Source organism: Canis lupus, chromosome 11 (assembly GCF_011100685.1).
Source record: "Canis lupus familiaris isolate Mischka breed German Shepherd chromosome 11, alternate assembly UU_Cfam_GSD_1.0, whole genome shotgun sequence".
In the NCBI taxonomy this organism is placed as follows: domain Eukaryota; kingdom Metazoa; phylum Chordata; class Mammalia; order Carnivora; family Canidae; genus Canis; species Canis lupus.
In genome coordinates, this window is record NC_049232.1 from 23952538 (window position 1) to 24023137 (window position 70600).

Consider the following 70600-nt stretch of genomic DNA (forward strand, 5'->3'; position numbering starts at 1 on the left):
CAGGGTATCTGAGTGCTCAGCGGGGAGCAGGAACATCTGGGGGAGGTGAGGAAGGAATGCTCACTTGGAGGGTCTCGGTGACCAGTTGCACGTGGGGGGCGGGAAGTGGGGAAAAGCAGAACTGGCTGCAGGGTCTCCAGCCGGGGCAGTGTGGCTAGCAGGAATACGGTAGGGAAGGGGAGCCCGGACTAGGGAGCCGTGGGGTTGGGGCTCCTGAGGCCTCTGCCCTCCAAGCAGGAAAACTCAGAGCGAAGCAGAGGAAAGGTGTGGGTAAGCCTGGTCTCAACCTCCCGACTGTGGGCATCACTCCTCGAAAGTATTTGAGGTCAGGTGATTGAAGCAACCTCAAGAGTGCCCGTGGATCCTTCTAGGAAGGACATTTTATCTGAGCCAAATCAATGCAACTCTCTTGTGAAAAATCCATTGCCCTGGAACGTGAAGTTGGGTTCTAACCAACAAGTAGCGTTTGGCAAGCCCTGGTTAAGAAAGCCAGTGTTTGGAGAAGTTGTGAAAAGAGCAAGTCATTCAGGAAAGTAAACACTGGGGGCCTCATGCCATTTTAGGGCTGTGATAGCTGTTCTGTTCCCATCAAATAAATGCAGAACCTGAAGGGGCAGGTTAGCTTTAAGTGCTGGTTGTTGCAAACCTGTGGACCACCCAGGCCCCCTTTGCAGGCTTTGAAAGGCGAGAAGAATTGGAAGTGACCCCGTTTGAACACAATTTCCTTTCCCTGTTCGGTGTGTGGAAGACACTGAATATCCAACCACTGGACCTAGTGGGGGGGAAAATTCCACCTGCCAGTCACCAAGGCATGTTGACTCTCCTTCACAAAGTCAGCAGCAGCTGACCACATTTTCAAGATGGTCATGTCATCGGTAAAAACCTTCAGGTGTCTTTCTTTTTGTCATGTCTGTATTTCTTGAAAAGCTTTCCAAAAAATGAATTGTAGTTTAAATTCATCTGAGCTTCATCTATTTTACATAAAACCCTGTAGGCTTGTGCTTCTCAGATCTTGACGTGCACACAGGGATCTGGTGATCTTGTTAAAACGCAGTCTGATGGGTGGCAGGGACTGTCTAAGATCCTGCTGTCCACTAACAAGCTCCACACATTTTCGGTAGCAAGATCATGGAAAATCCTTGACAACCCCAATCCGAAATCCCTAAATGGCACTGCAGTAACCCCTTAATTTTCGTAAACAAGGCTGTTTTGTGCATTTGTTTTTAGGGGGACAGATAATTGCTGTGTGTGAAATACTGTTCTAAACTCTGTGTGTTGTACAAAGAACGGAAACTTCCCTCCACATGTGAGCCATGTACTCTTTTAAATTAGATATCTCGTGCCAAAACCCATCCTTCTTTCCCCCCGGCAAGTCTTAGGGTACTGAATTTTTTTTAAAGATTTTATTTATTCATGAGAAACACAGGAGAGAGAGAGGCGAGTCACAGGCAGAGGGAGAAGCAGGCTTCCTGTAGGGAGCCGACATGGGACTCATCCCGGGTCTTCAGGATCAGGCCCTGGGCTGAAGGAGGCGCTAAACCGCTGCCCCCCCCCCCCCAGCTGCCCTAGGGTGCTGAATTTTAAGAGCTAATTCGTTACATGATGGCAGGGTTAGAAAGGGTTAGAAATCACGTTGACCGTCTCCCCCATCCCCCCTGATGCGCAGACATCACTGGGAACTCCAGGGAGGAAGGCCAGAGCAAGGCACAAAGTTGGCCAGGCTGCAGTGCCAGCTCTCTGCACCCTGCCTCCACCCCCCACCCTAGACCCCCAAACCAGTTTTGATTGGTTTCCCTTGTGGGGAACTTGCTGGAACCACGAATTCATCCTGATGTTTAAGGCCTGTTGTCAAGCACAACAGGGTTATTTTCAAAAACTAAACGGTTTCTGGTGATCTTACACGAGCCACAGAATGTGAAAGTAGTCATTTTTATAAAGTGCCTGAAAAAATCTAGTAATTATTGTTCCAAACAAGCCGCTCTTTCTCTTCAGTCTGTCTGACATGGAAAGAAAAAGAAAATCCTTTCCAAGTGAGCAGTCTTTTAGGGAGCACGGCTAGCCCTGGGCTGGCCTTGGGTCAGCAAGGACAGAGGACCCCTGCGTTTTCCTACAGATGCATCTTGTCCTGGGGGCAAAAACACCCCTCAAAGCAGCCGTCTCTGGTGGGAAAATAGGTTTACATTTGAGGGGCTCTGTGTCTTACGGTTTTAAGGGACAGTGGTGGGCATGAAGGTGAATTTTTTTTTCTTACATCTAAACAGTACATGAAATATGACTGTAATCTCTTACTGAGCTCATGGAAAAACTCAAGTCATCGAATGTTAGTTTTACAGATGAGGGAAGTTTTACAGAGAGATTACCTGACTCGCTCCAAAGACCATAAATCTTGCTGCAGGGAGAGCTGGGCCGGGAAGGCAGGGCTCCCGGGCGCTCACATACCAGAGGCTTCTTCCCTGAAACGGAGATGTAGCCAGTGCTCGGGCCCCAGGGGAGATTTCAAGCCTGAGCCTGGTCTCCTTGAGGACTTCCTCGTGTCCTGTGCCAAGCAGTCATGTTGAAACAGAGAAATGTTCGGCTTGAAATTAATTAAATGATCATTTTCACATGATTGCTTCTATAGCTGCTATTCAGTGACTTCTATTATATAGAACAATTAACCGGGGAGAAGTAAGCAACTCATATTTATTGGCCACTCTACTTGAGCTCTGTTATGTAATCTAACCTAAAGTCCTGTGAGGTAGGTTTTATTATCATCTCTATGAGAGAAGTAGCTACTGAAGCTCACAGGAGTGTAACAACTTGCCCAAGGCCACGCAGTTTATAAGTAGGAGGACTGGGATTTGCACTCGGGCCACCTGCCCCCAGAGCCTGGCCTCCACATCTCTGCTCTACCAATGCCATTACTCGGGCAAGGCCGGCTCTCTACCCGGGGGACTCTGGTGTGGGGACCCCACCTTTGCTTGAAAGGTGAGCCACCAGACAAAATTGCCAAGGGCTACTTCCTTCCTTTCCTTCCCAGAAATTTCCTATTGTTTCTTACCCTGCCCTTTTTGTCAAAGCCACCCCAAATTTCTAAAGGAGTCCAGCTCAGACGACAATCCATGGAGGCTGCTGTGTTGCTCAGACCTCAGCCCCGTGAACCCAGCCTTCCCAGCCGGTGATCCAAGCAGCCATCCAGACTGACTCACTGAGTGGGGTCTTTGCCAAATGACACCTCTCTCTGCGTGACCCCTGGCTGAGCAGAAAGTCAGCTGGTAGGATTTTTTGATGTGGAAATCATCAAAACAGTTCTTCCTATCCTGTTCTCTGGCTTTTCTCCCCAGAGGCTCCAGGAAAAAAGGAGATGATAATCAACTCCATGCTGAGGCAAAGAACTCACAGATCAAGTGGAGCTAAATCCCAGGGACCCGAACCCAGAATTTAAAAGGACCAGGAGAGACATTCTCCTCTCTCAGAAAGTTGTTTTTGGGGAAGTTCATCTATTCCAGACTGAGGTACATGCTTGACAGTGCTCACCGGCGAGCCAACCAGAGGCTAGATAGAACCCGCTCAGTGATGGGATCCAGCTGGAAACCTCTGCCCCAGCTGGCCATGACGGTGGCTCTCTGGAATCCCCACTCCACGGGCCTCCCTTCAGGGCTCCTTCTCTGCCTGCCCCTCAGCCTGTCAGACAGATCCTCCCCAGGCTTGGAACCTGCTTCCTCCTCTCCCCTCCCCCCCATTTTTTCTCCTTCTCTTGCCCCACTACCTGCTACTGTGGTGACTCAAGTCTGCGTCTCCAGTCCTCACGCCTGCCCTGGACCTCTCCACCTGGAAAGGCAGGGGGCTCAGCAGGCGTGATGTGAACACACCCAGAGTCATGCCATACTCCCCACTGGCACCCCGACGTGCACCATCCTGCATCCAGTCATCCCAGCTACAAGCCTCCGTTGCTTCTCACTGGCCCCCTCACTCCCTCACCCCCTATTGCCCATGGGGTGTCCAAGTCTAGTCAATGCTACCCTGAAATCTCCCTGACACCTGTCCTCTCCTCTCTACTCTTCCCTCCCCTCAAGTCAGGCCCCAGTAGCTTTGACTCCCTTAGTACTCGGCCCCATCCCCTCAGCTGCTCTGCTCCACGCCTCTCCCTTCACCCCCACTCTGATTACCCCACTCTCTCTTTCTTCTTCCTTTCCATCAGCCTTCTAACACGTCCAAGCCTCTCATGATTTTGTCTTCCCCTGGCCCCCACCCCGACTCTCCCCTTCGCTTCCCAGACAAGATTCTTGAAAGAATCCTTTATACTCTGTACTTGGGTCTCCACACAGACACACACACCACCACCGCCACCACCACCCCCGCCCCCAGGCTCTCCGTCAAACCACCACAGGCTGCCTTCGGCCATCCTGCTGCCCACAGCCAAATCCCCAGGGGCTCTCTGCCACACAGCAGGCCTGGTGGATCTGTCATGTGTGCAGCATTGCTGCTAGCAGCCTCTCCTTGAGGGCACCCTCCCCACTGCCAGCTCTGCTCCCCATCTCCTTCTGCTCCCCCATCAGCTGTGTCACTTGCTTTGCGGCTGCTCTGTGTCTGTCAGGGCCCATCCCTCACCTCCTGCTCTGTCTGTCCTCCCCAAGAGTTCGTGCACTCCCACAGTGTCAGCTTCATGTATGCCCAGGTGACTCCCACATGTGAATCTCCACCCCATCCCTCCTGGAGAGCCACATCCTATATCTGGCTGCCTGTGGGACACTCCACCTGGATGAATCACAAGCACACCAAACTCTACTTACCCTCTCTGGCAAACCTGCAACCCCGTCCGTGTCCCTTATTGTAAAAATGGTGTCACCACCCACCAAGATGCCCATGCCAAGAGCCCCTAAGTCATTGTGCCTCCTCCTTCTCCCCTCCTTGGGTACAGCATCCAAGTTCTGCTGCTACTTCCTACACACTCCTCAAATTGGCTCACTTTTCTCAATGCCCACTTCCACCCCACATATGGCCCTCCTCCTAGTCACCTGACCTTCGGGGGTCCTGCCTTGCTGGGCTGTATCTGAGCATCTCTTAGCCTGTTCCTGACACTGATGCCGTCACTTGTCTGCTTTTCCATCACCAACAGGACTCTGCGACACCTCTTCCAGCCTCCTCTATCCTTGACTCCACCTCCCCATTCTTCATCTAGATGTCATTCACTAGGCCCTCACTGTCTCCCCATGGCTACCAGATGGTGATTAATAGGAGCTTGGGTGAATAGCAAGGGCCCTCCCACGTGACTATTTGCTGAGGTGCTCCGAGCTCCTCCAGGGCAGGACTCTTGCCCCTTCCGTCTCTTTGCAGCACCAGGCACAGAGTGCTGCAGAGAGGTTCAGGCAGAGAACGAGTGTGCACCAGGTGAGGGACCCCCCCCTCCTGCCGGGTTCCCAGGGGAGCTTAGCGTCCAACAAAGCCGGTCGCACTTATTTCTGGCTTCTGTCGATGATCAATCGATGGATCCACCCTAAGGTTTACTCCCGAGTTAGCCGGCCGGGTGAGGTTCCGACACGCGGAGGCCAGCGCGGAGGGAGGGCGGCGGGCGTCCGCAGGGCCCGCGCCCCGCGCCCCCGGAGCTTTGCAGCGAGGATGAGGAGGGTGTGTGGGCTGCGGGAGCGGAGGCCTGGGGGAGCGAGGCGTGCGGAGCCCCCGCCGCCAGCCCCCCCACCCCGCGGGAGGGCCGGGGCGGAGGAGGGGGAGAGCGCGGCAGGGAGCGGCGCGCGGGTGCGGCGCAGCCCAGGGGGGCCGGGCGGGGCGGGGCGGGGCGGGGCGGGGGGCGCGGGCCGCCGGGCTTCCCCGCCCCTCGCGGCCGCCGCCTACTTAACCGGGCCCGCGGCGGCGGCGCTCTCACTCGCCCAGGTCCCGGCCGGCCGCTCCATGGCGCTCCTCGTGCGGCTGCTGCCCGTCGCCCTGGCGCTGGCCCTGGGCCCCGCCGCCACCCTGGGGGGCCCCGCCAGGTCGCCGTACCAGCTGGTGCTGCAGCACAGCCGGCTCCGGGGCCGCCAGCACGGGTAAGCGGCCGCCGCGCGGGGGTGGCGCGGGCCGGGCGGGCCCCGGGACGGAGCGCGGAGGCGAAGGCGGCGGCGCGGGGGCGCGGGGGCGCGGGGGCGCGGGGGCGCGGGCGGAGGGCAAGCCCGGCGGGGGCTTCGCGGAGGACCCGCGCGACAGCCCAGCGGCCACTCTGCCCGCCCGGCCAAGAGCGCTGGGCGACCGGGGCTCTCGGCGTCAAGTCCCAGGAGGAGGGAAGGGGCTTGCGCTCTGCCCCAATAACGGTGCGGAGGTGGAGGTGGAGGTGGCGGGGGGAGAGGAAGCCCACCCCACAGGGCACAGACTCCGGCGGGGCCGGGTCCACACAGCCTGGCAGCCTCCAGGGGCCAGGCCCGGTCACCTGGCGGGGCCCCACGCCCACCACCTGGCCCCGGGCGGTGCTCCCAGGCACCGTTGGCCGTGTGGCCGCTCCTCCCCTGCCAGGTGAAGAGCAGAAGTCCCTGGGCCCCGCACACATCGTGCAGACTGGGAAACTGAGTCCGGAGAGGACACATCGCTTTCCTACAGCCCTGCAGGATGCGCCGGAGCCCCGATTGGAACCTGCCTTAAAACGAAAGCTGGGGTTATAAATGTGGGATATTATCGTTGCAGACGCTGACAGTGTGTTGGCTTCAGGAGGCAAACCCAGGCAGACGTGGGCCCAGACCCGGGCGGGCAGGGATGGGTGATATCTCTGCATCCCTAACTGAGCCATCCTGCTCCACACTTAACCAGGCTTGGCCATAGCTTCCAGCCTACCTGGTTGCACCAACTCTTTTTCACAACTAGGTAAAACTCTTATGTGGATAAAGTCACGTGGTGGCCCACATGCCACTGGGCCTTAGCAGGAGTTCAGATGCTATTGGATCTGGCATTCCAACCCAGTAGGGCCCAGACTGCCACATGACTGGCAGAGGTATACTCAGGTTAAAACCCACTTTGGGGGTGACTAGAGTTGATTTCAGAGGCCTTGCAAAGTCTTGGCTCTGTGCCCTGAGGAGGACTCCAGGGGTAGGTGCAGGCTGGCCCTCACAGGGAGCTGTCATCCTTGTTCCCTCTGCCTGTGGCCTTGTATATGGGTTCACTTGGCCTGTCTGCTGCCCAGGGCTGCAGGGAGGGGGATTTCTGCAGAGAGGAATCAAGTGGGGTGAGCCACAGCCTTGGTGTCCTCCTGGAAAGACTAGAGCACCAGGGCATGCCCAGGGGTCTTTAGGAAAGGGGAGAATCATCTTGGATTTAGGCTGTGTGTGCAGAAGGCTGAGGGGCCAGCTCAGAAAGTTGAGGGGCAGATGAGGCCTAAAAGTCAAAATGTGTGCCGTTGACATTCTCACTGTCTGTGCCCAGCTCAGCTCTGTCCTCCTGCCTTTCTTGCCAAAGAAGCATATTCAGCTTGGGTGCCGCAATCTGCTTGGGAGGTTTCTGTTCCCTCCATATCTTAGCCACTAAGTCAGGAGACGATCCGGATAGCACGCCCTGCAGCACTGTCACGCAGAATGGTGTCTCTGTGCACACTAGAGTGAAGTTTCCCCGAAGGTGTTGACAGGGTTCCACCAAGAATCGTCTCTACGGAAAACCTCCTTCCCTTCGGAGCTCAGAAGAGACACCGACCACCTGGAAAATACTACCTTTTTTTTTGCAAAGCAAGTGTTCTTCATTATGCATTTCAGATATTAGATTAACTTCCTCTGCACCCCTCCTCCCCCGGCCTCTGCAGGCTGATCCTGTTGTTTCACTTCTTGGGGTGCAGTTGGAAAGGCCTGTAGAGATCTGCGATGGGCAGGATGGTCTGAGAGGCCACCCATGCACCATCCGCATGCCTGGTAAAGTGCGGGTGTGCAGGCAGATGACCTGTGACAAAATGGTTGCAGGTACGGTTGCCTTTACTGTGATCTAACTGTCCCTGAAAGTGCCACAAGAGTGCCTGGCCTTGTACATGGGTGTGGCACCCTGGGGAAAATGCATGACATTGTTCAAGACCCAGTCTTTCCATCAGAGAGAGGAGTGGTGAAAAAGGAAGGAAAAAAAAAAATCTCTGCTTTTTTAAGGCCACGCAGTAGGCTCCAAGACCTGAAGGAGAACTAGCAAGCCTGCCTTGCTCCTGCACAGCACTCTCTGGCCCCAGCCCCGGTTTGCTTAAATCTTCACCACGACACAGGAGATCTGTTGTTCGAGCTCCCATTTCACAGACGGAGAAACTACAGCTTGGTGGGGTGGAGTGACTGAGTTCCAGCACAGGGAGCTCTTGGGAGGGTAGAGACTGTGATGTGGTCTCCTGACTCCCCGCTGTATCCATGTTGCTCTAGAGAAAGGTTAAAAAATACTGACAGAGAAATAAAAGTGCATTTGCACTTCAGATTGTCGACATTTAGAACTGGACTGGATTTCCTGAAGCACTTGATTTTCAAATCCAAGTTGGACAGTGGAGCTGTTGTGCCAGAGGCAGGAGGCCCAGAAATGGCTAGGTCATTTCGATTAAACTTCAGCCTGGATTTCCTGTGGATGCAGCCCACCCCTCCCACCCTGCGGGGAGAGCGACCCCCCCCCCCCCCCGCCTGCGCCCCTGTCTCAAAGGGCTGGGGCAGTGGAAACTCACTCCACGGAGGAATGTTGGAGCCACATCCACAAGAGACTTACTGAAGATTCGCCAACCGCCTACGGAAAGTTGCAGGGAATTCATCGACAGTAATTGTTTCCTGCTTGACCACATAGAAGGAAGGAGATTGTACAGCAATAAACAGTACCTAGGGCTGCAGTGTGGCCAGTGGGGACTCTCTGAGGGTTATTTGGGGACAGCCGTAACCTGTGAATCCCAGGCAGCAGACAGAGGAACAAAGTGGCTTTGGTTAGAATCCTCTGGAGGCTGTGGGCACCTGGTCAGACCCAGTTAGGACTAAGGGGACATGGGCTTACCTCTCTGCTGGCCTGGGGTTTGCACCTTTAACCTCCCTTGCCTTCTGCTTTTTCCATCGACTCACTGACCTATAGTGCGCCTCCCTGATTCACTCACCTTTGCCTCCTGAGCCACAAACTGGACAAGAGGTGCCATCCACGTGGTAGAGGAGAGAGGGCAGGGAAGCAAAGGGTCCGCACACCCTCCTCCCCAATAACCCAACTCTGAGTATTTGAGAACTGCCTACGTTCCTGCAGCCAGCACGATGGGGATGGTCGGTGCAGCTCTTGCCAAAGAACCTGTGTCTTCCCGGCAGCAAGTGATGATTACAGAGTACATTTTTAAAGTAACAGAGGGAGTGGTATGTAAAAGTGACATCTGAATTTCTTAGGACAAGGAGGTTCTGTGGAAGCCTCAGGCTCTTTGCCTTGCTGTCCCCTGGCTTGTGCTTGGGCAGATGAACTTCCCGCCTCAGGTCAGGAGGACCCCCTCCCAAATGTCACAACACAGCCACAGCTAGCTCCTCTCCCCACGGGCTCCTGATGAAGATCCTCCCACCACATGGCCTGAGCATGGTCTGGATCATGACTTGGGACGTTGATTAAAAAAAAAAAAAAAAAAACTGCATGGCTCCGGGATGGACGCTTCTCAGCAGAACCCTGAGCACTGCAGTCAGCTTCTCCAGACTTCCTGAGGAACTCCTCTGAGTGGGTGGTCCTGGGAGCAGCATTTTCAGCAAGGTCATTCCAAACTCTTTCTTCACCCTGACCCTGTGCTAGGACCCATCTGGAATGTAAAAGAAAACAAGGCAGGGAACCTCGTCCTTTGATGGATAATTGGAAAAAATAGAGATGCGTACTCTGAACAGTGTTGGATTCTGTTTGGTACCAAGCATCAAATAAGGGCCATATTGCAAGTGAGAGGTGCACAGAAGTGTGTCACCTGGGCACTGGAGGAGGCCTTCCTGGGGACAGCAGAATCAGGCTGGAGCCTAAGTAGTCAAAGAATGAGAGTCCAGCGGGAGAGTGCTTCCTAATGAGGTCCTGACTATGGTCACCATGGTTGTGTTCAGAGCCAAGCCCCTGGCCTAGGAACGCAGAGCATGTCTATGTGGAGCCGCTGGGGGTGCTGGGTCCAGGCCTTGGCCTCCCCTCTGGACAGTGGGGCTGGCTATGTGCTCCAGGGTGCTGGGTCAGAGCCTTTGGACATTTTGGTTCCGTGGGGCTTGGAGGTACTGAGAAAGGCTGGGAGCTTCTCTCAAAGCTGCCTTGCTTCACAACCATATGACTTAGACTAGTTTTACAACCTGTAATATGTGATCTTAAAATTTTAAGATGCTTTTATCTGTGCGTACCAAGTATCTGTGTCAAAGAAGGATAATTAGGTGAAATTATGTCAGTGTGTGAGATACACTTGGCCAGAATTAAATTTGGTAGGAGACTTGCAGGGGCACTGGAAATTGATTGAGACAGTATCTACCCCTGAGCCACCCAGCAAAACCAACACTGAGATGACTGTCCCTTCTCCATATCTGGAACATTCTAATAATCTGGGAGGGCCCACGTGGTGGGAAGAACATGGTAGTGGGGCAGACATGCTGCTCATTTTGCCAACACCACCGCTTTCATTTCAGCCCCAACGTGTGTGCCGTGCAGAAGCTCATTGGTACCAACAAGAAGTACTTCACCAACTGCAAGCAGTGGTACCAGAGGAAAATCTGTGGCAAATCCACGTGAGTATCCATAACCACTCAAGACTACCAGCCACCAAAGTGGCCGCCCTGCATGTCTGGCGGCAGCGGGGCCCCTGGGCCTGGGCCGGCCTTCTGAAAGGTTAGCCTGCGTCAGGAGTCATGAAGATGCGTGTGCAAACGTGTCGGGGAACTGTTGCTGGGGAGTGGCCTTTTTAGCAAGCTGGCCGATTTGGGTTCGTATGTTTAAGGCTCCTGAAAGGACCTGGATGTATTTTTCATGGCTGATGGGGGATTATAAGAAGCATGAAATATGGAGTGTGCCTTGGGGTGGGGGTGGGGTGTGGATGCTTCTCCATGCTCACCAAGTGGTACAAAGCCGGTGGAGATGCTCCCGGCCTGGATCTCTAGGCAAGAAGGCCCATGGATGAACTTACACACCACTCCTGCTCTGCTGCCATGAGGTAAACATCCCCCAAAAGACTGGGTACCTAGGAATATGTGTGTTATGAGGCAGCAAAGCATAGGCTCAAGACTCCCCCATTCCAAGGCTGGCTCTGCCACTTACCTGGGCAGGTTGCTGCACAGCCGTAGCCCTCAATTGCCTCATCTGTTGGATGGGAGTAACTAAGGACTCCCTTACGGGTCATCACGAGGACGTACAGTGATGGAGATGCGAAGCTGAATAGGGTGCCTTGCACTAATAAGTGCTGTTATTGTGGATCTAAGCCCTGCAGGCAGAAGTGAGAGTGCCAGTGGCGTAGGGACCATTGTGCTTATGAAAGGGCCTGTGGGTGCCTCTGGCAGCACCCGGGGAAGTGGCATTTGCCCCAGCTGCCTTGCTGCCTGTGGAAACAGGGTGGCATGTGTGTTCTAACAGAATTCCCCAGCAACCCAATCTGTTTTAGCACTACGAGTCAACAGCAGCTCTCAAGGCTGGCTCTGTGCTGCAGATGGGAAGAAGTGCTAATGAGAAGCCTCCTGAGCCACTTGTGAGGGCCTGACCTTCCTCTTGTCTGCAGAATAGGAAGATTAAGAGCCTCTAAGCTACTGTGTTGAACTCCTTCCCATGCTAGGGATTTTTAAATGTATTGCTAGGGACATTGCTTTTGAGTAGATCTGTCTTCCCACTTCATAGCCTGTTGGAGGAAGAAAAAGTGCTCGTTCCTTAAAATGGACCTAGAAAATAAATATCCCCACTTGCAATTATGATTGTCTTAGGCAATTATGGATCCTGGTATGAATCAAGAGAAATTGGGGGGACGCCTGGGTGACTCAGTGGTTGAGTGTCTGCCTTTGGCTCTGTCCTGGGACCAAGTCCTGCATCAGGCTCCTTGCTGAGAGCCTGCTTCTCTCTCTGCCTGTGTCTCTGCCTCTCTCTGTGTGTCTCTCATGAATAAACAAATAAAATCTTTAAAAAGAGAGAGGGAGAGAAATTGGGGTCATGGCAGAACTGGGGAGAGACCAGCAGCTCCCTGGGAGCTTGCGTAGGGCAGACCCATGACTGCTGGCTCCTGCTTGACCATACCCAGCCTCAAAGGTGAGGAGTGAGTGAGCTAATAGGACACAACTTCTGCATTCAGTGAATCAACACCCAGCAGTAGTTCTTGCTGCTGTGGACAAAAAGAGATTATGTGAATTCCATACCATACATTCTTCCTTGGTGTCCCCAGTTAAACAAATCAAAAAAAGTCTATAGTACTGTTTGATTTTTTTCCCCCATGTATGTGTATTATCTACTCAGTTAAACAGTTAATTAATTCCTTAATTAAGCATAGAACAAGGCTGCATATAACTGCTTCTCAGAAGATGACTGAAGAAGACCGGTACCAAGCAAACAGCTCTTCTCCATCCCAGAGCCTTTGGGTCTCAGGAGTTCCACATTTTTGTTAGTCTCAATTTCCCTAAAAAGTAAGACCGGCTTGTGATGTCAAGCTGGCAGTGGGGCGGCATTTGGGTGGCCTTATGTGGGGGCATTGGCCTGACCGGTTGACAGTAGCTTGGTAACGTTGCCTGGCTGTGCCCCAGCTGACACTGCTGTCAATGGTGAGTCATCTTGGCTCGCTGGTTCTTGGTACCTACACCCTTCTCCATCTGTGTGCCAGGACAGGGCACAGCCACGCAGCTGTGTGTTGGCAAGTGTTCTCAATGACCCATTCTTCCCTCTGGGCAGGCATAGCTCTGAGAGAGTGGTGATGTTGTGGTACAGCAGCCACAGTGGGCTGTGAGTGGGAAAGGGGTGTAGCGTGGGGTCACACAGCTCTCAGAGCCTAGTTGCAGATGCTGACAAGGGCTTATAAAGCCAGAAGGGGATGGTGTGCACATTCAACTCCTCCATGTGGCCATTGCTTTGGGCCACATCAAAAAGAGGAAATGAGGATAGGAAAATACAGGCTGATATAAAAGTGCACAATCCAGGACAAGAGGGTCCCTTCCTGGAACACCATGTGCAATGTCAGGAAGGTGGAGCTGACTTGGAAGAGGTCCAGAGGGCGCAGGGAGGGAAAGGGGAACTCATCCTCATTGTCAGGGAACTGAGATGGATTGGCCTTGCACCTCACTTATGGACAAGGACAGAAACCCATGAGAGAGCTGCCATCGGTTCCCCAGGGGTTCGGTGCCATAGATGGTCAGGAAGGGAGGAGGGGAAGGGCTGTGTTGGCTGGAGATGACATCAGCCTTGTGAAAATGGATCCCCAGGTACATTTATTTGGGTCTAGACCAGACTGGGAAATGGGGAGCATAGCTGTGGTTGGAGCAAACAGGACTGTCTCCACGTGGGGCCAGCTTGGGCAGTGAGAATTTTCTCAGCAAGACTCTAGGGAAGAGGCTGGAGCAGAGGTGTGTGTTAGGGTGCAGGGAGGCAAAGTATCACAGGGCAAGAGGCAGCACAGGTCACCTAGGAGAAGAAGCATTGAAATTTGAAAGGACACAAATGGCACCAAGCCCAGGGCTACAGGGTGAAGACTCTGCAGTGTCCAGTCACACAGAGACCCAGAGCCTGGAGCCATTTGTCTGCTTCTGTGAGGCCCTGGACTCCTGCTCCATGGAAGGAGGGAGGGGACCAGCCACACTCTGTACTCTGGCCGGAGGACACTACATTGTCTTCAGACAGTGGCTTTTCTGCAGTTTCAAGGAGAAAAGAACCTGAGTCTTTGGTGCCACTTGTCAAGCCTCCCATCTGGATTTTATTACAGGACGTGGTTACCAGTGGGCCCCTATTTAGCGATGTGAGTGGATTTTATTACTTGCAAATTCACATTAGCTTTTATTCCAGATCCTGAAGAGCACCAGAGTGCTACAATAGTTAATCAAACAAAGAGGGCTGGGGGTGAGAGGGAGACAGCATCCTACTCTGTGACTCCAGGCCCCAGTCTGATCAGTCACCATAAAAACTTTATGTGCAGCAGCTTGAGCGACGGTGCAGGAAATTGTGGTCAGGAAGCCCTGCTGCCTCCCAACAGGCCTCCTTTGTGTGAGCCCCACGAGGTGGAGGCCTACTTAGCAGCCAAGTCAGATCGGGGTTGAGATCATGGGGATGCAATAGTCCTAGCCCGAGCTCAGACGTCCTGCATGTGTGGCACAGGCGCCACCAGCGGGGGAGCCAGCAGGTAGGGCCGGTAGCTGTGCATTCCCCAAGCCTTGAAGTTGTTTCGTGAGCAACAGTACATTCCTGAGCTCAGCAGCCCTTCTGGAAAGCCGAGATGAGGTGGCAGGGCACACCCGTTTTCCTAGGAGCAAGCCTTGCTCTGTTCAAGGGCTGAGATATTAATTCTGCTTCTGCACTGCATTTAGGCTTGAAGATCCAGCCTTTACCGAAGGCAGCTGGGGTAGAGCTGGGCCTTTCCATCAGCTGGCACGGCTCTTTCCAGCAGGTTTTGTGCTGGCAGGACCCCCAGGGACGTCCGCTATGAAGCCAAAGAAGAACCCTCCTTTTCCTCCTTTCCTGTGTCCCACAACCTTGGTCCCTGAGGACAGAGAGAAACCAGCCGGGGATGCCAGGCTGTCCCCAGGCCCATAGCAGCACTTCCTTCCCTGTTTACATTCCTGTGCAGCCACGTGGGACCCCACGGATAAAGTCCTTCCAAACAACCGAGATTTGACATGTATCTTGCACCAGGGGTTCACCCAACACCTTTGTTGTACAGGATTTCCTGAAGGTTCTGTCCCACTCTGTAAATTCCAGGGAGGCGGCTTAGCTGACAGGGGATCGTGTTCTGGTGAGTATTTCCGTGACTCCTTGTGCCGTCTGGGGTAATGCCCCGTGGTGGGCAGAATAACGACCCCCTACAGGTGTCCACATCCTAATCCCTGAACCTGTAACTGAAGGAAAAAGAGCCTCTGCTGATACAATTAGGTTAAGGATCTTGGGAGGCGAAGATTATCCTGGGTTAACTGGTGAGCTCCGTGTGGTAATAAGGGTCCTTATGAGAGGGAGGCAGGAAGGCCAGAGCCAGAGGAGAGGAGGTTGGAGTGATGTGACCACAGCCTCCAGAAGCTGGAAAAGACAAGGAATACCTTCTCCCCCAGAGCCGCTAAAAGGAATACAGTCTTTGATTTTAGTCTCTTAAGGCCGCGCTCTGGGTCTGACATCCAGAATTGTAAGATGATAAATTTGTGTTGTTCTAACCACTGGATGTGGGATTATTTGTTACTGTAGCAATGGGAAACCCATGCAGGCCCCATCTGTTGCTTTCTGTAGGTGGTTTATGGGGGAATCGTGTTGTCACACTGTGATTTGATTGGTGAGCTCATGCAGGACGTTGCTTTCAGTAAAGTTACTAACCAAACTTCAATTCTCATTATACCTGGAGTTTTTCCAAAAAAGGCTCAACAACTGAGCACTTAGTATATATCAACCTCGGTGGCTCAGCGGTTGAGTGTCCACCTTTGGCTCAGGGCGTGATCCTGGAGTCCTGAGATCGAGTCCCACATTGGGCTCTCTGCATGGAGCCTGCTTCTCCCTCTGCCTGTGTCTCTGCCTCTCTCTGTGTCTCTCATGAATAAATAAGTAAAATCTTAAAAAACAAACAAAAAACCAACCCAGCAGCTGTTAGTTGCATGGGGAGATGCATAAGTGACCAGCCCTATAAGGCCTGAGTGAATCGCCCCACGTAGCTGTCTACAGCCCTAAATTCCCTGCCTGAGGGTCCCAGAGACAAGGTCTCCAGAGGGGCAGCAGAGGCCCTTCTGGCCCAGAGTCCCCAGCCTCCTCCCGGCTGCTCACCCCCATCTGGTGATCATTCTGTTCCCCGGCTGCAAGGGGACCCCCTGCTCAGATAAAGGGCATGGGAGCTGAGGAGACGTAGCCAGTGTCCAGGGGCCCCCAGAATGCCCTGGCACACTGCATACAAACGGATTGTCATCAAGTTCTTAAAGGCTCTGTCCTCCTCATGGCCAAGCCTGGCCCTGCTCAGCGGTGGGCCCTTTGGTGGAGGACATGGGGTTAACACGAGACCTTTTTCATCAAAAAGCTCAAGATTTTGATTTTCTAGTGGAGACTGAGGAAAGCTCGGCTGAGCTTCTGAGGTCGGGAGAACAGAAAAGGGGCCCCTGGGGGCCGGCAGTCCATGGGGATGGCTTCATGGCTAGACGACAGCAGGCTGCGCTTGCTCCGTGGTTCTGCTTGGAAATCATGACACGCTGAGTGGTTTACCTTCTGTCGCGGGAACCTGGCGCTCGGACTGCATCCCTTGCTCCACCTACTTCCAGCGTCTGGTTAGTCCTTAGACATTTACAGCCATGACAGCCGGCCAGGACCGCGGCGCGCGCTTGGAGGCAGCGATGGTTTTAACCCATTATATCAACTTCTTGGAAAATTGTTTTGGGGAAAGATATACCAGTGCTTCTGTCTGCATCTGATCATGAGTAACACTCTGGAGGGGACTGGCACAGAGCCTCCCAGCCACCTCTAGCCTTAAGGCCTTAGATTGACGCTCTTTGCCTTCTTTAAATGTCCTTGTAAGGGGCACCTGGGTGGCTCAGGGGTTGAGCATCTGCCTTCGGCTCAAGTCATGACCCCGGGGTCCTGGAATTGAGTCCCACATCGGGCTCCCCACAGGGCACCTGCTTCTCCCTCTGCCTGTATCTCTACCTCTCTCTGTCTCTCATGGATGAATAAATAATTGTGAATAAATACATAATCTAAATGCCTTTCTAAATTGGGCATTTAGATTTTTTTCTTCACCTTCTTCTTCACCTTCACCTTCTTCCTCAAATGGTTCTTCTGACCAGGGAGACTGGATCAAGAATATTAGTGTCTCACTGTCCTAGAGATACTCTTTTTCTGACTGAGGTTTTTACTTATTGGACTGTGTTAGGTCAAGGAGAAGCCAGGAGCCTCTCATCAGAGAGGTTTTCCCTGATGAGATTAGCTTCAGAAACCAGTAGATTGGTCCTCTCTACACAGGGAGGCCAAGGCACTGGGGAGATACAAATGGAGGCTCCTGTGGTTTCCATCTTTCCTACGTTCATCCTAGAGAGAAGGTACCAGATGCTCGACCCTGTAATGGCACCCAGCTCAACCCCCCACAGCATCTATTCTTTTCAGGGCGAAAGCCCAAGGAGAATGGCATGCTGGGCTGAGAACAGGCGCTGCTAGTCTGGAAAGGTTTGGTCAACACTGTCTCAATGGGCTATCTTCTCAATCTGTAATTTCCAGCTGCTCTCTGCTTCTCTGGGGCCACACAGGGCAGCTGTGAGAATAGCTGGTATTATAGGGACAGTCGGGAGTAGGGAAACTGCTAGCAGAGGAAGCATCTCAGCCCAGAAAGCTGCCAGGCTGGAGATGAGAGGCATGACTCACACCTGCATGCTTAGAGACGGCCAAGGATGTCAGACTGTTGCAGCAGGAAGGCAGAAGAGGGAAAGGCCAGCAGGGCAGGAGGATGAAAAGAAAGCTTCCTGGCAGAGCCTTGTTCATGTAACCAGGAAAAAGCCTTCAGCTGGTGGATCGACCTCTGGCAATGGCAGTGGGCCACCCATGTCCAGCCACCATGGGCCTCAGGTGCAGAGCCCACCTGGAAAGGCACAGTGGGTGCTGATGATGGGGGGGTCTGCATCACAGAGAGCACCTGTGTCCTCTCAGTGTCAGATCACTCTGCTTTCCCCCAATCTGTGCATCACCAAGAACAGTGGAGAAGGGATTAGACTTGACCAAATCCCAGGAAGTTCCCAGGTCTGTCCCTCCCCAGCTGTGGTCTGGCCCTGAGAGCCCTTGCAGCTTTCTGGTTCTCTCCGAAGTATTCTTCTCCACACTGAGACTTTTCTACTTATATCTGTCCTCCTCCCAGCCCCTCAGCCCCATTTCTCCCCATACGACCCTCCCACCCCATCCCCCAGTGAACATACAGGGACTAGGGAATTCACACTTGGGGAGTTAGCTTTCTCTGTCCTCAGTGGAATCCTGTTGAGGCCTCCTGAGCTGTGGAGCTCTCTCTTGTTTTTTTGAGATTGAACCTAAAAGCCAGCAGCCTGGAAGAAGAATTGTTGGCCAGCTCAGCTGAGGGGAGAGGGGGTCCAAGGCAGGGAGTGTGTAACACCCATATGCACGGGGGCCTCTGGGACAAGGAGAACTTTGAGAAGACCCATCCTCCAAGTGTGCTTCTCTAGTACCAGGGAGTGTCACCCAAGCACTTTTGGAAAGAAGCTAAGCTTTGGTGGACTTGACCTTAATCCTGCCTCTCCAACCTCAGCCACAGAGCCCTGGTGTTTATCAGATAGGCCCTGGGCATGTCCTGGATCTATGGCTATGGGCCTAAGGCTTGGAGCTCTCCCTAGGTTTAGCTGGGAGGAGCCGTCAGACACTCTCCTTTGAAAGACAGCTTCTCTGCCCACCAAGGAATAATCCTAGTGACTAGAACCATGAGTGTGAGATTAGAATGAATCTTGGAGATCGTCTCGTTTAGCCTCACCTCATTTCACAGATGAGGCAACTGAGGCCCTGAGAGAAAAGTGGACCTTCAAGGTCCCTTTCAAACCCTTTCGTTACTGATGGGTCACAAGCCAGGTCCCCTAATTCTAGAACTCTTCCTATGATACCATGTTGCCTTTGAAAAATTGTATATTGGTCAGATCTTACTTTTGCTGCAAAAGAAGACTTTAGTTTCCAAAACGAAAATTGTGGGTCAGTCAAAAGGCAAGTTCTGAATCCATTTAGTCCTTAAAAGTAGAGACCTTATGGGAATGGGGATGAAAGGTTAGAAGGGAGTAGGATGGGGGGAAGGCTGGAGAGTAGGAGGACGAAGTGGATAGGAGGATAGAGGGAGCAGGGCAAAGAGGGATGTGTCTGACTTGTCAAACTCCTTAGCCATTTCTGGGGGGACCCACTTCTGGCAAAGTGATTCTTGTAGCTGGAGAATCCTAGCCAATCTGTCTCTGAAACACCCCCTGGACAAGAGACGAACTAGGCTTTGTCTTCTCATAATTCACCAGGGCTTCCCTGAAATGACTCCAACTGAATTAAAGGAGCAGAATGCCTGGGCACATTGAGAGCACCCTGCCCGACTCCAGAGCCCTGTTCCTTCCCCAGTCTGCCTGCCTGTCTTCCAGTGAGGTCATCCTGGGAGAGCCCCACAGTGGGCAGGTCTGTGGTAAAATTTGCTGCAGTTCAAGTCTGAGTTGTCTCCTATCCAGAAGGGTGAGTCCCTGGACAAGGAGAAAAGGGACAGGACACTGCATCTGGTCCCGAGGCTGTCAAAGGACGCAGGCTGGCCTTGCACAGGACTTGGGGAATAGATGAGAAGCAAGTCCCTCTTAGGTATAAGCTTTGAGACACAGACTTCCTTGCAACAGGATTTGAAATTCTGTCTTTTGGGCTTCCCCAGAATATTGGGTTAGCCGAGGCTGTGTATTTCAGACCTCCAGAGGACAGTAATTATTCCATCATAGGCTGGCCTGAGTTGAGAGCAGAGAAAGTTTTAAGTTTTTCTGCCAAATGATTTCAGAGTTTAAAACTGTATAAGTGCCAGTCTCCTTTTCATCCAGATGCCAAGGAATCTCACAGACTGGTGGTATCAGTTGCCTCTTGGAAGGACGATGGGATGGTTGAGGGATGGGGTTGGATGGGGAAGACTGTGCGATATAATCCTTTGCACATTTTCATTTTGAAACCATATAAATGTTGTTATTGATTAAGATTTTGTTTTCAATTTAAAGAAATGGGGAAAGAGGGGAGCTTTGTTTTTATTTTAATTTTAGAAGTTGTAAAGTTTGATTGTCAAGACCAGAAACCTTAATGGTCATCTATGTGCTGTCCCTCTTGGTTAGTGAGTCAGAGAGCTCGGTGAGCGTGAGAGATGGAATCTGGTGACCACTGAAGGATACACACATACGTTTTACAGACGGGACAACAGAGACCCAGGGAGGACGCAGGAGACCCTGGAGGCCCAGGGAGCAGAGGTCCCGGTTGGTTAGTGGCAGACTCAACCGGATCCAGGGCACCCCCTCCTGCTCCCTGCCGCCTCTCAAAAATGCTACTCAAAAATGCTAACCGTGGTGTTTGCCACATGTGGTGCTGGCGATACATTCCTGGTGGGTGTATTTTCTAATCCCCCTATGGAACCTGCTGGCACAGTCCCAGTGGGATTGCCATAGGGATGACAACCATTGGGAATGTTCTAGAAAGCTGAGGAGTGACAAGTTCCTTGCTCCAGAATGGTCCCCTCCGAGAGCAGGATGTCCTATGTCCTACTGTCATTTCCCTTCCTCTGTCTGTGGAGGCCCCTCTTCCTGATGACAGCGAGGAGGATGGATGCCCTGCCTGGCCCTCACGTGTGTGCCCCTCTCCCTGCAGAGTCATCAGCTATGAGTGCTGCCCCGGGTATGAGAAGGTGCCAGGAGAGAAGGGCTGTCCCGCAGGTGAGTAAGCTGGTCCAGCCCACTGGTGCAGACTGTAGGGGGAGGGAGGCGGGGAAGGAGGAGCCCAGTGGGAGAGGCCTTGGGGTCCATCCATGTGGGGGTCCAAGCGCCGGGGCTGCGTGGACATCCTCCGCTTGCTCTCTGGCTCCAGGCTTCAGGCGAGGGCCCGAGGGTGGAATCTGAGGACAGGGAGCTTCCTGCACTGCTCCTTCCTGTGCAAACTGACCTTCTGACGAGGCTGGTGGAGCAGACTCCGAGTCCAACTTGCCCAGGCTCGCCTCCCAGGCTGGGCTGCTGGCCTTGCTGCGTGGGCCTGGGCATGATTCCCACGGCACCCACATTTCTGCTCAGCTCTGTTGGAGAGCCGGCTGCCTGTGCCAGGCTTCCCCTCCTCCCTCCACTGGAACTCTGTCCTTTGGAGCCCACGGGGGGCGGGGGTAGGGGGTGGAGGGGGTGGCCCAAGCCTGGCAGGCTCACCCACCATCGGCCCAGGGAACCACGAATGGCCACAGGGCCAAGGTCTAGGTGGCACCTGTGAGTTCTTTCAGAGGCTTCCCTTCAGGCACATCCTCTGGGACTATGCAGAGGGGGTGTTTTAACTTTGAAATATTTGTTATTTATTCCTTGAGAATGTGGGACGAACTTAACTTAAAAGGAAGGGGCAGTTTGGTTGTTGCCAAGGTCACAAAGGGGTGTGGTTGGCAGGGTGGGGGCTTAGGTGGAAGGACAAGTGGGAATTAAGTGGTGGGGTGTGTGGAGAATGACCTTGGGGGAGAGCCCCCCACCCCCCACCCCCGTCAAGTCACGTGGGCCTTGAGCTCCCCATGGGAGGGGAAGGTCTCCTAAGCCTCAGGCCATTCTAGGGCTTTTAGGAAATGACATTTTATTGCTTATAAATATACAAAGAACCTGGAAGATTTGTAATGTTCTTTCATCCCAGTAGAGGCCATTAGGAAACCAGTTTCAACAACTAGATAAATCTGAAAGCCTCCTTTGTAACTAGGGTATCTATTTTGGGTGCACATTCCTGCTAGTATTTTGTAAATGTCTCTGAACGGGGGCGCAGGGGGTGGGGCCCAGTGGGTTAAGCGACTGCCTCTTGATTTTGGCTCAGGTCATGATCTCAGGCCATGAGACTGAGCCCCATGTCGGGCTCCTCACTTAGTGGGGCGTCCGCTTGAGATTCTCTCTCCCTCTGTCCCTCTACCTGCCCACACACTCTCTCTTCTCTCTAATAAATAAATAAATAAATCTTTAAATGTATGAACAGAAGCTTCATTTGGCTGCAGCTAAATTGATGAAAAATGACCAATTAGTAGAATCAGAGCGGGGAGGCATTTGACCTAGAGAGCTGTTGTAAGAAGGTTGAGATAAGGGGGCACCTGGGTGACTCAGTTAAGTGTCTGCCTTCAGCTCAGGTCATGATCCCAGGGTCCTGGGATGGACCCCTGCATCGGGATCCCTGCTCTCCCTCTGCTGCTCTCTCAGTTTGTGCTCTGTCTCTCTGTGTGTGTCAAATAAATAAATAGCACTTTAAAAAAAAAGAAGGAGAAGAAGAAGTATGTGACAAGCTTTAGGCTCACCAGCGATGGTCGTCCCTGGGCTTTCCCACACACACGTTCTACAGAGGCACCACGCATTCCGTGGACCAGGGAAGGTATGGGCAGGTGGGCGTGGGCTCCACAGATCCATCCCTCCTCTGTCCTCTGCCCCTGCAGCCCTGCCTCTCTCGAACCTTTACGAGACCCTGGGAGTCGTCGGATCAACCACCACTCAGCTGTACACAGACCGCACGGAGAAGCTGAGGCCTGAGATGGAAGGGCCCGGCAGCTTCACCATCTTTGCCCCCAGCAACGAGGCCTGGGCTTCCTTGCCAGCTGTGAGATGACTGCCTTACTTCTCAGAGGGGTGGCTGGTGGGCAGGAAGCATGACACTCTGTAGTGATTTCCTGCCATTGCAGGCAACTTTTTCCTTGCACCCTCAGACAAAGCCCAGGAAGTTGAGTTAATATATACCTTCACCAGGTTGTTTCCGATGCCCCATCTGTCCAACTGAGCAGACAGGCATTGGGGTTCACTGAAGAGGGGTCCTTGGTGAGATGGAGGCCTGGGGTCACCGGGGGTTCAGAAGCACCTTTCCCAGGGTAACAAGAAGCCACCATCTCTGGAATATGTGGTCCCCAGCACCCTAACTGCTGCCCTGGCCTTCCTTCTTAGGAAGTGCTGGACTCCCTGGTGAGCAACGTCAACATCGAGCTGCTCAATGCCCTTCGCTATCACATGGTGAACAGACGAGTCCTGACAGACGAGCTGAAACACGGCATGGCCCTCACCTCCATGTACCAGAATTCGGGCATCCAGATCCACCACTATCCCAATGGGGTATGTAGTCCCCTGGTTACACAGCACTGCCCTGTGTCCACACTGCGCCTGCTCCTGGTCTGCACATGGGGCTGGTTTCTGGGGTTTTGTTCTGCACATGGGGTACGCTGGAAGTATTCCCTGCCTCCTGCACCTGCTTCTCCTCAGACCCTCTAGTTTAGCTTCTGCACTGTGTCATTCCCCCCCTCCCTCCCCCACTGAGGCTTCGAGCCTGTGCCTCTGACATGCGAACTGCTCATTTCATCCTCCTTTCTTCTCTGGGCAGATTGTGACCGTGAACTGTGCCCGGCTGCTGAAAGCCGACCACCACGCAACCAACGGTGTGGTACACCTCATTGATAAGGTCATCTCCACCATCACCAACAACATCCAGCAGATCATTGAGATCGAAGACACCTTCGAAACCCTTCGGGTGAGGAACTGCCCTGGGAGGGGGCCTGGCCTGGGGACACACCACCTCTCAAAAGGGCCTCCTCCTGCGGGAGAAGCAGAGGATGGCTCTGTGTTCATGGGCATTTAGGGGATGTACAGCGAGTTTCTCCAAGTGCCTGTGAGCATGGAGGGTCCACTCGTCAAGACACTCAGCTAGACCACAGTGAACATTAGAATCCTCTGCTGGGAAATTCCCTCTGCCTGCCTTCTCCTTTTAAAGCTCTCCTTCCGTGGCTCCCCTGGAAAGTTCAGTGGTCCTCGGCTTGGGCTTAGAGCCCAAGGGCTGCCCGGGCCCATTCCACAGGTTCCAGAGTGTCCAGGAAGTGTCCAGGAAGGGACACTTCTTCCCAGGTGGCAGTTCCCATACACAGGACTAGAATGATGTCAGGCTTCATCATCTTCTGGACCACATGTCCCCACCAGGGGACCCCTGCTGCAGCCATACCCACATTTCCTTGGAGCCCAGACCAGCAGATAGGCCACCAGCATGGCCACGGGAGTCTAGGTCTAACTTCTGGCCTGGCTTCTGACTCTTCTGGGGCTGCGGAATCCTGCTCCCTCTGCCCTGCCCAGCAGGCATTTGTCTCAGAGCTGGACTGGCAGGCGGGCAGTGCTCTTGGCAGTGGCTGCTTGGAGGAAGTGAACACAGGCTGCGCCGTCAGGGGTTTTGCCCTGATTCAGGGAGAACTCCCTGACCACAAAGGCAGCCAGAGGGCCTGGGATGGTTCCTCCCCTGGAGATCTCCAACACAGAGACATAAACACCCCCGGGCTGGGCTGGCACTGAGGCGGCCTCAGCAAGTGGCTCTGCGGGGGACCCTGCTCCCTGAGCTCGTCCCCCACTGCTTTCCTTCTGGGTCACTCCTAGGTCAGGAGTCTGCAGGTAAATCGTGTCCCCGCAAAGTTGGTGGCACATCTTTTGATTCATTGTGGTTGCTCCCCACTGAGTTACCTCCTTTTACTGTTTAGGTTTGACAGACGTTCCCCCTGTACCTCCCTAATGCCCATCTTGCCTTCCATAGCACCTCCTCATTAACACCTGCTACGTCCTGGCTATTGTTCTGTGTGCCGGGGGCCTATGGGTGAATGAGACAGACAACTTTCTGTCCTCAGCGGCACTTTTGTTCTTCCTGGGGAGACAGACAAGATGCACATGAGGTGGTCATGGCCTGTGAGGGGCGGGGTGAAGTCAGTGAGTGGTGGGCAGAGGCCAGGTGGCCCTGGGTGGCCAGGGAAAGTCTCTCTGGAACCAGTGAACCAGTGACTTCTGACCTGAGCACTGAAGGATAAGAATGGCCAGTTAAATGAAATGCAGAGCGGTAAGAGCACTGCAGGCAGAGGGGAGAGCAAGAACCACAAGGAGGACGTGGGCAAGGCCAGGGGGCAGGCAGCGACACCATGAGAGGGGGAAGGGGATGCTGCAGGCAGGCAGGGGCAGACGGTGCAGGGCTGCAGACTGGCCGGAGGGGCCTAGCTCCATCCAACAGCAGTAGGAAGCCCTTTCTACTTTTAGAAGGTTCTCGGGCTGCTCTGTAGACATGGGTGATAGGATCCTTCCACTCCTGGAACTCACACAAGCAGTATGGCCAGGAGCTAGTTCAGTATAACGTGGAGGACAGCAAGTTGTGAAAACATGCACAACAGACTCCTTTCTGCCTGGGAGCGGTGCAGGGAGGGAGGGGTGGTGAGGGCGGCAGTTGCTACCTAGAGAAAGAAGATGGTAGGCAAGTCCTAATGAAGGCGTAGGAGTCAGAGAAGCAAAGAAAAGAGGAAGGGTAGAGGGAATGGCGGGTACCCCGCCTGGGGGTGGGAAGGTCAAAGGCACAGCAAGTAATTGAAAAGTGGCCTGAGTGGTAGGAGTGCAGGCCGGGCAAGGTTCCCGGAAGCCACGGTAAGAGGTGAGCTTTGGTTTGGCTCGCCATTTCATCTTGGGTTGGACAAAAGCCTGGAGCGCTTTGAGGGAGGGCTGGCAAGGCCGTGTGTGCCTCTTGTCTGCAGAGCATCCCAGAGCCTTCAGGGAGCACACCATCCCCTCCCCGCCCCGCAGGCTGCCGTGGCTGCATCTGGGCTCAACACCCTGCTTGAAGGTGATGGCCAGTTCACACTGCTGGCCCCTACCAATGAGGCCTTCGAGAAGATCCCTGCTGAAACCTTGAACAGGATCCTGGGTGACCCGGAAGCCCTAAGAGGTGAGCACCCCTCCACTCCTACTGCTGCCTCACTGGGGTGGCCAGCCTGAGCCCGAGGGCTGCTCTTGCATATGGTGAACATACTGCCTGCCATCCTGTCCCACTGCTCCCAGCTGGAGCTGGTTCTGCGGAGGCCAGAGCAGAGCCCTGGTCAGAGGGGCAAGTCGGGAACCCAACAGCCTTGTTCTAGTGAGGTGTGCTGAGAAGCAAGGTGGAGCTGGAGGCCCAAAGCAGACCCTGGCCAGACTCAGAAAGCGCTAAAGACTCGAATGATCAAAGCCTGAGCAAGGCTGCCATGTGGGCAGCAGCTTGGTGAGAGAAGGTGATGGCAGGTCCTGGCATCCTTGGAATGGAGCCATTGTGCTGACCCTGGAACTCTTCCTGTCCAGCCAGGGACTTCATGGATGATCCAAAATTATGATTAGAAATCAATTATAGTCCAATCTTGACTCTCCATAGCTGGGTCCTTCCATGCCTTGTCAGAGAGCCTCTGAGTTAGAGGTGCATGGGTTATGGCTGGAGGAAAGGGAAGGACCAAGCATGTGGAAGAGGGGAGGGAAGGGAAGGCCCAGCTTGGCCACTGAGCTGCTGCCCTGCTGACCCCTGCAGAGAGGACTAGGCCCCAGCTCCCCTGTGTACCCCAACCACACTGTTCCTCCCAAATATAACCCAGGGATGACTTCATTGCTTTTCAGTCTATTAAACTCACCTTCAGAATGTACAATCTAAAATACCTGCTGCATTTTGGATGCCCTATAAATGTAAAATGTTCTCCTTGCAGCCATGTGGGGCTGGCAGGGGCACATTTCTGAAAGCATAGATGGGGATCTGTTGTGTCGAAATGTCATGGCACCTCTGAGCCTGGCCTGTGGCAGGGACCAAGGCTACAAATGGTGCATGGTACAGACTTGTCCTCAAAGAAGTTGAAGCCTAGCTGGGATTAAAAACAGGTCATGGGAACTGAAGTGGTGAGGGCTATGGCATAAGTGCCCCCGGCAGGGAGCCTTGGGTGCATCTCAGCGTATTGAACTTTTTGTTTAGAGCTGTGGTCTCCCTGCAACCTGTTTTGTGCAGAGCACATTTTCATCTTTGTAGATATCAGAACTCTTACTGTAAGAAAAAACAGCTCTAATCTACCCCCTTGGCACAGCCCCCCAGCACCCCCTCACCCCCAGTAACCCGTTGGCTCTAAGCAAGGGCCCTCAGTACGGGGCTGTCCCTGGCAGGCTCAAAGGCAGAGGGACAGGAGTCCAGCCGGACAGGCTCAGCTGTTTCTACTGGGCTGGCAGACAGGCAAGAAGCAGCCCTGGGCTGGCGTGCTTTGTTTGAAGAGTGGCTTCCAGCCCTGGCCCGGGTCTCCCTCCCAGGGCCCACACGGGTCACCCTGACACCACCCAGCGTTCACTGTTCTTCCCTGAGAAGCTAAATCCCTGAGACCTCGTTCCCATGGTGGCCTGGCTGTCCTTTCCCTTCCTGCCAGCTGATTGGCCTTCGAGGCCCCTGCAGGAGCCTCCCTGCCTCTGCAGGCCTCCCGAGCTTCCTCTTGTCTGTGACAGTGCGGTTTTGGTTCTCACACTCAGCACAGATTGAAACTCGCCTCTGTGGTGAGAATGTACAACAAAGGGCCCCGGTGACGGTGGTAAGAGGCAGTCCGGGAACCTGCCCTTGCCTGCCTGGGCTCATGTCGCCCTGCTGCTCCTTACAGCTTCCGCAGGACCCCCAACCTCCGTCCTATCCCCAAAGACCACTTGGACGAGTAAATAAATGATTGTGTTTGTGATTTATGGGTGGGGCAAGTGGGGTGGCAAAGACCGTGTCTTATTGGTTGCCATCCCCAGGCCCGAAGAAAGATCCTGGCAACCAGTAGACCCTTGGGTGAAACTAACAAAAACAGATAAAATGTGCAAATAATTGCGAACTCTCATTTGCCACGGTTTCCATCTTTGCCTACCACATTTTACATTTTTCTAAAAATCACATACAAAGTCCCAGGGTAAACTTATTCTGAGGTTCAAGTACTATTAAGAGAATTCAACCTTAGGTTCAGGTACTAATAAGCTAGTCACCAACATTTGTTGGGTGTTTACTCCATGGTCGGACACCAGACTGGGCACTTTACACTCAGAGCTTCCTGTCCTCCTGACACTGTCCCCAGAAGGTGAGGGCCAGGCTTAGCTCCACCTGGGCAGGGGCTCCACGGCTGGTAAGTGGCCGAGCTGAGGCTCAGACTCAGGCAGTCTGCTTGCTGAGCGTGGCTAGTTTCAGCGGCAGCAGCAGGAGAGGAAGACTGGGGCTGCGGGTACCCCAGCATCTGCAGGTCAGCGTCACAGAGAGCAGCATCCTCACCGCCGTGGAGGCTGCGAGCGGCCTCTGGGATCAACCTGGCACCAGCACTGCCTTGACCTGTGTCCTGTTGGGCCCCCAGACCTGCTAAACAACCACATCCTGAAGTCGGCCATGTGTGCGGAAGCCATCGTCGCAGGGATGTCTGTGGAGACCCTGGAGGGCACTACGCTGGAGGTGGGCTGCAGCGGGGACATGCTCACCATCAACGGGAAGGCCATCATCTCCAACAAAGACGTCCTGGCCACCAATGGTGTGATCCACTTCATCGATGAGCTGCTCATCCCAGACTCTGGTGAGTTGGGCCCCTGCGGCCATGACCCTCTCAGGCCCGTCATCCCCTCTGCCACCTGCGGCAGGGGCACCTGGGAATTTTGGAGGTTTGGGCGGCCATGTCCTTGCCTGCACCCAGCTCACAGCCTCTCAGGGGACAAGGCCTGGGGACCAGGTGGGTTGCAGTCAGACTGTGAGGAATCTTGAGCTGCAGGCCTGGGAGTCCGGGTGTCACCTTGGAGGCAGCGGAGAGCTGCTGAGGGGACCCGGGGAGACAGCAGCTCTGCTCTCTCCACTCTGCTTGGGCGCAGAGGGCCGTTTGCTGACCTCAGAGCATGGCCTTCTCTCTGGTGCCTAAGCACCCTGGGTCGCTGACCCTAGGGAAGTGACTGAGTGGACTTTGGCTTGGGCTTCATCTCAGCAGGCTCGCCCCATCCTGGAACTCCAGGGAGGTCGTTGCCCAGAGTGAAGCCATTTCACAGGAGAAAACCAAACCAGAAGAGAACTTTCTGTGGGTGTGGTCGCTGGCATTATCTGCTCCTCAGAAGCTGCGACAGAGGGCGCTGCCTCGCTGCAGGCATCGGCCGGGCCCTGACCAAGGACAGGGACAGAGGCCAGCCCTGCCCCTGCCCAGTGGGACCCAGGGGACCGGCGCCCCAATGACACCAGCCCGCCATGCCCCAGTCGTGTGGAGAGGGCTTTGGCCTCACGAGATGACATTCCTGTTGGCGTGCGTCATGCTCTGGGGTGGACAGAGGATAAATGAAAACAGCACTTATAACTTTTGAACCTGCATTCTCTTTCCTTGCAGCCAAGACGCTGTTTGAGTTGGCTGCAGAGTCTGATGTTTCCACAGCCGTTGACCTTTTCAGACAGGCTGGCCTCGGCGTCCATCTCTCTGGAAAGGAGCGGTTGACCCTCCTGGCCCCCCTGAATTCTGTATTCAAAGGTAATGTGGGCCAAGGCAGCCCCAGGGGCTCGTCACCTCCACAGCACCCTCCCTGATGGATGGCACCCCGCGGAACCTTCGTGCTTCCATGGGGCTCAACCAAAACCTCAGGAGGCTCTGCTGTCTCACTTGGCCGGCCGAGCAGAGAATGCATTTGGGGATCTGGTAGTCAGAATCCAAGAGTTTGCATCTGGCGGGAGAGCAGAGCACTCTCTTGCCTTTTTATTTGCAGAATCCACTGCTCATGTGACCGCCAAAAGGTCAGAGTGAGGATACAGCTGAGCCTTGGCCTCAGGGAAAGCAGAGGAGGGGGCCGAGGGGTGTCCGTGCCTTCCCCTCCCTGTACGGGCAAACCCCAGACACCCTCGATTGTCTAGACCTTCTGTTTGGTTGATTTTGCAGAAGATGCCAGATGTTAAGGAATATTGGCAGCCTCACTGGATTTCTCAATCTCCCTTTTCCAAATGCAGGGAGTGTTGAACTTCTTCACTGGGTTTATCTCCCCTTCTTTTCCTTTGTGGAGCGTGCCTCCGGACCTAACCACACCTTCTTTTGCAGATGGAACCCCTACCATTGATGCACGCACAAAGAATTTGCTTCTGAATCACATGATTAAAGACCAACTGGCCTCCAAGTATTTGTATCACGGACAGACCCTGGACACTCTGGGTGGCAAAAAACTGAGAGTTTTTGTTTATCGCAATGTAAGTTCTGCCTCCTAAATCATGCTCTTTCTTTGTCTCAGCTTTAAGAAATGGAAGCTGCATTGAGGGGTGGGGGTGGGGGATATATGTGTGTGTGTGTGTGTGTGTGTGTGTATGCATATACATGTATATATGTGTGTGTATATATATCCGGAAAAATATATGTATATATAACCAGAAGAATATATATATATATATATATGTATATTTAATAAAGGATTTCAGAGAAGTCCCTTATTTAAAAGGATCAAAATGGGATTCTGAAGAAGAATTAGAATCTCCTTTTCTGGAGACCTTTGGGAATAAAGCACACAGCTACCTGAGCCGGCTAGGTAGGCAGCTATCCACATCGAGTTCAGCGTGGAGGAGGGATGGAGATTTTGAATTTGTAGCTTATGTGAAGAGAAGCCCCCTGAACTGAAGCACAGCCTTCCCTGGTCCAAAAGGTCCTCTTCTCTCTTCTCCTGTCTCTTTTCCGTCTTCCGACCCCACAGTTGCTCTGGAATATCAAACAGAAAGCACAATACAACACAGCCATTCCTTGGGACCAGCCAGTAATGTTGGCTAAAGATAATTGTCACCTGTTAAATAAATAAGTCAATAAAGTCGATCTATTGATTTGATCGTTGTCAACGGCCCCCACATGTGACAGGAGATTCTCATCATGGGGTCTCTCTGTAACTCTAGTGGGGCTCCCCGGCCCTTTTTCCTGGAACACTATTTTAATTATTTCTTCCTCGGAGAAAACACAGCATTTTATCCTAGTCTTACGACCCTCTCCAGTGTATATTCACTGTTCTTTGTGGATGAAGGCATTAGCACGTGGCCCGAGCACATCAAGAGGGCCATGCAGGAGGATAACCTGCCCCGTGTCTGCCCCTCTTTGGCACAGAGCCTGTGCATCGAGAACAGCTGCATTGCCGCCCATGACAAGAGGGGGAGATACGGGACACTCTTCACCATGGACCGGATGCTCACTCCCCCAATGGGGACCGTCATGGACGTCCTGAAGGGGGATAATCGCTTCAGGTAACTGGCCTCATCCCAGGGAAGACTTCTGCCAAGTGGTCGGACCGGGTCGGGACACTGGGTCTCAACAATCTGTCAAGCTCCGCACTTCCTCAAGGGTTCGGTTGGCACTGGCAGTGCCCTGGTGACCTCCAAGCTGGAGATCTGGGAAGGGGAAGGGTCACGCTGGAAGCTTATGTTGAGAAGAAGGGTTATTTCTGGAAGTACAATCCCCACATCCTTGAGAACAGGGAGAGGGCCGCATTTTTGTAGTGAAGTGCAAGGCAGACATCATGCTCTCATTTCAAAGTCCCAAGTAAGCCGAAAGCACCAGGTTTTGAGCGTGGGATATGTTCCACTCTGTGCAGTATCTACTCGTGGCACGTGGAGACTCCTGGCCGCTTCTTCTCAGGCTCCCTGTGTCACTTCGTTCTCTTGCCCCTCTCTCTCCATTCCCGACTTGCTGTGACCTCAAAGCCGGGGAGACTGCCTGCCCTCTGCACTCCTGAATCACATCCCCTGGGCCCCGGGGGCTTGTCCAGTCTGTGGGTCAGCCATGCCACTGGCTTTTTCCTTCCTCCTTTCCCCTCCGGCGTCTGCCTTGTGGCTGTGTGACCAGGCAAGCTTAGCATTTATGGAGAGAAGGTGCATCCTGCTTGTGCCTCAGCAGGGGGTGTGAATTCTGATTCTGGGCTCTACCTGCCCCACAGTGGGGAGGTATTCGGGAAGACAACACCACCTCCCTGCCGCAGCCCAGTGACATTTCCTCTGTGTGTCTCCACAGCATGCTGGTAGCCGCCATCCAGTCCGCTGGGCTGACGGAGATGCTCAACAGGGAAGGCGTCTACACAGTCTTTGCTCCTACGAATGAAGCCTTCCAAGCCATGCCACCAGGAGAGCTGAACAAACTCTTGGGTAAAGACCAACCGAAGCATATTTTCCACGTTTTCTAAAGTGACTATATTGGTCAGGAGACCAGCAGGAAACAGGGGGCATGTTACAAAGAGTTTGATTGAAAGGAACTAAATGAGGAGACTGCAGAAGTGTGGGCAGGAGTAAGGGACCAGCAAAGGAGGATGACACCCAGGGAAGAGTGTTTACCTCCCTAGGCCCGGGGGTGGGGAGGCCTGGGGGGAGGAGGGGACAGGGAGACCGGGAGCCTGGGAGTAGGGGCACAGGACAGCAGCCAGAGCCACACACAGCTGCTGGCAGAACTGAGGCAAGGTGGCCAGGACCCCTTTAGCCTTTCTCTACTCCCACATGCCCATCACGTGGGCCTCCTATCAGCTATGAGAGGGGGGCAGGGGAGCCTACATGATGGCCTCCTTGGGCACCACACAAGGCAGAGAAGAGCAGAGAGGCATTGACTGGGTAACAATCAGCTCTGTCACCAAGATGTGTCTTCCCTTGAGGACCTGTGAGGAGAGTGATAATGAAGCCACTTATCTGCAAGAAATGTTCCTTGAGATAAATGCTTTACTGAGAAGCTATTCCTGGCCCTGAGAAGTTTAGTTGAGGGTGTTTGAGAAGTAACCCTAGTGGTTAAGGGCTTGGACTCCTAGCATACCTAAAAGCAGCTTCAAATCCTGGCTCTGGCGTTCGCCAGCTGAGTGACCTCTAACAAGCTGTTTCACCTTTCTGAGCCTCAGTTTTCCCATTAGAAAAATGAGAGTAGCATGCCCAGTGTTGTGTGGAGTGAATGGGGCATCGCCCACAGTGCAGGGCACACGTCCTCCCTCACGATGGCTGCGATAATGGAGAGTGGGTGCAGGGACACAGCCTTGAGTTCTGGTGTATGCCCGTCAGACACTTCCACTCTCGAAAGACAGTGAACCTGAGGAGGACGAGGAGGAAGAGGGGGAGGAAGAGGAGGAGGGAGGCCCTTGGCCACACCCTGGGGCCCGCATCATCTATAACTTCCATCCAGCTCCAGAGCAGGAGAATAAAAGTTCAGGCTGCAGGCAGCTGTGGGCTGGATTTGTGTCCTGTTTAATATTCTTTATGGCCACACAAATGCCTGTGTCTTTGATGCTGACGTATGTGAGGGGAGAAGTTCATTCTGAACATAAACTTTCCATCCTCTCCTGGACCAGCGGGAGCGGAATTCCCCCAGATGGCCTTGAGCCTGCCCGGCTTCCCTCTCATTTTCAGTTGTGCAGGAGTAAGGAGGGCGCTTGGGCAGAGCTTCCCAAATGCGCCCTCCGCCAGGCCTGCGCACAAGAACAGTCCCTGACACTCCTGGGATCTAGAGGGCGAGCCAGGTGTAAGAGGTCCATCCAGGTGTTAGATGTCTTGGAAGAAGGAGGCCTCTCGCACCATGGGGGCTGGCTTGGCTCCACTCCTCCAGGCAGCATTTCTGTCCAGTGGGAATTCCTGTCCGCCAAGTTGTGGATGTTTGGAAATCACTTAGTACCTGGTGGCTCCATCCCATGGCACTAATGTGGATTTGTTAGTACCCAAGTGAACTCTCCAGAATGCTTTAAAACTTCCTAAGGACTCCTGTTTGAGATGCTGGAAGGAGTCATCCAGAACCCTGAGGGAAATCTGGCCATTTGGCTGGGAATTGGAGATCGGGGCAGCCGTGATGGAGAGGAGAGGACAGCTGGCAGCTTTAAGAATTGCCTCCCACACTTAATTTGGAAAATGCCTATGCACCTTTATGAGCAATCGGATGCTGTCCCCAGTTGGTGGAGGAGCTGATGTGGGCTGGAAGGAATGCCGGCGGGGGCGGGACGTGCAGGGAGGGATGCCGCCAAGGGAATGCCTTCCCGCAGCCCTGACCTCATCGGCTCGGCTCCGTAGCCCCCCCACCAGACGGCAGCTGTTGACTCTTTTAAGTTCTCCCAGCAGGAAACGGCTGCCTCAGAATATGCATTTGAGGGCAGAATGTGTAAATATTTCACTACTGTGTTATAACCATTGGGAGCCACGCTGATGATGAAATGTCCCAGATGCTGGTGCTGGAAAGGTTCCTGGCTTTCCAAGCAAATATTTAGCTCATGGAAAAATGAGTCATACTCACGGAGGAGTATGGATTAACTCCTTCTCAGCATCACGGAGTGCTCTCCGTTAGCCCAGCAGCACCCCGACCCCCAAGTGCAGAGGCAGATTCATGGCCACAGACACGTGCCTCATGGCCCTGAGCCTGTGCAGGTGGGGGGCAGAGGGCTGAGCGCACCCACTGTGTGCTCACCACCTGGTCGCAGAGTTCTCTGCCTCAGGCATCACCAATTGCATCCCCTCTCTGCCCTTCTGGACCATGCCAGTTTCCAGCCCCTTGGAATTAACTCTGCTCTCCTTTCTTTCCCACAAACCTGCAGGCAATGCCAAAGAGCTCGCCAACATCCTGAAATACCACATTGGCGATGAGATCCTGGTCAGCGGAGGCATCGGGGCGCTGGTCCGGCTGAAGTCTCTCCAGGGGGACAAGCTGGAAGTCAGTTCGGTGAGTGTGTCCAAGAGCTCAAAGGCCAGCCGTGCACCTGCGGCTCTCAAGTGCCTCTCGCCCCTGGGCCAGCGTTAGACACACACCTTGAATCTCTGCATGCATTCTGTCCAAAGACAGAAAAGAGAATAGGTTCTTGGGAAATCAGGTGAGATTGTGGTTAGCCACGAATGAGTACTTCCAGATTTGCTGGGGACTCAAGCATCTGACTGGCATCGGGGAGAAGCCATTGGATCTTCCTTCCCTGAAGGAGATGATAGGCAATTCCTCATGCATCTCGAGGGATTGATACCCAGCATCCCCTTCCCATCCCTTCCCTTCAAATCTGGAGCTCACTGAGCTCCACCAGGATCAGATCCTCCCAACAGGCTTTTGCTTCAGATGCTTGGTCTGCGAGCCTTCCCTTGCTCTGCACGTGGATGACATCCACTGCACTTTGAAGCTTCCTCGGGGGATTCCTTCATGGAAGACAGAGGACTGATAGCCGGCCAAGCTCTGTGAAGCTGCCTGTGGCCTCCCCAGCTGCATCCACCAAATCACTGGGCTGCCCTGTGGAGCCACCACTCTTCCAGTGTGTGGCTGGCTCAGCCTCTACTCCCAGCTCCTCTCTCCTGACCATCAGCCATCCCTTTGCTTATCACTTTCCCTCCGGAGCATAAGGAAGCATGTGGAAGCATGTGGGGAGGCAGGAATGAGATGACCTGTTGACTTCTGCGGGTCCCCTAAGAACCTCCCAGCTCCTAGTTTTGGGTGTTGGGGTTCCATCACTGGCTTCCGTTCTCCCTTCTCCCTTGGGTCTGATCCATAAGTCCAAGGGAAGGGCTCAGATAGACACCTGGGTGCACTCCGTATGAGAAAAGCAGGCCGTTGAGGACAAGCACAAGGAGTTTCCACTCAGGGCTGGAGGCCTGGCATCTGTTCCCTGCCATCGCACCTACTTAGCTTAGAGGAGGCACCTGGCCTGTCCTGGGTCTCAGTTTCCTCTTCTGTTCAATGAGACAATGCTATCTGCCTCTTGAGCACACACTGCTGTGAGGACTATGTGGCTGGCCTGGGAGGCCATTTTGTGAATTATTACACCGCATGGAGCCCCACGTGCTGGGGTTAGAGTGTGTCCATTGGACTAATGGTGTGTGGCTGGCAGGAGCCGCTCAGTCCTCCAGCGTGTCCCTCACACCCAGCGCAGGATTTCGCATCCAGAAGAGCTTGGTAAACGCTTGCTGAGTGAGTAAGATCCCGGTGGTCCATGTTCAATAATTGTCATCTCTCTCTTTCTCTCCCAGAAAAACAATGTAGTGAATGTCAATAAGGAGCCCGTTGCTGAAGTTGACATCATGGCCACAAATGGCGTGGTCTATGCCATCTCTAGTGTCCTGCAGCCTCCAGGTAAGGCCCTAAGTATCCCGTCCCCCCTCAGCTGACAGTTGGCCCTTCTTCATGCATAGCAGTTGGTGCTCGATGGGAAAACTATCCCACGCAAAGACAAGAATGGTGTGCCAGTGGAGCCTCCCCTGGCAGCATCGCTGTGGCCGACAGCAAAGTGAATTAGGAGCTGTTGGTTTCAAATGCGCTACACCAGAGATTCGAGGACACGTTTCCTCTTGCTGAATTCCCTGGCTGCCTTAGGCCCCCCTCAGACGCAGCCCACTGACTTGTCACACACAGATGCTGTGAACGTTTCAAGCACACGTTTTACAACATCACGCCTCACAGGAGTTAGTTCTCTTTACTTCCAGCAAAGTTGAACTTGAGTCCATCCTCTGTCTGCACTGTGGGTTCACCTTTCCTTTCCTTGAGTTCCTTCCCCATGGGCCAAATTCCACCTTAAGTTAGGAAAAGTTACAAAGGAAAAATTCATTGGAGAATGTGAGCCAGCGAGCACAACAATGCCCTTCAGTCATGGTTTCTGGGAATGCCATGCTAACAGTTTCACCCTCGCCACCGTGGCATTTTCTTTCATCTCCAGCCGTCAGACCTCAGGAACGAGGGGATGAACTTGCAGACTCTGCGCTGGAAATCTTCAGACAGGCGTCGGCATATTCCAGGGTGAGATGCTGCTAGGTTTGTCTATGGCCTGAGCAGCCCTGGGTCCTCTGCTCAGGCCCATGTGGGAGGCTTTCCGGGTCCCCGTCTTCCTTGGCTGCTGCCCTCTGGCTCCCGTGGAACTTCTCCCCACCCCCACATGGGCATCCTAGTGCCCACCTGAGTGGAGTTCTGAGAAGAGAAGCCAGGCAACCCCCACTTCCCTTGTGGGCAAAAGCCCACGCCTTTAAACTGAGGCCTCTGAGCCTCATTCCATGGGAAAGCCACTGCTGGTAAGAACAGATAAAGCTCTGGGATCCATCTGTCCAAAGAGGGAAACCCATCCTGAATTCGCCTTATGGTGGCCTTGCTTGGCCTGAGCCTGGGTCTCTAAGTCACTCCCCGTTTCTTATGACATGGCCCATCGCGGGGTTGTGGGGCTCTCCAGGGCAGTGGTGTGGGTCCTGGATGCAGGGCAGGTGCGGTAGGATCTCCCTTCCTTGCCTCAGCTCTAACTCCCTCTTCCTGTGCTTCTCTTCCTGCCCCCCCTACCCCCAGCGTGCCCAGGGCCTAGAAGCTCCACTCAGGCTCCTTTGCTGCTTCGAGTGAGGTGGAGCCTCTTGGGAACAGGGCTACCTTATAGAAAGTTTGCATTTCAAGAGAAGAGCCTGCTGGAGGGAGTTCTTACCCCAGAGGCCTGGAGCTGGAAAATGTCCTTTCCTTAGTGCCCCTTGAGAGGGGTTCTTGGCCATGGGCTCCTACTTCTGAGGGTCACTCCCTATGCTCTCCTGGCTCCCCAAGCTCTAGGCTGTGGTCTCAGTGGAAGCCTGGCTTTGGGGTCTCCCAGGAGGTTCCACCCCAGACTCCACCTGGTCAGGGCTTACACACACTTCACTCGGGACTGCCAAAACCGAGTGAGGACCCTCTAAGACCCAGCGGCTACTCATTCCCCTTCCTCTTCCTCACCCGCAGCACTTTTTCTGAGTAGGGATGGCAGTGTGCAAAGCCCTGCCAGGAGCAGGGGCAGGTGCTGCTTTCACTAGAAACCTAACATTTTGCATTCTCTTTCAGGCTGCGCAGACCTCTGTGAAACTAGGTGAGTCTGGCCTGGGGTGAAAGTCCTTTATGCATACTTGAGCCTTTCCCCCGAGTAGGCTCAAACCTGCCATCTGCTGTATATAGATCAGAACATGATGGTGCAATAGAACAAGCATGGCCCTTGGGGTCAGACACAGAAAAAACCCAGTTCCCTTCTCCCTAAGATGGAGATACTCAAAGTACCATCCTTTAGGGCTGCCCTGAGTTTTTGGCTTTGGGAACCTGGGAGTATTGCCGGCACAGGGATTTGGCAGGAGCGCGTGGTGGTCTGGATCTAAGCTGGTAGATGGAGAACATCCCAGTTCATGTTACATCACGGAGTTAGACATCACGATCTTTGTTAGGTCATGGAGCAAGACGAGTCTCATAAACCAAACAGCACCTGCAGGGCGCAGGCGGGAGCTGTGGAAGGGGCCGGCCAGCCCCGTGCTGGTGATTCTGACGGCATCCTAGGCGGACATGGGGTGGTCTGCATCCTTTTTACCTCGAAATTTCTCTCTTCCAGCCCCTGTCTATCAGCGGTTATTAGAGAGGATGAAGCATTAGCGCAGAGGACGCGGGGAGAACGCACTGCGGCAGCTCACCGCCACTTTCTCTGAGTTTACCAAAGAGACTGAATGTTTTTAAAACCAAATTATCACACTTCAAGTGTACCTGGGCTGCACCGGAACGAAATCTGAGCCCTGGGGGGGGGGGGGGGGTAGGGAGGGAGGGAGGAGGGAAAAAGATGTACTTTTATTTGTCTTCCCCCCAAACATGGCTGTTAACCCACTGCATGCAGAGACCTGGGTGTCGCTGCCTCGTAGTCGCTTCTAAAAAGGACCTGTCCCAAGCGTGGAATCCCCCACCCACACCAAGTGCTCTGGAAAAGGGGGCTGCAGTTTTGTGGAGCTCATAAAACACAAATCATACGATCCAGCCTCATGGGGGGCGGGGGGGGGAGTCCTAGCACGGTTTTTGTAAAGCCCTTTTACAACTGGAGAAATGGCATCATTATAAGCTATGAGTGGAACTGCTCTGTCAGACGTGTCTTGTGCCTGCACATGGCTTGGACGCCTCTCGGTGGCCCTGTCCAGGTAGAAAAGAGAGGGGAGGGACAGCATGCAGAGCCCAGGAGTTCCCAGGTGCGGCAAAGCCATCATGTGTTCGTAATAATAAAACCAAAGAAACATAAGCCTGCGTGGACGGGAGCCGCGTGGCGGCCTGGGTGTTCGCAGGGGGAGGTTCCACCCGGGAGCAACTCGGCAAGGAGCCCTGAGGGGACGGCCTGTGGGACGTGCTCTGTCTTTGGTGAACTTGTTTTCCTTTCCGTCTCCGTGGGCCCTGGGGGCTCCAGTCCTCTGTTCACTTGACTCCTCTCACTGGTCATCGGAAGTGTCTGTCTCCCAGCCTCGTGAGCCCCACTTCGTGTTGGGCTTTTGAAGAGGCACCACCCTATGAAGAGGTCGCCCATTACACAGATGACATCGAGGCTCCGGAAAGGGAGAGGTACCAGCAACAGAGCAGATAGCCGGGCTCGGGCCGCACTCAAGCCTCCAGCCCCCCGGGGACCACCATGTGGCTTGGGAGCCAGTTTAGGTTTCCCAGGCTCGTAGCCCCTATGCCGACCCACACACAAATCCTTTCCCCTGCTCCTTTTGTCCTTTCCACTTTGAAACATCCTTGGCACTGACAGGCTAGTGCCCCCACAGCCTCATTACTCCCTGCTTGTGTGGCCTTAAACTCTCAGGGTCCGTTTCCTCATCTGTCCTGGGGGGAGGACCAAAGCATCTAAGTCCTGGGTTGTCGTGCAGAAGAAACGAGATCCTTCTAAGACACTCAGCACAGCCCTAGGCATCCTTGTGCCTACCCTGCTGTCTGGGATTGTGCAGGATCCGTGCAGCTGAGAGCCTCCCGTGCTCAGCCTGGGCTGCCGGGCCAGCAGGTGGAGCTCACTCCTACTTGCAGGACCTAGAGACCCGAAGGTGCGGTGTGTGCAGGGAGTGGGCCCGGCGGGAGCAGCAGACGGGGCCTCCCTCCCAGTTTGGGGAAGACAGACGCCGCCTGTCATCCCTTAGGCTCCTCACCCACTGCTCCACCGCACTCAGCGGTCGCTCCACAAATACCTGTACAAGGCCCTGTTCTCTTGAAGCCTCCTTGCTCATGGGGACGGGAATTGGGAATCAGCGAGTGGCACTACCACCTGTGCCTCCCTAACCACTGAGGAAGAACCTGAAGAAGTGGGGGCTGAGGAAGGGATGCAGGGAGCTCCTTGGAGGGGGAGAGGATGAGAGCAGGTGCAGGAACTAAGCCAGGGGTGCGGAGCTTGGGGAAGGTGCCGGTAGAGGTGACATTTAGCCCTCTACAGCATACAGCCTCTTCCCATGGCCCTGCCCTGCTCCCCTGGCCTCTGCTGGGCTGCCGGGGATGCTGCAGCTATACTTCATGTAAGCGCCCAAAATGCACACCCCGGACTTTCCAAGGAAATATCAGAATCCTAAGAGATGGTTAGTGTAACTTTTAAAGATCCCTCAATTTAAAATAAAAACCAAAGCGAGTTCCTTAAAAATGCCAAAAGCACCCTCCATCCATCGGTGCTTGGGATCCCTGCGCTGCCTCCTGCCCTGCCTGCGTGCCCGCCTCCACAACGAGGGGCTCTGTTCTTTCAGCTGGAGTGTCTTCGTGACTGAGCACCACACGCAGCCTGGCCCTGCCTTCCTTCCAGCCAAAAAGAACTGAGCTCCCTTTTTCCAGGCCTGAATCCCCCTCACTCCCGCCTGTGTTTTTCTTGGACGCCTTGGGCTAAGCATTAGATGCCCCTATCTGGGAATGGATGCCCAGGCCGAGGGGTCAGCCCCTGGATGTTTCGGAGGTACATGCCTGCCTGTGTTCGCCTCCGACAGAAGGCCAGAGAACAGCCCAAGCCAGGAGGCTGCCCAGGCCCGGCCTGCCCCTGCCCGCTGAGCCCCAGGGAGGAAGAGCAAGGAGTTCTGCTAGTTCCCTTCTCTCTGCTGTCACGGGGCAGCTCCCAGGCCTTCGGGGTGGAGAGGACTGCAAAAGCTCTGAGCCTAGGGACCCTGGCACCTTCTGACTGGGCTGTGCCTCTCGCACACAGGGGCAGAGGCTTTCTAGACTTGGCCTCGTAGGCCAGCCACGAGGCCAGCCCAGCTCTAGGGCCAGAGGAGGGGCTGTTCCATTGGGCTTTGCACCGAAATGCACCGTCTTCTTTTCCTTACGGTCCTATTTAAGAGGTATGAATGAGTGGTTTTCATTTTACTGCTGTGGATATGGAAGCTTCAAGACATAGTTTGCCAGGCCACACAGTAGGCAGAGGCTGGCCCATGAACCCGTCCCATTGTGACTCCAGACCCCACACCCCTAAGCACTCTGTCCCTTTTGTCCCACCCACACTGGGGTGCCTGAGCAAGTCAGACAGGGGTGCCAGGGTGCCCAGAAAGGGCATGAAAGCCCCACTGCTTCTGAGAAGCCCCAGAAAGCCTGACCTCTATTTGCACAGCCTAGACAGTCACTTGTTTACATGCTGCCGGTGGCCAGGAGGGGGATCAGCGACAGCCACAGATGCCCTGGCCACATGGACGTCAGGAAAGCAGAGAGAAGGAAGGACTTTCTTACGCAGGGGAGAATGCCTCTGTGCTCAGAGCCATAATTCAGTGTCACGGTCTGAGAGGAGCTGCCCGGAATACTGTGCTCAGAAATTTTTCCGAAGCCAGGATAGAAGGCCATGGAATGAGGGATGGGCCCAGAGCCCTCTCCAGAGAAGTCAAATGAGGCCACTTCTGGCCATGCCTGCCTGGTGAAGAGAGAAACACATCCCCTCTGTGGGATCCTGTGGCCAGATCCTGGCCTGAGGTGGTTCCACATACACAAGTGCTCACACGCTCACATACACACTCTCACAGGGTCACACATGCACACACACACACACAGGTTCACAGATGCACGCGTGCACACACACGCACACTCTCACGGGGTCACGTCACACATGCTCACACGCACACACTCGCAGGGTCACACATGCACACACATGCACACACTCTCACGGGGTCACACATGCACACGCACACACTCGCAGGGTCACACATGCTCACACGCACACACTCTCACAGGGTCACAGATACACACACGCACACACTCTCACATACTCACTCACATGCCCCATGCCCCTCTGCAGGCCTAAAAGGCCCCAGGCAGAGCCTCGGGCACAGGTGTCTTCTGGTGGGGAGAGAAGTCCGGGACCTGGGGGAGCAGGCAGGGCCGTGAGCCCTGTACGGGACCGCGCTGGCTGTGGCCTCGGCTTGCTGGAGGCAGGCTATCCGGGCCACCCACACCGGGCCGCCATCCCCAAGCTCGCCATCGCCATCAGTGGGAGGAGAGGTGGCGGAGGGCCTGAAGAATGCAGGGGCCGGGTCGGTGCCTGTGGGCGGGCAGAGCAAACGCCCCCTCCCCCCAGAGAGTTGCCTGCAGCCGAGCCGGACCGACTGCCTGGAGGCCCCGTGAGACGTTCAGGAGCTCCCCTTGGGACAACGGGGAGCCGCTGGAGGGTTTACTTGGGGGAGAAGGCTGAGAAGGGGTGTGCCCTGAGCGGACTTCCACTGTGGTAAAATGCACATAGCGTGGAATTTACCCTTTTCATCATTTTTTAAAGATTTATTTATTGGAGAGGGAGAGAGAGAGAGAGAGAGAGAGGAAGTGCACGTAAGTGAGGAGGAAAGGTAGAGGGAGAGAATCTCAAGCAGACTCCATGCTGAGCGGGGAGCCCCAGGCGGGCTTGATCCCATGGCCTGTGAGATCCCGACCTAAGCCTTGAGCGGAGAACCCAGAGCCCGACGTCCCGCTAACTGAGTCACCCAGGCACTGCTCTTTCAACCATTTTTAAGTGTATAGTTCAGCAGCATTAAGTACCTTCACACTGTTGTGCCACCATATCCAGGATGCTTTTCTTGTCGTTGGGCAAAACTGAAACTGTAGTACCCACTAACCAGAGCTCTGCATCCTCATCCCTGCCCCTCCCCGGCTCTCCTGGCCCTTGGTCACCACTCTTCAACTTCCTATGCCTATGGGTTTGGCCACTCTAGGTTCTTCATATCAATGGAATCATACAGTATTTTTCCTTTTGTGACTGACTTGTTTCCTCTAGTATGCCTTCTGGGTTCATCCATGTGATAGCATGTGTCAGAATGTCCTTCTTTCTCAAGGTTGAGGAATATTCCATTGCACAAGTGCCACATTTTGTTTATTGATTTATCCACCAATGGAGGATGGGTTGCTCCCACATTCACACTACTGTGAATAATGCTGTTAGGAAGGTGGGTGTACAAATATTTTAGTCCATTTTCAATTATTTTGGGTATATACCCCAAAATGGGATTTGCTGGATCATATGGTGATCTTCAATTTTTTTAGGAAATGAGGCACCTGGGTGGCTCAGTCAATTGAGTGTCTGAATCTTGATTTGGACTCAGGTCGTGATCTTAGGGTCCTGGCTTGGAGGCCCCGAGTTGGGCTCAGCGCTCAGCAGGGAGTCTGCTTATCCCTCTCCCCCTGCCCCTCCACCTGCTCCCATTTTCTTTCTCTCTCAAATAAATAAATAAAATGTTTAAGTTTTTGAGGAACTGCTATACCACTTCTTCAGTCGGCTATGCTATTTTACATTCCCATCAACAATGCACAAGTGTCCGGTGTCTCCACGTCTTCGCCTTGTGGTTTTTCTGTGACTTTTAACATATGTGGTTCTGATTTCATTTCATTTCCTAGTGATGAGCACCGTTGAGGATCTTTTCATGTGCTTATCAGCCATTTGTATGTCTTTGGAAAAATATCTATTCAAGTCTTTGCCCATTTTTGAATTAGGTTGTTGGCTTCTTGAATGTTATAAGAGTTCTTTGTATATTCTGGATTTTCATCTCTCATTAAATATATGATTTGCAAACATTTTCTCCCTTTCTGTGGGTTGCCTTTTCTACTTTGTTGATAGTGCCCTTTGATGAATTAAAATGTTTAGTTTTTATTAAGTCCAATTTATCTGTTTTTCTTTTGTTCCCTGTACTTCTGATATCATATGCAAGAGATCACTGCCAAATCCAATGTCGTAAATCTGTTTTCTTCTAAGAGTTTTATAGTCTTCACTTTTATGTTTAGATCTTTGATTCATTTTGAGTTAGTTATTGTGTATGGTTTAAGGTTCTAACTTCAATCATTTCAAGCAGACACCCAGTTTTCTCAGTAACATTTGTTGGAAAGACTGTCCCTTTCCTGTTGAATGGATCCTGCCACTACTGTTGCAAATTATTTGGCCATACATGCAAGGTGTTATGCCTGCACTCTGTTTCTCTTGGTCTATACGTCTGTTTTTATGTCAAAATCACAGTGTTTTCGTTGGGCTCCCTGCATGGAGCCTGCTTCTCCCTCTGCCTCTGTCTCTGCCTCTCTCTCTCTCTCTCTCTCTGTGTGTGTGTGTGTGTGTGTGTCTCATGAATAAATAAATAAAATCTTAAAAAAAAAAGAATCACAGTGTTTTGATGACTGTAGCATTGTAATGAGTTTTGAAATCAAGAACATGAGTTTTCTGACTGTTCTTTTTCAGGATTTTTTTTGGCTATGCAGAGTCTCTTGAGATTCCATATGAATTTAGGATGGATTTTTTATTTCTGCAATAAGACATCACTGGGATTTTGGTAGCAATTTCACTGAATCTGTAGATCACTTTGCATAATATTGACATCTTTGCAATATGAAGTCTTCGAACCCACAAACACAGGATGTCTTAGGTTTGTTTTGTCTTCTTTAATTTCTTTCAATAGTGTTTTGTCCTTTTCCATGTGTAAGTCTTTCATAGAACCTTGGTTAAATTAATTCCTGAGTGTTCAATTTTTTATGCCATTGTAAATGGCATTATTTTCTTAATTTCCCAGTTTGTGTTTAGAAGATTGTTTTGGCTACAGGGTAGAAGAAAGGAGTGGAAGCTGGGAAGCCAGTCAGGAGGCTGTTACACTTGTGCAGGCAAGAGATGATGGAGGACTAGGGTGGTCTCACTAAAGACGGAAGGACATGGATGGATAAGGTCTGTCCTGCAAGTGGGACAGACGGAACTTGGAACTGGGTTGGAGGACTAGTGGGAAAGAAAAGGGGAATTCAAGATGCTGACGCTTCCACCTCAAACAGCTGGCTCAAAGATGGTGCCCGTTTTTCTAAAATGCAGCACAGTGAGGGAGAAGTTCAGGAGGAGAAAATTAATGGCTCTACTTTGGATATTTGCAGTTAGGGAAGCCAGTTAAATATCCAAAGTGAGATGTCAAAGAGGCTTTTCTCTATCCAAGCCTAGAGCTCAGAGAAGAGACTGTGTTGAAGTGTCTGGGAATTATCGCATACAAGGATTATTCACACACAGGGCCTAGGTGAGAGCACCTAGCAAGAGCACACAGACAAAGAAGAGTGCCTTGGGTTTCTCCAGCATCCAGAGGCCTGGCAGAGGAAGAGAGAGCTGCAGAAAGACCGAGAATTTGTATGTGGAGCCAAAGCAGGAGAGCCTTACGAGAGGGATGGAGCATCAGCCATGTTAAGTTATTGGTATGGCCCCCGGATCTGGCCACACAAATGTCATCAGTATCCTCGGCAAGAACATGGTCAATGGAGGCCAGAGGACTGCATCTGGAGTGAGAGGGAACAAAGATGAGATGGCTGCATTTTGTGGTTTGAGTGTGTGAATAGATGCCATTTTCAGGGAATGAGAACCCTGTAGGTAAAAGAAAAACTGGAAATCGTCTCCTCGTTCAGTCGCCTCCTTCACACCTGGCTCAGAACCCCATTACACCATCCCCTGTGGATCCATTATCATAGCCTCAATAACTAAATCGGAGTAATTTTCCACTTCCTTTCTGGCTTCCCCTCCTAAAGTGTGTGCTGCTCCCTGTCCCACCACTCTGTCCCAGGGCCTGGCATGCAGGAAATGTCCAAAGGCAGTTACCCCAGAGCCTGGTTTCCAGACAGACGATGGCCCATTTGTTCAATAAGTGAGCTCTGAACCTGTTGCTCTGTGAAAAGGAAGAGGAGGCTTCCCAGACACTTGGGGGCATCTTTCTGGAAGGCAGTTATGCACGCAGATTGGAGGAAGCCTGCATGCGGTGCTCTCCTCAGGGCTCTCCCAGGAAAGCAGAAGGTGGCCTGCTTGGCTCTGCTTCAGTCCACTCTGGCTAAGAGGCCTCCCTGACTGAGGGGGGCACCCGTGGGCCAGCAGGGCCCCGGAGAAGGAGAACGTCTGGTCCAGGGAACAGACAAATGGTTGGTTAATCACACCACAAAGCAGGTGACTTCATCTGGAGCAGGTGATCTGACCTTCTAACTCCCCTGGGGAGGAAATTTCAAGCTTAGGTAGTCTTCCCCGTTTCTCGGATCCTCTACCCTCAGTTGTACTGAAGGAAGGAGGTCTGAGGTTTGGGAGCAGCAGAGACAGAGGGGAAGGACTTTTGATTAAATATCCTCATTTGGGCGGAAATGAGTTTTTGAGTGAACAGATGGAAAAACCACTCTCTCCCCTGTCAGTGGGGCCAGTGAGTCCCTATGGCTTCCTGGCAACAGCCCATAAATAATTCCAGCTCAAGGAAGCCATCTGCATGTGGGGACATTTCCCTGATGACAGCTCTTGCTCTGGCTCCCAGAAGTGGAGGGCGAGGGAGACAGCCCTGGGGGTGGCCTGGTCACGACAGGGTCAGGGCAGGGAGCACCTTGGAGCTAGGGTACGCGTGCACGTGCGCACACACACGCACACACACCACACACACCCCTGTTTCCTCGGTTCTTCCACCATACAGGAACAGCTCCTCAGAACGTGTCTGAGAGCAAAGCAAGACCAGTCTCTGAACAGCCTAGACGCAGCCTCAAATCCCAGCCCTACCCTGACAGGAAACTCCACATTCAGATCCTACTAACTTCCAGCCTCAAGCAGGGGTTCCCGATCTTCCTGGAGCCCAGAGCTCCGGCTACAAGCTGGGCCCCTCTCCTGGGACGTGGGTACCCACAGCAGTTTCGATGACCGCTCCCCCTTGGCCGCTCTGAACACCCTTCCCACCGGCCTGGATTCCCCAGGCTCAGGAGTGTGGGAGGACCTCCGCTTGGACCTCAAAATGCTTCCCACATGAGAGAACCCACACTGATGGGAACCCCTGGGCCCTGGAGTAACAGGGAAACACTTTTGTCTGTGGTTTATAGTTCAAACACCTGTGGCAGTTCCACCAGAAAGAACAGCCTGTCCAGAAAGTAAATCTTTGAAGGGGTTTCTCAGTGGCCTATACCTTTTTTTTGGAAATCACGGAATTTACACCAGTAAGTGTCTAAAAATAAAAGCCCTTTGGTCATCTTTCCAGCCCTATTTTTAGCTGTAGAAAAGTCTCACATGTGAACTTAGTTTTATTTCCTGACACACCTTCATTTTCTGGTTAATGTTTAAATTCGATTTGAATTTGAGTTACTGTCAGATGAGAATTCAGGGCCTTCAGGTATCAGGTCACCTCTCAATTTTTATCCCACCACCAGGAATTCAACAGTCACTTCCTCCCTCATTATATCGTTTTGCCTTCTCCAAGATGCATTTGATTCTTACTCTTATCAGCTTGTGTCTCAGGGCTGTATTTTCTCATTTTCTGTCCCTTTGATCTACGTTATCTGTGCTGGTGTCTGTACCACATCCCTTAAAATGGTGTTAATTTAATGTCTTTTATCATCTCAAGGCAGATTCCTCTGCTTTTGAAGATAACTTTTTTTCTTTTTGCAAAATTAACACTTTCTCCTTGTAAAAGTTTTAGAAAACAGAAGCAGAAAAGAAAAGATCACCTATAACTCTACCAACCAGGGACAACCTTTGTTAGATTACTGGAGCACGTTCTTTCACATTTTGTTTTTGAGGCAAATGTGAGCATAGGTAACATATCACAACCTTCCTTTTCTGTGCTAAAATAAGTTATTAACGGGATCCCTGGGTGGCGCAGCGGTTTGGCGCCTGCCTTTGGCCCAGGGCGCGATCCTGGAGACCCGGGATCGAATCCCACATCGGGCTCCCTGCATGGAGCCTGCTTCTCCCTCTGCCTGTGTCTCTGCCTCTCTCTCTCTCTCTCTCTCTGTGACTATCATAAATAAATAAAAAATTTAAAAAAAAAAAAAAATAAAATAAAATAAGTTATTAACAAGTTTCAAAATAAAAGCAAAACAGGTGTTGTGGTAGACAGAATTTTGGAGGTGCCTCCATGACCTTGGCTCTCTAGTATGACTGCCTGGTTGGCAAGAGAGATGATCCAGGTGGGTCCAGGCTAATCACACAGCTCTTTAAAAGCGGAATTTTCTGCAGCTGGTGGTAGAAGGGAAAGTCAGGCGCAGTGTTTGAGGAGGGCTGGATGCAGGGTTGTTCTTTGAAGTTTGAGCCCATCAGGTGGGATACAAAGCAGGCAGCCTTTAGGAGAGCACATATCCCCCCGTGAGACCAGCAAGGAAACGAGGACCTTGCACCTACAACCCCAAAGAACTAAACCCTACCACCCACCTAAAGGACCTGGGAAATGGATTCTTCTCCGGAGCTTCCAGGTAAGAGCCCACCAACGCCCCAGCATCAGCCTAGGAGACTCTGAGCCGAGAACCCAGTCAAGCCCACCCAGAATGTTCATGTGCCTGGGAAGCACTTGGTGGTGTTGTAAGTCACTAAGTTTGTGACAACCTCTTCCACGGCCAAAGAAATTAATTTAGACCTTTAGTGAACAACTAAAAAGAAAAACACATTTATTTTCTAACTATATTTTCAATACTATGGAAATCACTTTGGAGAATGACCCTGTGAATTTAGTTTTATTTTTTCTACTTAGCATCTGTAATGGCCTCTCAACTGCCCTGGTTCCAAGGAAAGTCTGTGTCAAGAGGGGTCCCCGGGGCTGGGATTCAAGCCAGGCCGCTGTATGAGGCCCACCTGCTCCCGAAAGCAGAGGATCTTCCCTCCTTAAAATTCTGCCAGACTTATAAAAAATGTGCTCTGAGTGGGAGGGTTGCTAGGCACACCCCTGGGGAGCTAGCTCAGCCCAGGGCATCGGCATCCACTGGGCCTCTGTATTTGACAAATGATGATGCGCATCAGCTGAACCAGGGAGCATGCACAGGGTCTTCTGGGAACAGATGCCCACTTCTGTATTTTCACACACTTAAAAGCCTACGAGTTTCTGTCCAGTAGCAGCTAAGGGTGGCTGTAGGGCCGGCTGGTGAGAGACAAGTTGAATCACAAAGACCCTGGAGCTCCACCCATCCTACCCTCTGGAGCCAGTCATAAAAATCAGAGACCTCTCTTACTGAAGGCCTAACTGTACAAAGCTTTATGCCACGTATGTTAGACTCACGTTCCCTTTTATCATCTTAGTGTTTTAGTTTACAGAGAAAGAAATGGAGGGTCAGAGAGGTTGTATAATTTACTCAAGGAAGCATCATTGATGATGAAATCAGCATTCTGACCTGACTCTGACTACACTCTTGTGGCCACTACCTTGGGTACCCAAGGGAAAGGTATGCATACAGCAACAACCCACAGAACAGTGGTTCTTTTTTTTTTTAAGATTTTTATTTTATTTTATTTTAATTAATTAATTTATTTATTTATTTATTTATTTATTTATTTATTCTTGTAAGATTTTATTTGTTTAGAGAGTGTACAAGTGAGGGTAGAAGCAATGGGAGAGGGAGAGAAGCTTCAGCAGACTCTGCACTGAGCCAGACGCAGGGCTTGATCCCAGGACCCTGAGATGCTGACCTGAGCTGAAACCAGGAGGAGTCCAAGGCTGCACGGATTAAGCCACCCCAAAAGCTATGGTCTTTAATCCTGCTGCAGGTTAGATTATTGAGCAACTTTCTAAAATCCCTAGGCCTGGACCTCAATAGCTATTTGGACATTAATTGGTTTTAAGGGAATCTACCTCAACAGTTCAAAACCCCTCCTGGTGATTTTAAAGTGCAGAGCAGAGGTTCTCCACAGCTGTCATGCAAAAGAACTCCCCGATCTTCCTCCCCAGCCTTGTTACACATGCAGATTCTGGAGCCTGCCCTCTGAGGTTGTTTCACTTGGGGAGGGGTAAAGACTAGGACTTAGCATATTTAACTCACAGCCCAGGATGTTTAACACACAATTCAATAAGCCTGAGAAAGAAACCCAGATTCTGCATTTCAAACAAGCTTCTAGCTGACATGAGTGGTACTGGTCCAGAGGCTACATTTTAAGTGGCAAATGTCCCAGCTGACTAGTAAGAACTGCCCTAGACCAGTGTTTCTCCAAGTGGGGACCAGGAGCATCATGTGGGAACTTAGAAGGGGAAATTGGAAAGCCCTACCTCAACTTTACTGGATTAGAAATTATGGGGCTGGAACTAGCATTTTGAATAAGCCTTCCAGGTGATTCTGGTGCAGGGTACAGTTGGAGCACCTCTGTTTGAGAAACTGGCCACATCTGGGTTAGCAGCTCTGGGCTGGCAGAGAAGGGGTGTCAGCTTTCTCTGTTGATTCTGCTTTGGACTCCAAAGGCAAAGCTTTGTTTCCCCAGGAGGCCGGGTCAGGCACAGCAGGAAGCAGACTAAGCTCCCGGCAGCCAAATGGGAACCCAGCAAGAATTCCCTAGTTCCCGACAAGATCTGGGTCTGCCAGGTAGGTATCATTATGCAAATAGGAAAATTGAACATTCCTGAAGGGAAAGCTATTGACTTGATGATTTTAGTGAGATCTGGCTCAGCCCTCTCTCCAGATGTTTATTGGTTCACCACCAGCTGCCAGGGGATGCAGTATAGTGGTTGCGTTGAGGTTTTTTTCCAATGCATCAGTTTCTGGAGCCTAATATCCTTATCTGGAAAACAATGGGATGTCCCTAGCCTGAGGAGATAGGGAAAGTTAGCAGGGCTCTGAAAGGAGGGGGTGGGATTATCCTTCTTAACATTCATGGGTTCTTCTTTCAGTAAATATGTATTGAATGCCTGTTGTGTACCAAGCACTCTGCTTGGGAGTAGGGGAGAAATGGAAGTAGCATTTATTGAGTGGAGAGACCCTTCCTACCAGCTCCATGCCTACCCCAGAGATAGGTGCCAGGATCCCCTTCTCTGCAGGACACCAGGTAATCTTTACAAGGACACATTCCTGTGTCCCAGGAACTTCTGATTTCCAGACAGGGGTCTTTGCAGGCATTCTAATTGGTCCCCTTTTTCTAAAAGCAGAGTCCAGAATAGGTATGTTGCCCTGAGCTGGAGATCTGGGCCCGGAAAAGAGGAGGGATCAGTTACAGCTGAAAGCAGGAGTGGGAGAGAACTAGGGCCCTTCTGTCCAGGAGAACAAGTCCACCCTCCAGCTCCCTACTCCCTGAGTTGGGGTGGTCACATGAGGTTCCCCTTTCAAAGTCCTGCTCCTTCTGCCGACCTTGCATGGAAGTTTTTTAAAAACAAGGACACTGACAAGATGGGTCAAACCAGATGGCAGAGTGCAGCCCTACTTGTAGGTTACCGGGAGCTGAGAGATGAGAGCTGCTCGCAGCGAAGAGAAGCCGTGTTCCCGTGATGCAATTTCAGGTCTGAGATAAAGGGAGCATGGAGGGCAGAGCAGAGGAGCACGTTGTCTGCACTTGACCTTCGACCAAAGCCATGGATTTTTTACCCTCCTATGTGCCTCCAACCCCACCCCAGCTTTTGCATTAAGGATGGGAGGGTGTCTCCAGCTATCCTACCAGATTCAGTTTCAGGGATCCCAATGGGGTCATGTCACATCTCTCTGCCCCTCTGGAGCAGCTAGCTTCTATAGCCTTCTAAAAGGACCCCAGTAGGAACACCTGGGTGGGTCAGTGGTTAAGCAGCTGCCTTTGGCTCAGGGCGTGATCTCAGGGTCCTGGGATCGAGTCCTATATCGGGCTTCCCCATGGGGAGCCTGCTTTTCCCCTGCCTGTGTCTCTGCCTCTCTGTGTGTCTCTCATGAATAAATAAATAAAATCTTAAAAAAAAAAAAAAAAAGTAAAAGAATCCTGGTGGGGATTTACCCCAAAGATACAGATGCAGTGAAACGCCGGGATACCTGCACCCCAACGTTTATAGCAGCAATGTCCACAGTAGCCAAACTGTGGAAGGAGCCTCAGTGTCCATCGAAAGATGAATGGATAAAGAAGATGTGGTTTGGGGATCCCTGAGTGGCTCAGCAGTTTGGCGCCTGCCTTTGGCCCAGGGCGCAATCCTGGAGTCCCGGGATCGAGTCCCACATTGGGCTCCCGGCACGGAGCCTGCTTCTCCCTCTTCCTGTGTCTCTGCCTCTCTCTCTCTGTCTATCATAAATAAATAAATCTTTAAAAAAAAAAGAAGTTGTGGTTTATGTATACAATGGAATATTACTCAGCCATTAGAAACGACAAATACCTACCATTTGCTTCAACGTGGATGGAACTGGAGGGTATTATGCTGAGTGAAGTCAGTCGGAGAAGGACAAACATTATATGGTTTCACTCATTTGGGGAATATAAAAAATAGTGAAAGGGAATAAAGGGGAAAGGAGAGAAAATGAGTGAAAACATCAGTGAGGGAGACAGAACATGAGAGACTCCTAACTCTGGGAAACGAACAAGGTGTGGTGGAAGGGGAGGCGGGCAGGGGGTTGGGGTGACTGGATGACAGGCACTGAGGGGGGCACTTGACGAGATAAGCACTGGGTGATATGCTATATGTTGGCAAATTGAACTCCAATTAAAAAATCAAAAAATAATTATCAACGTATTTAATAGTGAAACACAATTGGCTTTCTTAATAAAATCAGAAATACACGAAGGATACTTGATCATACCATTGTTACTAAACCATGTTCTTGAAAATGCAAGTGGTATAATAAAGATATATCTTATTATTTTTTAAAAAAAGAAGAAGAACCCTGGTAGCTTTGAGCATTTCCTTGATTTTTTTTTTTTTTATGATACATTACCAGGTGAGTCTGCCCGGTGGAGGATCAAATGGAAGGTGCTGAAACAAAGCAGGGAGCCCAGGTGGCTGCTGTCAAGGAGTTGAGGTGGACCATGGTAGAGTTAGGACCCTTGAAGCAGCAGAGATGAGAAGTTAGAGAGTTAAGGATTTTAGAAGTAAAATCACAAGGACTGTTCACGGATTGAACTGGGGGAGAATGAGGAAAATCAAAATAGCTTCAAAATTTCTGATTGAAGCAACTAAGTGGATAGAGCTGCCATTTCCTGGTAGGATGGGGTCAGGGAACCTGTTGGGGTGGGAGCAGAGAGGGGATGGAGAGTGTGGGTCCAAGTTTGAAATGGCAGAGGTTCATCAGGGAAGCAATTGGATATTAAAATTGGAAGGTCAAAAAGGACCTAGGCTTGAGGGATCTGTGTTGGGAAATCATCCGCATACCGTCAGTTGAATGGCTGGAGGCCGACTGAGGTGACAGGGAGAGGAGAGGGAAAGGAGAGTCACAGAAAAAGTGGTGGAGTCCTGGGACCTCTAGCCCTCGGGGTCCACAGAGCAGGAGCCAGCAAAGGAGACCAGGGAAGGCCAGTGGTCTCTGCACCCCGCCTCCCCGGGGTGGGGGGTTTGGGGGAGTTGCGGTCCCTTCGTCCTGTCCCTTCCGACCACACCACACCGCCTGCAGGGGGACAGAGAGGAGCCCTGCGTCAGGCGGCTTGGAGGAGGAAGTCACTGAAATTGAGGGAGTGGAACAGGTGAGGAAGGAGAATGGAGGTTGAGTTTGGCCCAAAGACTTGGATAAAAGCCAGTGCCTGGTGGAGGGAAAGCCCTTAGGGGGTGAGTTGGAGAGGACACAGCCGAAGGTGCTGGGCCAAGGAGGGGCAGAAACAGGGAATGTCAGGAGAGGACCTGGGTTAGGGGGAACCCTTTTGTTGGGGTATATTTGACTTTTGCTTTTGGACAGGGTGGGCCGGGCCCAGGCCAGCTGGTTGGGGATCCCGGGTCCACCCCGCTCCTCCTGCTGCGCCGGGGCTTGCCACCCCGCGTGCCGCCGCCTGGGGGTGCTCGTCGTGGGCCGTCGGCCTCGCCCGGGTCCGGGGCAGGTGCGGGGAGCAGAGAGGCCGCGCGGAGGCCTGGTCCCGGGGAGCCCCGCCGGGGTGCGGTCGGGAGGCGCCGTGCCCCCCACCCACCCCCGGAGGCGGGGTGCAGAGGCCGAAGGGGAGGCTGCGCGGGCCCGCGGTGGAACACACCCGGGAGAAGGCTTGGAAGCAGGCGCCCCCGAGGCGTGATCCGCGGGCGGCGTGGGCGGAAGGAGCGACCGCGGGGCTGCGAGCGGGCTCCGACCCCGGAGGACCAGGCCCGACGCCGCCTTCCCGCCGGGGCCTGGGGCCGCGGGTCCGGGAAGCCGTCCCGGGTGCGTTACCTCGGTGGCACCCAACGGGCCAGGTGCCGGGTGCGGCGGGCCCCAACCCCTGCCCTGTGCCGTTTACATTCTAGAGCGAGCCTCCAGTTAAACCAAGTGCCCGACGGTGTCAGGACTTGTGCACGCAACGCCGGGAGCGAGGCCGGGAAGGGGTGGGGTGGGGGGAGGCCAAAGGAGAGCTTGCCTTGTGGTTGGGGGGCAGGCTTGGGGCAGTGCGGCCACAGCCTGTGAGGGAAGACCTTTGGGGTGTCTCAGGCCTTAAGGAAAACTCCGGGGCGAGCGAGGAGGGGGAGGTCTCACTAGCTGTGCTTTATCCAGCAGGTCCTTGTAAAGCTTCGTATATGCAAACAAAATAGTCTGTAAGGGTAAAATAACAGTAAATGGCGCCGATCCTTACTAAAGTTTGGGAGGCACTCTCGTACTTGAAATCCGTAATCCCCACCGCAGCGTTCTGATCTTGACCTTGACGGGGATTCCCTCGCGGGGGGCTTCCCGTTCAAGGGCCACCCCTCCCCCAGGTATCCGACTACGTAGCCGGCGCTAAGGCTAATCAGCCCGCCGTGCAGGGTAAGCCGACTCTGGGTCAGGAGTGATGCCCTTCGTATTCTCCCACAAGCCCTTAAAGATACCACAGTGTAGTAGCAACCGATAAATAATGGGGCAAATGAAGAGTGGCAGAGGACGGAAGTTTAAAAATCTCAAAGAGAGAGGATTCTAGAAGCTCGGAGGACAAAAGGGTCAGGGAGCGCCCGCGGGTCTCGAACCCCCGCAAGGGGGTTGTTAGTCCGAAGACAAGTTGCGAAGTAACCGCTCGAGCTAAAGCTGACCCGGGAGCGGCCGGCGTCATTTCAGCTTCTAAGCAGCGGGGCCGTGACGCGGGGGGCGGGGCTGCGCGCTCTGCCGGCCCCGGGGCGGCCCCTGCTCGGTCCGCGCCTCCCCGCATCGCTGAGCCCGCCCCCGGCCTGCGGGCCCTGAGGAGGGTGCGCGGCAGCGGGGAGGGCGCGGGAGCCAAGCACGGGCTGGAACTAGCCGCCAGGCTTCCGAGAAGTCCTTGCCTAGGAAGCTTTCGAGGTGTCCCTGAGCAGACCCAGCAGCCCACGTCTCCGTAAAAATCTCCCACTCCAGCCTGTGATGTCACCCAGGGCTGAGAACCGCTCCTTTCATCCCCGTGCCAGGCCCTGAGCGGGCCCCTGGGTGACAAAGTTGGTGATGTGCAAGTGCTTTTGGGTTGGGGGGGGGGGGCGTGAGTGAATGAATGATGGGCTTTCCCGGTACTGAGCCTCGACATAAAGCGGAGGATTTGAACTTGGAAGGCTCAGGTGTCCCGGCGTTTCATTGCATCTGTATCTTTGGGGTAAATCCCCAACAGTGCAATTGCTGGGTCGTAGGGCAGGTCTATTTTTAACTGTTTGAGGAACCTCCACACAGTTTTCCAGAGTGGCTGCACCAGTTCACATTCCCACCAACAGTGTAAGGGATAAAGAAGATGTGGTCTATGTATACAGTGGAATATTCCTCAGCCATTAGAAATGACAAATACCCACCATTTGCTTCAACGTGGATGGAACTGGAGGGTATTATGCTGAGTGAAGTAAGTCAGTCGGAGAAGGACAAACATTATATGTTCTCACTCATTTGGGGAATATAAATAATAGTGAAAGGGAATATAAGGGAAGGGAGAAGAAATGTGTGGGAAATATCAGAAAGGGAGACAGAACGTAAAGACTGCTAACTCTGGGAAACGAACTAGGGGTGGTAGAAGGGGAGGAGGGCGGGGGGTGGGAGTGAATGGGTGACGGGCACTGGGGGTTATTCTGTATGTTAGTAAATTGAACACCAATAAAAAATAAATTAAAAAAAAAAAAACAATAACAACCTGAACTTGGAAGGCGAAAACTTTAAAGCCTCGGGCCTTATTAAAAAAAAAAAAAAAATCTCTCTGAAGGATAAAGGAGAGTGAATTGTCCTGCTTTTTCCCCCAATAGCACCCTCTTGTCTGTGCGTCTTTCCTCTTGGATCATTCAAGAGCTGGATAGAGATCTGATGTGTACAATTGCTAACAAAGGTACTGGAACCTCAAGAATCATAATGTCCCCGTCAACTGAGCACACATCACCCTGCCAAGCCCAGGGTTCAGCTTCTGTCTCATTTATAAACTTGTTAGTAGTTTTGCCCCATTTTGTAGATGAATCTACAGAGACTCAGACACGAAGTAACTGAAATGGTAAAACTTGAAAAAGTGGTGCCGGGATTCAGTGGCTCAACCAAAGTTTGAACCCTCAGGGAAGGGGAAGAGTTACCTGTAGGGTCTGTGTGCCTGTCTTGCTTTAAAATGTCTCAGACAACTAGTAAGTTCCACTGGCCAGAGATCCAGCACAGTGCATGCTCCACAGTAGCCAATGATCATGAGTGAGTGGGTGACTAGGAAAAGTGGGCCTGCTTTGTGCCAGCAACTGCGCATGCCCCTCCGACCTGCGTTGAATGCCAGCTCCCCCACTTCCCAGCTCTGTAACTTCAAGCGCAAATGTTTGTTTGTTTATTTTGTATGAAACAAAAAACACATGACCACTTAAAGCCAGTACACGTAATGAAAGCCACCCTTGACCTAATTTGTGTGGCTCATCCTAACCCTTCCCCAGAGAAAAGAGCTATTTTTTAAAAGGTTGTTGTGCCTCCCTCCTAGTCCTCTTTCTATAAATTGACATAGTAAAGTAAATAAAAATTGCTTTATTTTCCTTATGTCTATGTTTCGTTTGATAGGATGGGGCTGCCGTGCACCAGTTTTGTGGGAAACTCCATTGTGTCTGGGAAATGATCCCACAGCAGTGTCTGGAGATCTCTCATTATTTATAATAGCTCCCCAAGAGTACATGAACCATGATTTATTTTGCCATTCCCCTGGTAGGACTGGACCCTGAAGTCATTTCTGGGCAGTTCTGTTTTGTTTCGTTTTTTAACCAGTTTACAAATAGCGCTCCCGTGAATATCTTTGCATAAGCCTCTTCATGGAACTAGACAAGTATTTCTCGAGGATGAATCCCAGCAGTGGGATTGCTCAGCAGTAACACACACATTTGAAATTGTAATTGCCAAATGGCCACCCAAAAATGGAGCTATGGGTAGTATTGTGTCTGATAGAGACCTGGGAGGTTGTGTGGGGGACAGCGTGCCTCGTTCAGGCCAGGTGTGCAGGACTCCATAAGCGATGAGCCCACTATACTGCCAACAACCTTTTCTCTCCTATCAGTTCCCAGCTCCTGGTCTAAGGAAGCTGGTGCTTTGGGGCCTGGGGCCTACGTGTAGGAATAAGCAAACAGGCCTAGTGGAAAGGGGTGACTCAGCCAGATCGAACCAGGTGCTCCCCCTGGTGGGCAGCTGTCCCTTGACAGTGAGGAAATCCCCCACCTGGAAACCCTAAAGCAAATCCTATCCCTTCCTACTCAGAACCCTGAGGGAAGGCCTGGTTCTTAAGAGTCCAGGCGGAACTCTGATCCCTGGATGATTTGGTGCTTCCCTACCTTTCCAATGGAACTGGAGGTCCCTCTCTCCTGCCCTGGTTCCACTGCTACCGCATCGCCATCCCCATCCCTCTAGCATGCCCCTTCTAGCTGTTCCCTGCTTCTCAGAAATCTCCCTACCCTCTGATCTCATTGTTTATTGCTCAGCCCCTTTGAGGGCCCCTCCTTGAATACTCTGTCTGAAGGGCCTCATCTCTACCATCCACCTCACTTCTTTGTCTCAGAAGCCAGTGTTTTTCTTCCCTTAGCAAGCATACGCCTAGATCAACTCAGACATTTCCCAGTGCTTGGGGGTGCAGCGTCAGGAGGGCAGACACTCTGTCTTACGTATGGTCCTGGTCTCTCGGCTGCCACGGCACCTGGCAACAGCAAGCATCTGTTCCGTGAGTGGATGGATGAATACATAAATGGCACGATTAGAAACACAAGCAGGGGGCAGGCAGGACATACCTTCCAAAGTTTTGGCTCCTTTTCCCTCCCTGGGTTAAGAAATTTTTCCCCCAGATATCTTTTGATCAGACGTATTGTTCTGAGTGCCCTAGGGAACACAGAGGGGGATAGAAGGCAGGGGACATTTCCACACCTCAGCCTCAGTAATCCTCCCCATTGTCTGTAAGGTTGACCATATTTTTTGCTGGTTGAGCAAACTCAGGTCAAAGAGGTAGAGTACAAGGCACAACTCGCATCAGGCTCAATAACTTCCTCTTGCACAAAAGAACACACAGCCCCAAATGAGGACCACCTCACACTTGGCATGTGATGGCCTTTCTCAGGGGAGAAATCTACACTGGCCATTACTGGGGAGTGGACTTATCCAGACAGCACACCCTAAAGATCATCTGTGTGCCAGGCCTGTCAAAGATGATGAAGAGGTGAATTCAGCATTTAAAAGCTTTCCAGGGGGATCCCTAGGTGGCTCAGTGGTTTGGTGCCTGCCTTCAGCCCAGGGCATGATCCTGGAGGCCTGGGATCGAGTCTCACATCAGGCTTCCTGCATGGGGCCTGCTTCTCCCTCTGCCTGTCTCTCTCTCTCTCTCTGTTTCTCATTAATAAATAAATAAAATCTTTTATAAATAAATAAATACGTACATACATACATACTTTACAACCTAGAGACCATTGCTGTGAAGGGTGTCAAGTGGTATGTTTGGAGTGTGTAGAAGCAGGAAAGTCACAGAATGGTCAGGTTGTACATAACTCAAATCTGGGCTCTGCCCTGCAGAATGAAGCCAGTGCAAACAGTGCTGTCTTTAGTCAGCCTGTGCACTATCTGAACAAACGTGTGAAGATGGGGTACGTCACCTGGAATTAGGGCATCAGTCTAAGGAGTAAGAATAGGAGAAAGAAGAGATATCAGGGGAACATCAGTATGTTTGATGTCTGCAAAAGACACAAAGCCAGTGATAGAGGAGAAGGACTGGCTGTTATAGAAGTCAACAGAAGATACAGCCAGCACAGATACAGCCAGCAGTGCCCGAGGGTGTGAATGGTGAAGCAGAGAAGGGCTCCCAAGTGATTGGCAACAAGGAGATTGTTGGTGACCTTGGCAAGAGTGGTAAGGATGAGAGTCACATTTCCGTTTGTGGAATGGGATGTGGGGACAGAGTGTGGGTGTTCCGTTCTTCCTGAAAGTTGGGCTGTGAAAGAGAAAGAGCAAGGGTAGTGAGGGTCTTCAGGGCTGGAGAGAGCTTTGGTTTTTTATTGGTTTTAAGAGGAGAGTCTTGACCCTGTCTAAAAGCTGTTGGGAAGGTGGTAGTAGCCAAAGAAGTTAAAAACTCACTAGAGAGTGTTTTCACCAGGATGATTCACACAGCAGGCTTCTAGAAGGGAAAGAGGTTAGCTTCATACTGAGCAAAGACTGCAGGCGATGGCTAGGCAGGATTCCAGAAGGCCGTCTGGTGGTAGCGTGCCTTAGTTCTGGGCACCAGGGGCCCCACCTTATGTCTGGTGTTTTAAAGAGCATTGCCTGCAGTGCTCTCCACAGTACAGTAAGGAAATAGCAGAGGAACCATATGCAGAACTCTTCTAGATCATATTCCAGGTAACACTGAAGTCACCTGCCAGAATGGCCCTGAGGGTCTTCCGGGGTCTCTAAGCTTTTTCCTCGGGGCATCCTCCCAAGAATGGACCATACCCAGGGGGATGCCAACTCATTTGATGAGGTTAACATTACTCTAATTCCACACCAGAAAAACTCTTTGGAAGAAGACAACAGACCCATACCCCTTGTAAATGTAGATGCAAAAATTCTAAACAAAATTTTAGTGAGTAGAAATCCAACAATCCATAAAAAGGCACTATATCATGACCAAGTAGGGTTTATCACAGAAATGGAAGGTCGGTTTAACATTTGAAAATCAACATAGTTCACTATATTAACAAGCACCAAAACATATCCTAGATGCAGAAAAGACACTTAAGAATCCACTCCTGATAAAACCCCAAAAAACAGCTATCAGCAACCCAGGAATCTGGAGAACTTCCTCAAGCTGATAGTGGGCATCGATAAGACCTCTACATCTAACATTTTAACTAAGTATAAAAGACTAATGGACTTTCCCCTAGAAGATCAAACAGTGGTGTCTGCTCTTAGCATTTTCATTTAACATTTTGCTGAAGGTTGTCATCAGTGCAATAAATCAAGAAAAAGAAATGAGTTACCCAAACCAGAAAGAGAGAAGTAAAAATGTTGTCACTAGCCAATGACATAATCATTTATGCAGGAAATCTAATGGGATCTAGGAAAAACTACCTGGGCTAATAAACAACTTTAGCAAGGTTGAGGGATACAAGATCAGCATACAAAAAACCAATTGTATTTCCATTTATAGCAATAAAATCTGAAAATGAAATTTATTTTTTTAATTTATTCATGAGAGATACAGAGAGAAAGGCAGAGACACAGGCAGAGGAAGAAGCAGGCTCCCTGCAGGAAGCCCAATGTAGGACTTGATTCCAGGACCCCGGGATCATGACCTGAGCCTAAAGCAGATTGTGTGGATCACGGCTGAGCATCTGCCATTGGCTCAGGTTGTGATCTCGGGGTCCCGGAATCAAGTCCCCCATCGGTTTTCCCTTGAGGTGCCTCCTCCTCCCTCTGCCTGTGTCTCTGCCTCTCTCTGTATGTGTCTCTTGAATAAATAATAAAATCTTTAAAAATCAATCAATCCCTGGTTTCTCGCCCTTTAAGAAAAAAAAATACTGTTTACTATAGCACCAGAAATTATCAAATACTTAGGGATGAAAGTGACAAATGATGTGCAAGATCCATAGACTGACAACTATACTTTGCTGAGACACATTTTAAAAACCTAAATAAATAGAGAAAACATAGTGTGTTCACGGGTCAGAAGACTTAGTATTGTTGTCAGTTCTCATCAAATTCTATAATTTATTATACAGCCTATCAAAATCCCATCTGGCTTTCTTTTAAGTTAAATACTGATGAGTCATGCTAAAATTCATATTATTTTTTTCTAAAATTCATATTAAAAGTAACAGACCTGTATTAGCCCAAACAACTTTGAAAAAGAAGAATAAAATAGGAAGGCTAATACTACCTGAATGGAAGACTACACTAATCAAGACAGTGATACTGGCCTAGAGATAGACAAATAGATCAATGGAACACAATGGAGATTACAAAAATAGACATTGATTCTTAACAAATTTGCAAAGGCAATTTGGTGAAGAAGCCTATTCTTTTCTACAAATTGGGCTGACACAATTGGTAATCCATATGCAGAAAGAAGTTTAAGCCATACTTCCCACCATATAAAAAATGGAATCATAAAAAAAAAAATTTTTTTAAAGATTTTATTTGTTCATAAGAAACACATACACACAGAGGGAGAGAGAGAGAGAGAGACAGAGGCAGAGGGAGAAGCAGGCTCCATGCAAGGAGCCGGATGTGGGACTGGATCCCGGGTCTCCAGGATCACACCCTGGGCTGAAGGAGGCGCTAAACTGCTGAGCCACCCGGGCTGCCCAAAAAAAAAATTTTTAAAGAAACAATAGAAGGGCACCTGGGTGGCTCAGTTGGTTGAGCCTCCAACTCTTGATTTCAGTTCAGGTCATGATCTTCAGGGTCATGGGATCAAGCCCCATGTCAGGCTCAGTGCTGCACATGGAGTCTGCTTGTCCTTCTCTCTCTGCTCCTCCCCCTGCTTGTGCTCTCTCTCTCCCTCAAATGGATAAATAAAATCTTTAAAAATAAGGAAAAAAACCTAACAGATCATAGACCTAAATGTGAAACCCAAAACCCATAAAGCTTCTCAGAGAAAATCTTTCTGACCTTGAGCTAGGCAAAAATTTCTTAGGTACCAGATCAAAAAGCATGATTCATAAAAGAAAAAAATTATTTGAATTTCACTGGGGTTTAAAACTCTGCTCTTTGAAAGATCCTGTTAAGAGAATAAATAGACAAGCCACGGACTGAGAGAAAAATCTTTGCAAATCATACACCTGATAAAGTGTCCAGAATATACAGACTAGAAAAACTCTCAAAACTCCTTATCAAGAAAACAAAGAGCTCATTTTTCAGTAAAGGGCCAAAGGTTTGAACAGACATATCACCAAAGCAGATACATGGATGACAAATAAGCACATGATAAAAAGTTCTCAGCATCATTATTCTTGAGGGAAATGCAAATTAAAATCGCAATAAGATTTCCACTGCACATTTGTCAGAATGGCTAGAATGGAAAAGACCATTCCAAGTGTCAGTCACACCCAAGGGTGGGAAGGAAGTGGAATGCTTTCATGCACTGCTGGTGGGAGTGGAAAGGGTACAGCCCCACGTAAGGAAATGTTAGTTCCTTAAAAAGCATGTAACATACCCAGCCACTCCACTACTGGGTGTTCCCTCAGGAGAAAAGAAAGCATATACAGAAGCCAAATCTTGTACATGAATATTCCTAGCACCTTGATTTGTGATAGCCCCAAACAGGACACAAATAGTCAAAAACTAGTCAGTGGATAAATAGTCTGTGATACATCTATGCAATGGAATGCTACCCAGCAATAAAGCAGAGTGAAATATTGGTATCTGCATCAACATGGGTGAGTCTCAAAATAATGATGCTGAGATGCAGAAGCCAAATGAAAGGAATACATACTCTACGGATCCAGTCACATAAAATTCTAAAACATGCAGATTGATTCCTTTTGACAGAAAGCAGAACAGTGGTTGCTGGGTGGTGGTAGAGGTGGGGTGGGAGGTAAGGCAGGGTGGAATTACACCAGGGGGAGGGGTCTTTGGGGACTGTTACACATGTTCACTATCTGCTTGCAGTGATTGTTTCCTGGGTGTATACCCGTGTTGCACCTGTCGTGTACAGTTTACCATGTGTCAGTCACACCTCAGTAAAGTTGTTGAGCATGTAGTCTCCCAGTAGGTTAGCCTCCCGGCTATTCGGTTCCACAGATGTTAGGAACATGCGCAGTGATGGGACATTAGTAAGAGTCAAACATTAAGAAAAAGCAAACAGACCCTTCTGAGTATATGCATGAATGTGTTGTTTGTGAGATGCAAAAAGAGAAGATCTGTTTGTCAAATTCCCAAATATCTGGGGCTTTCAAAAAGTCACCGCATAGTATGATTAACAGCAAGTATTTATTTACCAACCAAGCTGACCCCCTCCATGAGTCAGATTCTTGATTATATATGTGTATGCGCTAATCCTTGTGATCCTTCCAACAGATTCATAGTATTGTGACAGTTTCAAAAAGGAGTCTCAGAGGCATCAGACAATCAGCTATCCAGAAGTGCACAGCGGAGAAGTGGGAGGGCCTGGAAGTGCATGGCCTGCGGTAGCTGCACTTGGTCCCTGGTTGTGGACACCTCCCTGCACACGGCTCCCAGCTGGGTGTGGGCCTTTGGCACGTGGGCGGGTGTTGAAACAATAGGTCCACCCTGTCCAAGTGTCCAGCCCTCCAAGGTTAGCTGTTGTGCATGGAGCTATATATAGCTGACTTTAGGAAAGAAAGAGAAAATAAGATCGACTCTTTGGAGGCTCAGAGGAGCAAAGCAACGTGAAAGGTCCCAAAGGCCTTTGCAGACCAGGACTGAAATGTCGTTGGCGAAGCACAGTTGGAGTGTGGTTTCTTGGCAAGGGAGGAGGTGTCCTGGCCCAGGGAGGTGTGACACGTTCCTCTGCTCAAAATAGAGACTGGCCATTTCCTGAGTGCGAGTCAGCTGGAGGTGGGAAGGCCCACCCAGCCCTTGAGTGTCTGACCATTGGAGGGTCTGGCAGCCCTGCTGGAGAGCAGGAAAGGCAGCAAAGGTTCAGGGGGTGGGAGGCAAGGCAAGTGGGTTGAGGCTGATCCTTGCAAAGTGCAGCCTGGGAAGTGTTGAGGCTGCAAGTCTGTGGGCATGGACAGAGGTCACAGTTCCTGTGCAGGAAGTCGCTGAAGAAGAACAGTCCAAAGAGGCAGCTGAGGCCTGACAATGCCCCGTTGGCGTGTGTGAGCTCTGAGAGGTGATTTTCTAACTGGGTGGGAGTCAGCCGTGCCCCTGTGTTCAGATCCTGTGCATGCTCTAGCTCAGCACCTGCTCCAGGCTGACATGACCTGGTGCGGCCACCCCAGGGGGGTGGGGGTCACTGCAGAACCACTTCCACCCTGGCTGGTAAGTAGCCCCTGCCCAGACCCCCAAAATGACTCTTCCCTATCACAGCCATCCCTGCAATCCCTCCTTCCTGGGTCCCATTGTACCCACTCCTCAGCAGAAATCCAACCACCCAAAGGTCAATGCCTATCTTCCCTCTAACTGGCTTGTGCCACAGTCAGTAAATATTGGAACATCACCTATGCTGGACCCAAAGAGTAGCACTAGCTCATTGATATTTGCTATGTGCCAGTCACCCCCATTCTAGATGCTTTGCTTGTATCTATGACAATAGCAATATCAATCAGATAACAGTAGCTAAGAGCGGTAGCTGACAAGGTACCAGGCATGGTGCTGAGTGCTTTGCATTGATTATACCACCTTCATGCCCACCCGCCTTCTAGAACCCTATGTGGGAGGTTCCATTTTCAGAAGAAAAAACTCCAGAGCCCAGAGAGGTTAAGCAACTTGCTTTGGGTTGCACAGCTAGTAAAGTAGCAGGGCACGATTAAAACCTAGGTCTTGCTAACTCCAAAGCCTTTGCCTGGTGTTGCTCTATACTGTGAGGAATAAGACAGAATAATACAAAAGTGCTCATAAAATTTAAAAATATGATGATATTTCCTCCACAGTCAGGCCTCCTTCTGAGTGTGTTCCAGGAACTGTCCAGTGTCTGCAAGGCTGGTCGAGAACATGCACTCACACTCAGCAACTATCTAAGGAGGGCCATCCATGGGTCAGGCACTCTGCACTCTTCTAGATACTGAGGAGGAAGTCGTGGATAAAATGGACCCTGACCCTGCCTTCGTGGGGCTGGTCGTCTAGGGAAAGAAAGATATTTGACACCCAGCTGGAGAAATGACGCAGCCAACTATGTAATTATGCTTTGTGATAAATGCCAAGAAAGAACAGCAAAGACTAAAGCGAAAGCTGATATCAGATCTTAGATGTGACTGTCAAAGAAGTAGGAAGAAGGATTAAGGATGAGGACACCCAGGCGGCTCAGTCAGTTAAGTGTCTGCATTCAGCTCAGGTCATGATCTCAGGGTCCTTGGATCAAGCCCTGCATCAGCTTCCCAGCTCAGCAGGAATCTGCTTCTCACTCTGTCTGTCATTCCCCCTGCTTGTGTTTTCTCTCTGTCTCTCTGACAAATAAGTAAAATCTTTAAAAAAAAAAAAAAAAAAGGAATAAGTACTATCCCTGCTGACTCACGAAGAGGCAGCCAAGTGAAGGAAGGAGAGGGTCTCAGCAGCAAGTTGCAGTTGGGAGGGGATGGCACGGGGACAGGCCTGGGGTTGGGTGACAGCTTGGCATTTTTGAGGTCATGAAAGAAAGAAAACACCTTGTCTGGAGTTTAGTGAAAAGAGGGAGGGTGAAAGGGGATAAGGCTGGATGGTGGGAGTGGGCCAAATTTTGTAGGAGTGAGGGTCTCTATTCAGCAAAGGTAGATAAAGGTCTAGGGCAGAGGGAGGCTAAGAACCATACTAAAACAATACCCTTTGGCAGAACAGACAGATCACTTGATAATAGCAAGAGAAGGCCCCCAAAGCTCTCTTTATTTGTGAGGCAGTGGCTTTCACAGAAAAATTTATCCTGGGTTAAAATCATGTCCTACTGGTGGAGGAAAGCATTCTTGATGAAAGTAAGCCCAGACAGCCTGTGTTCATAAATGTGTCCTGAACTCTTGGGGGCCGAGATGTTGCCTTAGGATTCTCATGGTTATCAGGGACAGAAACCAACTCAAATCAGCTTAGGCAAGGACAAGATGTGTATTGACTCACACAATAAGGTGTCAACTGGCAGGGAGGAGAGGCTCCAACTTGTCATCTCTTGTCTCTCTCTTTTGGTCTTTCCAGCTCTGTTCTCTGTTTCCTTCTCTGTATTGACTTACTCTGATGTGGCTTCATTCTGGGACAGGCAAAGATGACGCCATGCTATTTTAGATGAAAGGGCTAGATTGTTATCTCAAGTCTGAGTCTCACTTTGTATCCTACACCCACCTGCAAGCAGATAGCCAGGAGGGCAAGCCATCGGACAGGAGAGCAGAGAATTCCGGAGGGGTCACTCCCCAGAGGGCTACTGGCATACCAGAACAGACCCCTAATACCTCTGGGGTATCAAACTTATCCCACTTCCACACGTAGAATTTTATTGCTCCATTGTTTTTATGAATTAAAAAAAGTTATTCATAAGGCTATCATTGTAGTATTGGTGTTCACTGCATAACCTGTTAATCATACACACACTTATACACACATAGATATGTATTTTGTAGGCTTTTTTTTTTTTTTTTGGTAGTCATTTGGTAGAGGAATTTTTTTTTTAATTTTTATTTATTTATGATAGTCACAGAGAGAGAGAGAGAGGCAGAGACACAGGCAGAGGGAGAAGCAGGCTCCATGCACCGGGAGCCCGACGTGGGATTCGATCCCGGGTCTCCAGGATCGTGGCCTGGGCCAAAGGCAGGCGCTAAACCGCTGCGCCACCCAGGGATCCCTGGTAGAGGAATTTAACTCCAATAGTATTTTAAATTTTTTCCAAAGAAACAGAAATCTTTATTCCTCTGATCAGTGATGTCCCAAATGAAACTTGTGTTAATGCTTCTCTGTTTGAACTTCCCTTTGCTCCTTCACCTCTTTCTTAATATGAAACACTGATGTCAACGTCCCTGGCATATTCTTGTCATTGGATTTAGGTCCAGACATAAATGTTAAAACACTCCAAGTGTATCTGGAATGAAGGGACAGGGTTGAGGGGCCCTGATCCATTTCTTGCTTTTTTACTTACAGATGTTGGACTCAAGCTCTATCCTGAAGTCCTACCGCATATCCCACTGAAATGTCCATTTGGTCAAGTGACAGTGCATCCCTACAACATAACACAATGCAGCACTTAGCAGTACTGCTACCCATTTCCACGGACCCACGTGAAAAATGTCCAAAATGTGCTGAAAGTAAAAATCAAATTGCAAAGGAGTGTGTCCATAGTGCCTGTCATAGTTTCATTTCACAAACCGCTATTTCGGTAACTATTTAGTGAATGCGTACTACCTGCCGGGCTTTCATTGTCCTACTGGGAAATCCAACAGATGACATTTCCACCAATCGCGTTTTACTTGAGAAATGACTTCTCTTCCAAAAGTACTCAAAGGAAGTGAGAAAAGTAGGATTCAGAGTGGCTTTTGAAAACTGCTTAGAGATAATAGTTTGAATAACTTACAGACGCACCTTCTCCCATTTATTTTCATAGAAGAACTCATTGGAAGAAGAACATTATACATGAACATGCAAGTGGGCTTGCGTGCGTGTATGTGGTATTCTGGCCCTTAAAAAAACCAGGATCACCTCTTCCCTTCTGCACTGTGTGAATTGTTACTCTGAAGGTGAATTACTTTTAGAACATGAAAAAGTGGTGGCAGCCTTGGTGGCGCAGTGGTTCAGCACTGCCTGCATCCTGGGGTGTGATCCTGGGGACCTGGGATAGAGTCCCATGTCAGGCTCCATGCATGGACCCTGCTTCTCTCTCTCTCTCTCTCTCTCTCTGTCTCTATGAATAAATAAATGAAAACTTCTAAAAAACATGAAAAAGCACTCATTCATTAAAAATTTCAGACACACATACACGTGCGCAACACACATACATGGTTCTTCTCCCTGGCAAGTGTTTCTCATGAGGGACTTACTACTCTTAGGAAGACTTGCCCCTTGTCACTGCCTGGTGCATCTGTGATCTCCTCTGAACTACCTGCCCTTCTGGGGCAGAGGGCCATATTCAATCGTCCTGTTGTACCTGTTTCCTTTTTCCAGCAACTTAACACTCAGGCCTTTTCTAAAGGTATTCACAGAAGATGAGGAAGAATACAAGGGAGTGTTTTAGAACCACTCAGAGTTCATAGTTTGAATACCTTAGTAAAAGTTTTAAGAAGTCTTTTTTCACAGAAGACTTAGGTGAAGAAAAGTAATACTGTGTAATATTTTCCCTGAGCCCCACCCTGTGCATGAGTGGCTTAAAGCATTGCTCATTGTAAAGCAATTGGTTATTCTGACTCCTTCCGCAAATTAATTGACCTCAGGAAGCCACATCCCTCCATAAAGGGGAGGGGGAAACAATGGGGTCTTTTACATTCTCAGTAATATGGTGCTCATTAGCTAAATGCCGACTTTGTTGGGCTCTGGAACAGAGTAAGACATCCTAAAGCAAGGTCAAAGCTGTAGCAAACTGGAAAGAAAGGGGACCCTCACACCTGCGCCTGAGCCCTGGGTGGGGAAGGGGCATGCTGCCCAGGTGGCCTCCTCCCCCTCTCCTGGGGTCTGGGCCCAGAGGGAAGGATGAAGGAGGGCCGGAGGGTAGCACTTAAACCTCTTGGGCTAGAGGTGCCAGAGGATTTTCCACCCGCCCCTAGTACCACATGTTCTATATCCATTAAAAGACTTCGAATCACAGAACAGAGGAGGCAGGGAGTTTGGGGGGTAGGCAAGAGAAAAATAGATGAAATGGAGTGTTTCAAAGTGCTGAGGACCCAAGGTCAATACTTGGACAATAAGGAAGAGAGAAGAGATCTTTATAAATTGCACCTGATGAGGGTTTGTGTTTCTCGTTTATTCCATCAATTCAATGCATCAGATCCTGGGAAGGAGGAGAAAATCCATCTGAGGATGAGGGAGACCTTCGACAGAATAGCCGTCTGGGCCTTTATCCTTTGCTTCAGTCAAGCTTTTTATGATTTGAGAGTTTTTATATTGGAATTCCAAGTGAGAATTTTTACTGAAAAAGGGTTCTGCTGAAAACCATAGTAATTACTCCTATTGGACGTTGGGAATTGGGTCATGAGCTGTCACAGCCACCTGCTGTACTTCTGAATTCGCGAGAAGTGGAGTTAGGCAAAACACCCACACAACTGCCCTGTAGCTAGTTCCCCCTTTGTGCAGAACCAAGTCAAGAAGAAGGAACCTGACAAGGGACAACTCAAACCCTCATGAAGAATACCAGAGTAGAGATAACATCTCACAAACTTACAGGAAGAATGTAATGATGGAAATAATGTACGGCAGCATCCAGAAGAAGAGTTTAAAAAACGTTTGGGCCTCTTTGATAAATATAGCTTCCATTAATACAAGTAGAAAATGATGAAGAAAAAAAAAACAAGATGAAAAAAGATATCAAGAAGGCAAGGAAACTCATGTATTAGTGGTTAAGATTAAAATTTTCAAGATAGGAGGCTCTTAAGAACTAAATGCACAGAAAATTAAATCACTAACACAGAGGTTGAACTTCAGCAGTCTTTACAAGATGCAGAGGAAATGGGAAAAGCAATAAATATGATGAGAAAGGAAATGATCTACATGAAGGATAAATAATAGAGATTAATTCTAACAAGAATCAAAATGAGTAGGTGTAGAACCAATAAAACATAACTGAAACATTGCAGGGAATTTAAAATATCTTACGAGTATATAAATCAAAAATAAAACCATCAAAAAGGAAGACAATATAGGTGAGTATCTGATGTGGGGGCGGGGCAAGAACTCTTAACAGACAAAGAACACAACAGCAAATATATTTCTCAAAATACTAATGCACCTGCATATATACTTGAAGTTTGAAGATCATCACACAATTGAGATAAATTACAGATTTGGAAAACTGTCTATGATAAATATTAATATACTTAATATGTAAAGAACCTTTAAAAACAAGTAAGATGGGGCACCCAGGTGGCTCGGTTCATTAAGTGTCTGCCTTCAGCTCAGGTCCTGATCCCAGAGTCCTGGGATCAAGCCCCACATCCGGTTCCCTGCTCTGCGGGAGTTTGCTTCTCCCTCTGCTCCCAACCCTTTCCCCCCACCCGCTCCTGCTCTCTCACTCTTTGTCTGAAATAAATAAAATCTTAAATACAGTTCCCCTTCATTAACAAACTTAGGCAAAGGTCATTAAAAAAAGACTCAAATGACCAATAAATATTTGAAAACATTCAACGTCATTAATAATCAAAGGTAGGCAAATAAAAACAGTACTAAGGTATAAATGCTTTTCACGTTTGCAGTCTTTGAAAGTTACCATATACACTGTAGTTGGTTTTGAAAAGCACCATTGGAATAGTCCTGGCTTTATCCCACTTGAAGGATTCCTCCTAGCCTTTAGGTTTCAGTTTCACCTCTTCTCTATCCAAGTTCTTCCTGACTTGTCCCCCCAAGTTAGGTTATGGCCTGTCATTATCATTTCCATTGCACCTTGTGCTTTGGGGCACTCATCTCAACCATGTTGTGACAATTTGTGTGATTTGTTGACTCAGTACTTGGCACCTCGCTGAGACTATAGTGATAGCTGAGGTTTCTTTTTTTTTTTTTTGGATGAAACATCTTTTTTTTTTTAAATTTTTATTTATTTATGATAGTCACAGAGAGAGAGAGAGAGAGAGAGAGAGGCAGAGACACAGGCAGAGGGAGAAGCAGGCTCCATGCCGGGAGCCCGATGTGGGATTCGATCCCGGGTCTCCAGGATCGCGCCCTGGGCCAAAGGCAGGCGCCAAACCGCTGCGCCACCCAGGGATCCCGATAACTGAGGTTTCTATGGAGAATTTACTTTGTGCTATGAAATGTTTAAGTGCTTTTACATATTTTATTTCATTTGATCCTCCCAATAACCTTATGAGACAGAGTTTTTAAATTGTGCTTGTTTTCTTTTTTAAAGATTTTGTGTGTGTGTGTTTGTAAGAGAGAGAGAGAGAGAGGAGAGAGAGCATGAGTGGGGTGGTGGGGTGGGGAGAAGTAGGCTAAAAAAAGCAAAGTAGGCTT

General features: G+C 51.0%; 1 protein-coding gene across 1 annotated transcript; it reads left to right on the forward strand.

The window, feature by feature from the left end:
* Positions 1-5869: 5869 nt before the first annotated feature.
* On the forward strand, positions 5870-38492 carry TGFBI (transforming growth factor beta induced). Its single transcript, XM_038552235.1, has 17 exons — positions 5870-6020; positions 10560-10658; positions 20410-20474; positions 22193-22353; positions 22692-22856; positions 23122-23268; positions 25335-25476; positions 27902-28114; positions 28904-29041; positions 29600-29745; positions 30638-30774; positions 31538-31668; positions 34074-34198; positions 35482-35584; positions 36165-36244; positions 37292-37316; positions 37824-38492. Exons 1-17 carry the CDS (start codon positions 5887-5889, stop codon positions 37862-37864), a joined length of 2052 nt encoding a protein of 683 aa, XP_038408163.1. The 5' UTR covers positions 5870-5886; the 3' UTR covers positions 37865-38492.
* Positions 38493-70600: the final 32108 nt, after the last annotated feature.

Excerpts from the sequence above, each read along its gene's own strand:
- TGFBI (XM_038552235.1), top strand. The coding sequence starts at position 5,887 with ATGGCGCTCCTCGTGCGGCTGCTGCCCGTCGCCCTGGCGCTGGCCCTG. Across the intron at positions 22,354-22,691 it reads CCTGGGCTTCCTTGCCAGCT|GAAGTGCTGGACTCCCTGGT; the intron begins GTGAGATGACTG and ends CTTCCTTCTTAG. Across the intron at positions 31,669-34,073 it reads AGAGCTGAACAAACTCTTGG|GCAATGCCAAAGAGCTCGCC; the intron begins GTAAAGACCAAC and ends ACAAACCTGCAG.